This window comes from Papaver somniferum, chromosome 7, assembly GCF_003573695.1.
Source record: "Papaver somniferum cultivar HN1 chromosome 7, ASM357369v1, whole genome shotgun sequence".
Classification (NCBI taxonomy): Eukaryota; Viridiplantae; Streptophyta; class Magnoliopsida; order Ranunculales; family Papaveraceae; genus Papaver; species Papaver somniferum.
This window is the reverse complement of record NC_039364.1, coordinates 256409503-256471135: the sequence shown is the minus strand read 5'-3', so window position 1 is coordinate 256471135 and position 61633 is coordinate 256409503. Positions and strand designations below refer to the sequence as shown.

At 36.2% G+C, this 61633-nt stretch overlaps 3 long non-coding RNA genes and 2 other non-coding genes across 6 annotated transcripts; 3 read left to right on the top strand and 2 right to left on the bottom strand.

Moving 5' to 3' along the window:
• Window positions 1-1851: 1851 nt before the first annotated feature.
• Window positions 1852-3869, bottom strand: LOC113293671. The gene is made up of 2 exons (XR_003332450.1): window positions 3488-3869; window positions 1852-2139 (listed from the first exon to the last, which is right to left on the bottom strand). It is a non-coding gene; the product is annotated as an uncharacterized LOC113293671 (long non-coding RNA).
• A 4196-nt stretch (window positions 3870-8065) lies between these two features.
• Window positions 8066-8953, top strand: LOC113293670. Its single transcript, XR_003332449.1, has 2 exons — window positions 8066-8596; window positions 8743-8953. It is a non-coding gene; the product is annotated as an uncharacterized LOC113293670 (long non-coding RNA).
• A 9886-nt stretch (window positions 8954-18839) lies between these two features.
• On the bottom strand, window positions 18840-20324 carry LOC113293669. 2 transcript variants are annotated; one of them, XR_003332448.1, is made up of 3 exons: window positions 19694-20324; window positions 19431-19480; window positions 18840-19322 (listed from the first exon to the last, which is right to left on the bottom strand). It is a non-coding gene; the product is annotated as an uncharacterized LOC113293669 (long non-coding RNA). The 2 variants fall into 2 exon arrangements; XR_003332447.1 differs by having other exon boundaries at window positions 19431-20324.
• An 11911-nt stretch (window positions 20325-32235) lies between these two features.
• On the top strand, window positions 32236-32307 carry TRNAK-UUU. The gene has a single exon. It is a non-coding gene; the product is annotated as a tRNA-Lys (tRNA).
• A 6283-nt stretch (window positions 32308-38590) lies between these two features.
• TRNAK-UUU lies at window positions 38591-38662 on the top strand. Its single transcript has one exon. It is a non-coding gene; the product is annotated as a tRNA-Lys (tRNA).
• The last annotated feature ends 22971 nt before the right edge of the window (window positions 38663-61633 follow it).

The following is a 61633-nucleotide window of genomic DNA, read 5'->3' as shown; positions in this document are numbered from 1 at the left end:
TTTTTTGTAATATTGAAGTTGTTTATGTTTGTTTTTTTATATTTCTATGATTAAATAAGATTTAGTAAAGGAAATTTTTCTAGTATACACCCATTTGATAAGGTGTTTACAAAACTACACCCGTTTTTTAAATATTTCTAAAATACACCCACCATCCATAAAACCGTTAAGGCCCATCATCTCGATATCCAACCGTACATCAAATATTTTTGATCAACGGTTAAGGATCATACCTATATCCAGAATTCCCGATGTACCCATACGACAATAAAATGGGCGTGAAGAATTCTTGGGTTTTATTTCTCCTCTCCTTCTCTTCTTTTCTTTCTATTTCACTGGAAATCATTCGAAAACAACAACAACTGCATCGACATCAAGATTAGCGATATAAGATTGTTTGATCTATGCTTATAACTGTAAATCTCTGTTTGGATGTTCGTTCTTTCATCCTCTCCCTCTCTGTGTGGTTATTTGATTTAAATGATTTTGATTTTATAAACAAATTTGTGATTATGTTTTTTTTATCCAATTAAATGAAATCCTTGAATTTAGATCCATTTCCAAACTTAGGTCGCTATCAATTTTGTAAATTTGGGGGTTTTCATAGTGCTGGAGAAATATTCTGTGGGTTTTTGGGGGGATTTTGGATTGGGAGTTTACGAAGCAGCAAGCTGCCATTAATTCAAGTTGGTTTTTGTATGAGATTTTTTAATTGCAGGACAAGATTTTTCTGCTGCTGTTAAATCAATCGCAGGTTGAAGGAGCTAATACCCGGCTAATGCAACAAAAGGGGGTTATCTCTTCATTGCCCACACAAGTATTTGACAGAATGACTAAGGTCTGCCCTGATTTTCCATAGCTAGTAGTCGTGAATCATGGTTTTGTTCCTAGCAAGGATTAGAAGTAATTTTGGAGCTTAAGACAAATAAGGAGCTGCTGATTTAAGTTTGTGACGGTTTGTGTTGTTTGAATGAGAAACCAAGTAGAAAATCAAAAAAAAGAAGGAGTTGGTGATACTAGGGACATTCATGGAGTGTTGTGTTTGAGATAATTTGTGCTTGTTCGACATATTTTACCTATTGGCTGTTGAAGAGCTGAAACTGCGGTTGAAGTGAAAGAAGCGAAAACTAGAAGATGAAACAGTCAAGGGTGTTTCATACCTTTTACATCTTAGTCAACGCAATCAAGTTGACCCGATTTAATGACACTTGACTATTTAACGTCTGTTAGCCGTTTTATTCAAAAAAACAGACGGAATTATCAAAACGGGTGTATTTTAGAAATATTGTAAAAAAACGGGTGTATTTTAGAAAACACATTATCAAATGGGTGTATATCAGAAAAGTCCCTTTAGTAAATTTACGTAATTATTTTCTAAAATGTGATTGACCAAATAATATTTCGTGGATTCAAAAGATTCTTCTGATTATTGGCAAAAAAAAATTTTTAAATATTTAGCTATCTTATTATTGGCAAACGAAAATATTTTTCCTGATTTTTATTTGTTTAAATTTAATAAGTTTTCCAAAACAAAAAAAAACTGGTGGGGCCAGAATCAACCAGAACTGAGAATTAACGTGGAGTTCTAGTTAACGTGGAGCTCCGGTGAATGAGAACACTTTAAAAAACTCTGTTATTATATAGAAAATAACTGTGTTACCGTCACTTGGTCCCTTAAGAATTATAGATCAGCAATAAGGACCTCTACGCTTGCACGCTTGCATTAGCATTATCAAGATTCTTTTGCCGAAGAGCACTGGCCAGCAAAAAAATTACCTTAATAGTTAGTATTCATTGATTTCCGTTGGTATAGATACTCGGTGGATTAAAATTCTGAGATAAGACGGGTGATTATAGCAACAAAATGAATTAGAGAACAATGACTTGCATATAGGATATGCAATCAGATACATGGTGATGTGAAGCGAATTCTTACATAGTTATCAATAGATGCAACAACACAAACATTTTAACGGGTGCACTGTCATGCAACCATCAGGTCCATCAATATTGTGAATAACAACACAGAAAAAACAATCATTTTCCTTTGCATCAGTTCCATCTAAATATGCTCCCAGTAGAAGACCTACGTCTGGTCTTTAGCTGTTCCCACAGAATTTCAGCTAAGGTTGACACAACCTGCAGATAAATTAAATGCAAACCTCAAACGAAAAATCCCGTTGACCAAACAAACATATAGTGGTTCTTAAATGCTCAAAAGTAATACATTTTTAACATTGAATGACTGAAGAAAGCCATTGATAATGATCACACCACAAGCTGTCAACTCAGTAGAAGCAAAATCTTCAAGGAAAGCTTTCGCCAAACTCATACATCAAAAAAGTGAAAAACCAAAGCCACACCTACAACGTTCTAACCAAAGAGAAGGGCTATGTGAGAATTGCTTCTATTAACTAATTCTGAACCTTCCACTGTTGTATCACTTTCAAGGAAACTTATACCCTCCTTTTAAGAAGATTCACACTGAAAACATGGTACAATTGAGAAAAAATACCAGAGGGTGAGTCATGCCAGCTTTTTTCAGCGTGTACTTCTGTTGCCTAATACAAGTAGCATTTTCTTTATGAGGTGCCTATGTTCAGTGGCATCATTTTTTTCCCATTATGCTTACACAAATGTGCAGTAAAAGGAGAGAACCTACTTTTTTTCATAATATGGGAGCCAAGTGGACTTGTCACCAAACGATTAACATACTTGACCGTTCTTTCAGGAGGGATGTAAAACTAACCTAAATTGTCCCATATGGATGGAAAACACAAGATAGTTAGGTATATAGTTCCGTGGAAAACACTTCCACATCTCAACAATCCAAAAATCGTCACAACAAGCACTGTTAGGTTGTCACTCCCTGTACGACTGAAAACAAGGTCCTGCAACTAGATGGACCACAAAATCAATATCTTATATGGGGAAGCAAATGCACACCATCTCAAATTGTCAACAAACGATCAAGCCAATAGGATCACGACTTCTTCAAATATTCCACTTGAGTGTTTTATACTAAAAATGATGTTCAAATTAACTAAATAATAGCTTCAAATAAAACAGGCAAAACATGGTTCCAATTAATTATCAAAGCGTGTACTCAGTAAACTCAAATGAGGGTGCCAAACAATGGTAGGATTCCAAGTGTACAGCACCACAAAAATTATAGATGTACAAAGAAGATGAATATCAAAGTCCAATAAGGGGAGCATCAAAAATGCCAAAACAAATCACATTTTTAGCAACAGCATTTGTAAACTCAAGTACCCAATTCACTATGGTGAACTTACACATAACACATAGGATCAGAAAAATGGCAGTCAGTACTTGAAATTGCAAGTCATCAGATGAAATAGTAGTACCAATTATCACAATAAAGATCAATCTACACATACAAATCCACCACTAAGTTGGTATACATTTGTTTGGGTCATTTCATCGGTCAGTTACATGCACATGAATATCAAGTTAACAGGATTACCAGATCTTGGTGGCATACGACGAGAAGAAGCTGATTCCTGTGCACCAGCAACAAGTTCGTTGTCTTTCCCATACAATTTTACCAACACACCTCAAATCTTGCTTCACAAACCCACCAATTAATAAGAACTACCTTGATTAATTGAGTGAAAATCTATTTCCTCCAAATAATTCCCAATTGAATGAACATATGTAAGTGTAGCTCAAAAAGCTCACCAATTTTCATTTTTAAATCATGTTTTTACTGAAGGAAAAGGCGAAGATCACCAGAAAAACCCCACTCTCTGCTAGATTTTGTTTGTTTTTGTGTTTTCTTTTTTTGGAAAATGGAGGAGAATGTGGGGAGAAAAATGAGAAATTTCCCCTGATGACACGCGTTTACTTGCAAGGCATACGTTTTTGGGAACCTCCGGTACTTGGATAGGATAGGAGTTGCACCATCCAAGGCATCTTGTTTGTTTTTTCGAGACTCATTTGAATCTGGCTCAATATGTTTATTTTTTAAGTTAGATCTGACTCATTCGACTTAAAAGTATGTGAGTCAGTAATTTGGTCCCAAGAATCAGGGACATTTTATTCTTGACTCAAAATAAATAAAACAAAGGATGTCTATTTGTTTTTTTGACCTCTGGGCGAACCCCACTACAAATAAAATCACAATAAAGTTAAGGAAAGTTTAACAATAACAAAACAATTTGATTAATCAAAAGAGTCCACTAATTTCTGTTTTTTGAGCTCCTTTATATAGATAACTCCGTCTAAACAAACCCTAAATTTAACATAACAATTTGAGCTCCTTATATAGATAACTCTTCTTAAACAAACCTTAAATTTACAAAAAAAAATCTAAAAAACTTATTTCCCAATCTAGTAATGGCAGTTACAAGTCGCCATGGTATATTGTGTTAACCGATGCAACCCTAGCTCTGACGGACCGGAAAATTTGGTTCCAACGAACCGAGTTTCGGCCCGCTTGGCAAGCTTCAACTTCCCGATGCCACTCAAGAGATTGAACCTTCAAATTTTTGAACCAAAACTCGATTTACCAAGAAAATGTTCATCAATTATCAATCTGAGTAAGTATTCATATCAATATCTCGTTTGAAACCGACAGTCACTAGTCATGCTCATCCCCTTAGGGACCTGTCAATTAGTATCTCATCCCCGAAGGGATAACAGATATGAACTATCTATAAAGAGTTAATAGTCATTTTTAGGTCGATGGTATGAATTGTACGTCACCATGTACTGATGGTATTTTATCAATGATGTTGTAGTAAAGAGTTCGTTGAGGCTTGTGAAGGAAATGATTTCTAGACTTAATAGAACTTAAAAATATAGAAAACTTAACTCAAAATTGATTTCAAGTGATTGGAAAAAAACCAAAACACTAGAATCCACTATTACACATGAATGATGTCAAATATTTCATAACTCTAATTATCCTTTTAATCCTTTATTTCTTAATTCACAAATAATCAAAGATATTCTCAAAAATTAATTGTATACCTTAAGCATAGATTATCTAACCAAAGCATAACCTATCTAATTGAATCACAACGAATGAAGAAAATTATGTACACTTTTAAGAACTCTGCAAAAGCAGTGATTGAGTGAATTATAATTAAATATTAGAGAAAATGAAATAGTTACCCATTGTTCATGTGTGAATAGCTTCATCCATTTCCTTGGTTACGAGAGAATTAGCCGCTCATCATGTTGGAAACACGCTCAAAAGTTGATTTCATTTATGCTCAAAGGGTTACAAATGATGAATAAGGGTGAATTATAAAAAATCGGGTTTGCAAACCTTATAACTGTTGCAAAAACCGTTACAAAGAGCCGTTACTGTACTGTTGCATTTTTTATGTCTGTCCCTATCTGCGACCAACAGTATGCGTCGCTGACTATGTTCAAAAACGACTGTTGGTGCAAGTCCGTTCTTCGTGTTCTTCAGTGTTCTTCAATGGTAGCAGCAGCAGCAGGTGGTCTCTGCAAATTTGATTTTCCGACTTTTGTAGTGCTCTATTTCTCTCCCAATCTCTCCGAATCCATTCTATGATATCCCAGCACCATTTATATATCCATTAGCACCAAGGAATCTCGCTATAACTCAAGATAATTCTCTCATTACTCGGCAGTGAAGAAAAATATTCTGGGAATATTTTCTTCCCTGTTTTAGCTTCTCACGTGTTTCTACAGCTACAAACTCTCCTCATTTATCTTATTCACGGTCCAGAGTGTTGCTAGAGTCATCATTCATGAGCAGAACACGCATAAATCTTCCAAAACTCGTGAATTATTCTTCTCATGCACGGCTGCTCTGATTCCTTGTCACCAATTTTCCAGCCAAATTTGATCGAAACAAACACCCATACCATCTTTTTTAGGACATATCACAACTACCCATTAAGTTTCATCCCTTTAGTCTACCCATAACTCTTTCAAAAATCGATCGAAAAATTCACAGTTCACTGCACTTTTTTTCCCGCCAAAAATAAAATTTCAAATGAAGAAGAAGGGTTTCCCCTTATCCAGTTGTGGGGTGCGAATAGCAGGTGCCTGGTTTGGGGGTGATCTGGGGTGACCTGGGGTGCCCCTTAGTAATTGAGGTGCCCCTTAGTAATTGAGTGCCCCTTAACCAAATCTGGGCTCCGTATAGCAAGTGTGCTCCGGGGGTGTTCCAAGGGATTTTTCGAGCCGGTTTTTCCAACAATATTTATTTTCCAAAATACCTAAAAATACACAAAACACCATAATAAGGACGAAAACGAGTACCAACAATACGAAACATTGAGGACAATTTAGGCACATAAATGCACCTATCAAATACTCCCAAACTTATTATTTGCTAGTCCTCGAGCAAAACTAAAAAAAAAAAAAAAACCGAGTTAATCTCGGGAGGGTTTACCAGAGGTGTGCCCACAAAACCAATACTCCAGACCCTAGCTATTTATGCTGAACCTTGGAAGGCACTAAAGAATCTCCTTGGTTGGCATACTTATTTACAGCAGGAGAAAGTTCCCTGATGCGAAATTCCAATTGTTGTACACGAGTTTGCACTCAAGCATACTAAATTCATATAAAGTGACAGAGCTCTACTCAGATAGTTTCTGGACACCATAAACCGGAGTTAACCAATCACATGGATAGATTAAGAAGATGGATGTAGATAAAAATGTGGATGATGTTGACTAAGGTGAACCTATTCTAAGACAAATTCATAATACCAGTTCGACAGTTAATGATCGCATTGGATGTTGCTAAAAATGGGCGACCTAAAATCACCGGTATCTGGTTCTCTGGGTCAGGGACAGGTTGGGTATTTAGGATAACAAAATCCACTGGATAAATAAACTTGTCGACCTCAATAAGAACATCCTCGATCACACCACGAGGAATTTCAACGGACCTATTAGCTAACTGGAGTGTCATCTGGGTAGGTTTCATCTCACTAAGTCCTAGCTTAAGGTACACATGGTATGGAAGTAAATTCACACTGGCTCCTAAGTCAAGCAAAGCTTTCTCATCATGGTGTTTACCTATTGTGCAAGAAATGGTAGGGGACCCTAGGTCTTTATACTTAGGAGTAGTGGTGTTCTGAATAATGGAACTCACGTGGCTAGCTAGGAAGGCTTTCTTTTGGACACCAATCTTACGCTTTCGTGTACACAAGTCCTTAAGGAACTTGGCATAAGCCGGAATCTGCTTAATCACATCCAACAATGGTAGGTTGATAGTAACCTGCTTAAAAACCTCCAATATATCATTAAAGTTGGACTCCCTCTTAGTTGGAACTAGCAGCTGGGGAAACGGGGCTCTGGGAACAAAGCCGGGCTCAGCAGGACCCTCATTGGTCTCTTTAGAGACTCTATCATTCTTCTCATTCTCTGGCTCAGAAGGGTGAACTACAGCATGTTCACTATTAGGCATGAAACCTTGTTGTATATCTCTCTACCTCTCCTAAGGGTTTTAATAGCATTTACATGATCGGATGGTCTTTCCCCTATTTCATTAATTCCTCTAGGGTTTGGTTGAGTTTGAATAGGAAACTTACCTCTTTCTCTTCAAGACTCATTTATATGACTAACCTGGGTTTTCAACTCGGAAATAGCCTGAGAGTTAGCCTGACCTATTCTCTTATTTTCTTATATACCTTGAGCAACAGATTGCTGAAACTGCATAGTGTTACGAGTTAACAAAGCAAGAGACTCTTCTAAACTCATAATATTCTTATCCGAAGGGTTCTGAAACTGAGCTGGGGCTGAAGGATTCTTAGTATATCCAAAACCTGTGGGAGCTTGAGAGCTACTAGACTGACCTTAAAAAGAAGAAGAAGATTGGTTTTGCAGAAAAATTTCCTTAAACATTGGTTTTGTAGGGTACCAAAACCAATGTTCAAACGTCAAAAATATGTCTTCTTCTTAGTATATCCTTAAAAAGAAGAAGAAGATTTCTTAAAAACCAATGTCTAAATTTCCTTTTTAAGGAAAGGGTACCAAAAATAAAAAATTATTTTCGTATTTAATAGAAAAGGAAAAAACATTAGACATTTATTTATATTAATCAAACAGTCAAAGTCCAACCTTTATTGTATATCCCTTTCTCATGCTTTCTCTCTCTATGCCCTCTCGGGTTCTCTCTCCCTTTATCTTGCAGGAACCTTTCATATCCAAGAGAAATGGTTCATAATTCATACTAATCAAAGGTAGTCTCCCAAATAAGTTTTAAAGTTTTTATCTTGATAGGGATAAAAAAACTTAGGTTATTCAATCCATAGTGTCTGCAATAATTTGTTTGTGATTTTGATTTTGGAATGTTTTTTGATTACCAAACTTTCTTAATGGTCTGATGATAGTTATTGAAAGAATCCATAGTATTTACTACAATTTCAAGAATCGAAGGAGTTATTTAATTGAGATGTAATATTTGATTTGAAATTTGTTACTTTATATAAACATTTTCGGTGTTTCTTTGGGATCGACAATGTTTAACCTTAAATTTTAATTTCCATTGATTTTCATTTATTAACCAATTGAATCTAGTTTATGAAAAAAAAAATCACGGCATAGGCATACTGCTAATCAAGTCGGCGATGTTGCATCCCTAGGTAATTCTCATATCTCAACGATTATGTTTTATGTATAGAATTTCTTTTTATTTTATTTTTTTGGTTATGATTTTCATATGGATAGATTTTAAGAATGATTCTTGATTATGAAAATAATAATTTTCCTTTGAACATTGGTTTTGCAGAAAAATTTCCTTAAAAAGAAGAAGAAGATTTGCAGGAGAAGGAGAAGATTTGCATGAAGTTTTGTTTCCCCTAAAATTATGTCTTTTTTTCTATATGATGCATCATTATCTAATGTATTGAGAAAATTAATTTAATGTGCTAAATTTATATCTGAATAAAATCAATATAGCAAATGAGAGAGTTTTTCTCTTATGAATTTTTCATCTCTTATTTTCATGGAATGACTTAGAAAATTGGAACTGTATGATATCAGAAAGATTAATACGAAAACAAAAAACCAAAATGAGAAACAAAAATTGCTCCCAAAATACAACAAAATAAAACCAAAATGGGAAACAAAAATTGCGCCCAAAATACAACAAAATCGCCTCACTAGTTGGTGTCCCCAAAGATTTATTAAAAGAAACAAATTTATGAATATAAAGAAATAAATAAAAATAATAAAATAACTTTTTGCCTCACCATTTGGTGTGGTAAAAAACCAAGCTATTACTGCAGTGTACATAAGGTGCGGCAATAACTTTTTGTCAGACAGGTTGTTGCCACAGGGTGTGGAAAAAGATTTTTATGTGGCAAAAAGATTTTGCCACATGAAAAGGGGTTTTCTTGACACACTTTTCACGTGTTGCAATATACCAATTTTCTTGTAGTGATAGCACAACACCAATAGCATAATCTGAAGCATCGCACATGATCTCAAAGGGTAGATTCCAGTTGGGTGCCTGGACTATGGGGGCGGTAGTGAGTAAATTTTTAAGCTTCTCGAAAGCCTTTAAACAAGCATCATCAAAGACAAACTTAACATCTTTTGCAAGCAAATTGCAAAGAGGTCTAGAAATCAAGCTAAAATCCTTAATGAATCGACGATAAAAACCAGCATGCCCTAAGAATGACCTAATACCTTTTACGGTTTTTGGGACCGGTAAAGTTTTAATAAGGTCTACTTTGGCTCTAGCTACCTCTATACCCTTTGAAGATACGATATTCCCTAGAACAATTCCTGAACGAACCATGAAGTGACATTTCTCCCAATTAAGCACTAAGTTTTTTTCCTTACACCTAGTCAAAACTAATGAAAAATGATGCAAGCACTCATCGAAAGACGAACCAAACACTGAAAAATCATTCATAAAGACCTCTAAGAACCGTTCTACCATGTCAGAAAATATGCTCATCATACAACGCTGAAAGGTCGCAGGGGCATTACATAGCCCGAAAGGCATGCGTCTATACACAAAGGTACCAAAGGGACAGGTAAAACTGGTTTTCTCTTGGTCTTGTGGGGAAATAGGAACCTGATTATAACCGCAGTATCCATCTAAGAAGCAATAATTGATACGTCCAGCTAATCTCTCTAGCATTTGGTCGATGAAGGGAAGGGGAAAGTGGTCCTTCCTAGTGACCTTGTTCAATTTCTATAATAAATACAAACACGCCAACTCGTGGTCATTCGGGTTGGGATTAACTCATTGTTATCATTTTGGACTACTGTAATACCGGATTTCTTGGGAACAACCTGAACGGGGCTGACCCATTTACTGTCTGAAATGGGGTAGATAATGCCTGCATCTAACAGCTTCAGAACCTCGGTTCGAACAACTTCTTTCATATTAGGGTTCAGTTGACGTTGCATCTCCCTAGAAGGTTTGGTGTCACTCTCTAAATAGATATGATGCATACAATCAATAGGACTAATACTCTAAATGTCTGCTATGGTCCACCCTAAAGCTTCCTTGTTATTCTGAAGGACAGTTACTAGCCTACTTTCCGGATCACTATCCAAGTCGGATGCTATAATCACAGGTAAAGTTTCAGATGGGCCTAAAAACACATACTTCAGGGTATTTGGTAATGGTTTAAGGTCCAACTTGGGAGGCTTTTCCAACGAAGGAACTAGGGTAGACTCGGAAACGGGTAAAGGTTCGAACTTAGGTTTCCATCCATTACTAGTGTCTAACAAAAGGGTTGAATCTAACAAAGCATTCACCTCATTAATCACATCATCATCATCAAAATCAATCCCAAATTGAGCTAGGCATTTCTCTAATGGATCTTCTATCAAAGTGTTTGGTAATGACTCCTCTACTAAGGTGCCTATCATGTTCACCTCTTCTACGCTCGAGTCGTCCAATTCCTGGGGTAGCTTACTAATGTGAAAGATGTTCAGCTCAATAGTCATATTACCAAAATACAAATTCATAATACCAGTTCGACAGTTAATGATCGCATTGGATGTTGATAAAAATGGGCGACCGAAAATCACCGGTATCTGGTTCTCTGGGTCAGGGACAGGTTGGGTATCTAGGATAACAAAATCCACTAGATAAATAAACTTGTCGAACTCAATAAGAACATCCTCGATCACACCACGAGGAATTTTAACAGACCTATCAGCTAACTGGAGTGTCATCTGGATAGGTTTCATCTCTCCAAGTCCTAGCTTAAGGTACACATGTTATGGAAGTAAATTCACACTGGGTCCTAAGTCAAGCAAAGCTTTCTCAACACGGTGTTTACCTATTGTGCAAGAAATGGTAGGGGACCTTGGGTCTTTATACTTAGGAGTAGTGGTGTTCTGAATAATGGAACTCACGTGTCTAGCTAGGAAGGCTTTCTTTTGGACACTAAGCTTACGCTTTCATGTACACAAGTCCTTAAGGAACTTGGCATAAGCCGGAATCTGCTTAATCGCATCCAACAATGGTAGGTTGATAGTAGCCTGCTTAAAAACCTCCAATATATCATTAAAGTTGGACTCCATCTTAGTTGGAACTAGGAGCTGGGGAAACGGGGCACTGGGAACAAAGAAGGGCTCAGCAGGACCCTCATTGGTCTCTTTAGAGACTCTATCAGTCTTCTCATTCTCTGGCTCAGAAGGGTGAACTACAGCATGTTCACTATTAGTCATGGAAACCTTGTTGTTTATCTCTCTACCGCTCCTAAGGGTTTTAATAGCATATACATGATCGGATGGTCTTTCACCTATTTTATTAATTCCTCTAGGGTTTGGTTGAGTTTGACTAGGAAACTTACCTCTTTCTCTTCAAGACTCATTTATATGACTAACCTGGGTTTTCAACTCGGAAATAGCCTAAGAGTTAGCTTGACCTATTCTCTTATTTTCTTATATACCTTGAGCAACAGATTGTTGAAACTGCATAGTGTTACGAGTTAACAAAGCAAGAGACTCTTCTAAACTCATAATATTCTTATCCGAAGTGTTCTGAAACTGAGCTGGGGCTGAAGGATTCTTAGTATATCCAAAACCTGGGGGAGCTTGAGAGCTACTAGACTGACCTTGATTCTGGCCCTTAGACCAAGAAAGGTTGGGATGGTTTCTCCAGCCAGGGTTATAGGTTTCTGAATAAGGGTCAAACTTCTGACGGTTATCGAATCTAGTGTTGTTATAAAGAGCATTGGCTTGATCTTCAACAATATGACCTTCCCAAAAAGTCTCTATTCTACCACTAGTACCACTAGAATGACTTAATTCTAAGGTTTCTAACCTTTTGGATATGGCTGCTATTTTAGCATCTGACTCATAAGATCCTTCTACCCTATTGACATTTCCTCTACTTAGAAGAATTGTTTTCTGGGGTTCCCTATTATTTTCCCATTGTTGGGTCTTATTGGCGATTTCATTCAAAAATGTCATCGCCTCATCAACAGTTTTATTCTCAAACCCACCTGTGCATAAGGACTCCACCATAGTTGTCATTGAATAATTTAAACCCTCGTAGAGGATCTGAAATAACCTAACCTTCTCTAAACCATGATGAGGACATTAAGATATTAATTCATTGAACCTTTCTAAATACCTATATAAAGACTCTCCCTCTTGTTGAGAAAAAGTACAAATTTGTGTCCTAATAGACGATGTTTTGTGCCTTGGGAAAAACTTATGTATAAAGGAAGATGTAAGTTGTTCATAGGTTTCAATTGACTCAGAATCCAAACTATACAGCCAAGATTTGGCTTTATCTTTTAAGGAAAAGGGGAATAACCTAAGTTTCAGTGCATCATCAATAAGGTTTTTAATTTTTAGAGTACTACAAACTTCCTCAAATTCCCTAACATGAAAATAGGGGTTCTCATTCTCTTTTCCTAAAAAGGTTGGGAGCATCTGTAAAGTCCCTGGTTTGAGTTCATAATTTTCCTCGGTTTCAGCTAACTTGATATAAGACGGACGAGAGGTCCTAGTTGGGTTCAATAAACCATTTAAAGTTGCCATTTTTTGGCACTACCAAAGGACTAGGACTACTTTCTTCACAAAGAAGCAGATTCTCAAAACTGAAGTTTCCGAAAACGGGGCTCTCTAAAGAAGAGTTTTCGATCTCCCCGCCTTCACAAGAAGAACTACTAGGTTTATCACTAATCAGACGACCTGGAGTGTTTCTTTTCCAAGCCCGTTCTACCTCGGGCATACACTAGAAAAACAAAACTAAAAAGAAAAGCCCTCAAAGGAAAGGGAAGTTCTATGCAAACACAAACAAGGCTGACTCCACCACAGCAAACCTACTGAATTCTAGCAAACAAAAAGCATGATGGCTCCACTTAGATTGTTTCTATACCAGCTTCTAATCCTTCGAAAGGGAATTCGTTAAAATTTAAGCAAACCCCTCTGGAGTCAATCCGAGTCAAAGTAGGTTGAATTGAGGCGAGGGAAGCTCAGTGGAGCTTTGATACCCAAGGCCTCACCGCTATCACAAGGCGGCGCAGTCACGCATTCAACTCACAGAAACCATCATGAACTTCGAAGTATGCTAAAAGAGTAACCAATATTTTTCGAACGATTTTTCTACTAAGCTCGTTACCCTATAGGTCTCGTTCTATTCCAAATTTTAAAGCTTAGGTTCGCGTTTGGTTTTGTTTTCATAAGGCGGGCAAGAAGAGAACAGTGATGAAATCCGAACCTTATCTTGTATGGCCAGGCCTTGCCCTTTACTAGGAATTTAAAACAACCGTATTCAAATCCTCAGCATATATTCACCTTAAGGCATACAATAAACCCGCTGACAGGGGATTCACGGGTGTTTCGAAAGCTTACCTCCCGTACCAGACGGGCGCAGAACCGCTGAAGTCGACTCGGGCCACGACTCCTATGTCATGTGCGAACCCGAGGGGCCGAGACGATATTGTAATCGTCGTCCTTCCCTGCAAACAGTTTTATATTTAATGTGCCCTTCCGTAGGGTTTAAAAATAAAAAAGAGTCCAAGTGTCCAAAGTCCAAAAGAAAGGTCCAAAAAAATAAAGTGCAAAAAGAAAAAGAAAAAGAAAAAAGAAATCCTAATACAATCTACTAAAAATAACACTCTCTTTTTTTTCTCTCTTTTTCTATAAAATAAAAAAAAAATCTTCTTCTTTAGCTCCTTTCGCTTTGCCTTTTACTTCAAGTCTTTAAATATTCGCCAAAAGCTTTGGCAAAAATTTCTTTCGCTCCAAATTCCCAAAATCTGAAAGGAAAAGACAAAAACCCAAAAGCGTAAAGAAGAACAAAAAAAACTAAAAAACTAAAATCTAAAAACTCTATCCTAAAGACAAGCCCGCGTCGGCGGCGCCAAAAATTGATGGTATTTTATCAATGATTTTCGTTGAGGCTTGTGAAGGCAATGATTTCTAGACTTAATAGAACTTAAAAATATAGAAAACTTAACTCAAAATTGATTTCAAGTGATTGGAAAATAACCAAGACACTACAATCCACTATTACACATTAATGATGTCAAATATTTCATAACTCTAATTATCCTTTTAATCCTTTATTTCTTAATTCACAAATAATCAAACATATTCTCAAAAATTAATTGTATCCCTTAAGCATAGATTATCTAACCAAAGCATAACCTATCTAATTGAATCACAACTAATGAAGAAAATTATGTAAACTTTTAAGAACTCTGCAAATGCAGTGATTGAGTGAATTATAATTAAATGTTAGAGAAAATGAAATAGTTACCCATAGTTCATGTGTGAATAGCTTCATCCATTGCCCTGGTTTCGAGAGAATTAGCCGCTCATCATGTTGGAAACACGCTCAAAAGTTGATTTCATTTATGCTCAAAGGGTTACAAATGATGAATAAGTGTGAATTATAAAAAATCGGGTTTGCAACGCTTATAACTATTGCAAAAACCCTTACAAAGAGCCGTTACTGCACTGTTGCGTTTTTTAAGTCTGTCTCTCTCTGCGACTACGGTATGCGTCGCTGACACTGTGCAAAAACGACAGTTGGTGCAACTCCGTTCTTCGTGTTCTTCAGTGTTCTTCAATGGCAGCAGCAGCAGCAGGTGGTCTCTGCAAATTTGATTTTCCGACTTTTGTAGTGCTCTATTTCTCTCTCAATCTCTTCGTATCCATTCTATGATATCCCAGCACCATTTATATAGTCATTAGCATCAAGGAATCTCGCTATAACTCAAGATAATTCTCTCATTACTCGGCAGTGAAGAAAAATATTCTGGGAATATTTTCTTCCCTGTTTTAGCTTCTCACGTGTTTCTACAGCTGAAAACTCTCCTCATTTATCTTCTTCACGGTCCAGAGTGTTGCTAGAGTCATCATACACGAGCAGAACAGGCATAAATCTTCCAAAACTCGTGAATTATTCTTCTCATGCACGGGCTGCTCTGATTCCTTGTCACGAATTTTCCAGCCAAATTTGATCGAAACAAACACCCATACCAACTTTGTTAGGACATATCACAACTACCCATTAAGTTTCAGCCCTTTAGTCTACCCAGAACTCTTTCAAAAATCAATCGAAAAATTCACAGTTCACTGCACTTTTTTTTATCGCCAAAAATAAAATTTCAAATGAAGAAGAAGGTTTGCCCCCTATCCAGTTGTGGGGTGCGAATAGCAGGTGCCTGGTTTTGGGGTGACCTGGGGTGCCCCTTAGTAATTGAGGTGCCCCTTAACCAAATCTGGGCTCCGTATAGCAAGTGTCCTCCGGGGTGTTCCGAGTGATTTTTCGAGCCGATTTTTCCAACAATATTTATTTTCCAAAAATACCTAAAAATACACAAAACACCATAATAAGGACGAAAACGAGTACCAACAATACGAAACATTGAGGACAATTTAGGCACATAAATGCGCCTATCATGTACAACAACCTTCCTGCTCATATCATATGATTCACCTCGCGTAATAATAACCCTTGCTTAACTCACAAGCCTATACATATGATATATATATTACCTCAAAAGGTAATACTCATCTCTTGTCTTATGGGTTGTACAATTATCAAATGGTATGAATTTTCTCAGAGAGACAACAATCATCTCTTCACTAGGTAGTATGAACAGCCAATACTGCAACTACCTCTTACCAACAACACAAATTACCTCGACAAGATTGCAGTCATCTCTCAACAGTTGGTATGAATTTACAAGAGTAACCAACTCATTTCAAATGATATGAACAACCTTGCGATATGTGTTGAACCGCCAAGTGGCTGCATACATATCCTTCACAGTAAATCGAAATGGATCAAGCACGACAGTAGTTCATCATTGTTTGTTTAGATAGTATGAATTGACCATAATGATAACAACTATCTCTCTAAAATGGATAGTATGAATTGCGTAGCAATAACTATTCCTATCTCAGGGTGAACCAAACTATAAGTAAAAATCACAATAAAGTTTAAAGAAAGTTTAACAATAACAAAATAATTTGATTAATCAAAAGGGTCCAAAAATTTTCGTTTTTTGAGCTCCTTATATAGATAATTTTTCTTAAACAAACCCTAAACTTAGCATAACAATTTGAGCTTCTTATATAGATAACTCCCCCTAAACAAATCCCAAACTTCAAACGATTAAAATCTAAAAAAAACTTATTTCCCTATTATATACTACCTTTAGGAAACTGTCATAACTTATCAAAACTCTTAAAAATTAAAATAAACTTCTAGGTTATGATAAAAGTACCCTACCTAATAAATCCAGAAATTAATTATTTTTATATACTACCGAATTATCATTAATAAAGCACAAATAATAATAGGAAAACAATATATTTAGTTTCCATAAATAACCTTCCATCATAAACTCACCATTGATATCAGATACTAATAACTTACAAGTAGGAGTTTCTTATATTATTTGTATATAATCTTCTTCTCTTAAATCTGAAAATAAACTAAGTTAAAAGTTTTAATAGAAACCTATAGGAAATGTAGTCACGAATGATAAGCATAGTTGTTTCCTTCTCTTTCTTTTATAAAATGTCTTTGATGTTCGAACGTGCATCATTAAACATATCAATATCAACATTAGTGGTGTAAAATTGATCCCTTGAATCAGAAGAATTACAGGGTTTATGGGGTAGTTGTAGGATAAAATAGAACTGTTGGCGAAAATAGTTTGTATGATACGGTGAGCGACGATATGATAGCTTCAAAGCAAGTATATCACGAGAAGGGTAAATATGTTCAAAGAAAAATTGATTAAGACTGTCAATTACCTTTCATCGGCAAAAAGAAAGAGCCTAAACACGGGTATATTACTCGGTACTTTTGATTATGATAAGGGTAAATATGTTCATAAACTACTCCACATTGAACTTCTTGTTAAGGGTTCTACCCCTTTAGCTCGTCATTCATAATTTCCGGAAACTGGTTTTGATGGAGCTTACTGTGGAAAGTTATAAACTTACCAAAAAAAAAAAAAACTAAACTTACGTGAAATCTCATATCTGCATACCCATTTTACAAAAATCCAATATATCTTTCAGTAACTTGATTTCGCAAACCTTAGAGTCTAGATGTTGAGACTCCGAGAAATTCAAGTATAAAACTTAGAAAGTTGATTTTGCAATTTCTGAGAAGAAGAATCAGGTAAACTTATAAACTTATAAACTCATAACTTATTACTCGTTTTTTGTTTTCCATTTTGGATTTCTGGTTTTAGGTTTTGATAGTTTGATTTTATTGGTTTGGTTTTTCTAGGGCAATGAGGGTCAACAAACTAATATCATTTGTACACAAATATCCAACATAGAAATCGGGGTAGTGAAAGTGATAATGTTTATCATGACAGATAGACAAAACAAGTCAAAGCAACAACTATGAAAACTCACTAAAATGTAATATTTGTTGTAGGACTTACAGCCCATAGGTGTGCGGCCCAAAACAGATGTCTTTTGGGTTTCCCCTTTTCCCCTTTTCTTCTACTTGAATGATAAACAAGTTGTCCGAGAGAAAAAAATGGTGTTCGGATTTACATCAAGGAAATTATGGAATCATCGTTAAGATAAGTGTTTCTCTTCCTTTTTGGTTTTGGCTGATTTGTTTTAATTTAATTTAATTTAATTTAAATTAATTTTTAATGGAGGAGAGGAAATCCCCTGATTTGATCTGTAGAAGCTAATATCTACAAATCCTTTGGTGAAAAGTGATTTGATTTGTACAAGCTATGCATCTATGCGAATCCCATTTAGTGATTTCAGTGTATAATAATTAATTATGCATACGTTTGTGTAGGGCTTGAACTGTGTAAAGCCACAACTTGAAATCCTCCAGAAAACCTCGATCTGATACGGGAAGGAGGTGAAGGAAAATCCGTCCAACCTGTTTCGGTTCCACTCGGTCCCGATTCTGTTCCAGTTTGGGTCCTGTTCCAGGCTGGTTTTTGGGGCATGCACGGTTAAGGCCGTTCCGGTCCTGTCTATATACAGGGGAACCAAAGCTTGAGTTTAAGGTATGTAACTAATTTTAATGTGGGATTTAACATCGGGTACTTACTAGACTTATTTTTTTTAAAACATGTCTAGTTCTTTATTAATTTATTTTTTAAGATAAGTCCATATCATAAACGGTCAACTTAAATTATGATTGTTGATCTCGTTCATTAAGGATTTTGGTTTATGTTATTTAGTTCTCTTGAATATGATATTGGCTACAGTTGAATGGTATTTTTTGTTTTTTGTATAATTAGTTGTACCAACTTGATTCAAATGTATGTATTTGGGGTTTAGAAGTACTTGAACACCATTATTCCATATTTGATATCTTCTTCCCAAACTTGAATGTTCCGTGGAATGTGATACACTTGCGTGACAATTAAAGAGTCGGTAGTTTCAAAAGATACATTGCAAATAAAATCACATGTATTCCAATTTTTTTGTGAAACTCACAATTGTTTTTTATTTGAGTTAAAACATTTCCATTTCTCTACTTCATCCATGATACTAACGAAATAGTATATGTTGAAGTGTGACAAATCGTAGTCACACAGGGATAGGTATCCATCTCCATTAACATGGCGGCAAATCGAGCACTCAAATGAAAGAAGAATAAAAAATCACAATTTAAAACGTATTCAACTTTCAAAAGAACATCCAGGAGTTTTCCATGCCATGATTAATGAAGAAAGATTTATCCTAGTGTGAATTTTGTTTTATGTGAATCATCACTGCTTCGTATCATTACCATCGTTTCAGCGTGGATTTAACTAGAAGAGGAAGCATAATTGCACGAAACAAACAGAAATTACAGACAGTCTTGATAAGTATGGCTTCCCTTTCTGGATGCGTCCTTGACATGAATAGCTCACCCATGCACGCTGCAACCTCCTGAAACAAAACATTCTAAGCGATTAGGATAGTTGAAATTTTCAACTGAAACAAAACATAAATAATAGTAATATAGTAAATGAACAGTTGATGACTATGAAAGCTAACCTAGACAGTACTAAGCAAGCATTCAACTCTCTAGCATCATCAACAACTACCTGAAAAACGACAAGAAAGAGCATCAAGGAACTTAGGAGGTAACTAATAAAAAATAAAGTAAGGCTCAATGTTAAGCTGAGCTTGTGCCATATAGTGAACTTGGATAGAGAGAAGATGTGGTGGTAGTTGCAGGGTTGTTTGATTTATCAAGATCAAAAACATCAGCGCTGATTTTTAAAAATCAGAGAGATATCAGGAGAGGGGCAACAAACCCTCAAAGAAAAACTCCCACTTCTCTCCTTTTCGATGATGATCTACAGTGGTGGTGGGCAGTAACCAGCTACTGTTTGAAATCTGACTACCGTCGATATGAACTGCCAAGCAGTAACCAACTCTTTTCCGACCATATGAAAAACCTCGCACATATGTGCTTGACCACAAAGCGGCTGCCTAAGTACCATTCTCCATAGCTAGAGAGGGCCTGGCAACTCACATTACTAGGTCAAGCCCAACATAATATCTTTTTCAAATAGGCCCAGTTGAGTGAGACAAAGAAAGAGATCTATCTCCAGCATGGCTGCAGAAACGGATGCCAAAAGACTATCCTGAGTTTACTCGCCAAAACTGATGAAGACAGATTTATCAAAAGTCTCAAAACCCTAGTAGGGGTATAGGAAAAAGATCAGATGATATGAACTGGAAAGCAGCAATCACCTCCTCACTAGGTAGTATGAACAGCCAATACTGCAACTACCTCTTGATACTGCCAGGGTTGCAATCATCTCCAAATAGATGGTATGAACTGCCAAGCAGTAACCAACTCTCAGACATTTTACCGTTGGCTTGCCAAGGCTACAACGAACGTTCCTCCTTTATCCTGGCTTACGACAGGCTGTGCAGAGAAACTACACAGGCGGAGTTAAATGTCAAACACTCTTATTCTTCTAAGTCTTTAGTCACAAACAAGTTAGGGTAAGCTAGAAAGGAAATACGAGGACATCCCAAGCAGTCACCCATCTTGGTAACAGGATCATGTCCAACAGTATCATGAGGAATCACAGTACCGTACTAACTTTACAAGAATCCCCAAACTCCATGCACAAAGCTCACACAAACAAGAAGAGTAATTAAGGCTCTATTCTTTCTTGTTACTGAATGCTAATCAAAGTATTAAAATAAAATTCAGCTCCAAATATTTGATGGCCATGCGCGAAATATCCTGAAGACCAAATTTAAGTTTTTATCTCCACCAGTAGTATTACTAATTACCAATAAAGAAAATAAACCAATTGATCCTAAACAATTAAACTTAGCTAGCAATTACAGATGCAATTCTTCCTGCTTATCTTTTACAATCATTCCAATTTCTAGATTCTAGAAAAAAAGTAAGCATAAAATTATATCGTACTAACAAATGCATTCACAGTGTGGCAGTGACATTGCACTAGGCCTGTACAGTACAGATATTCCATAGGTAACAGTCAGACTATCATTTGATGATTAGACGATAGATCACTTTAATGACAAGTGGCAAGTGCAGCCTCATGAATGTCAAAGAGTAAAAATCACCAAGTAATCAGTTGCGCGGTGAAGACAGGGAGACATGCACTGAAATGTCTGTAAAGTATAAAAAAAATCAAAAAATGCCACCCCTAGTGCAAAATAAACTGCAGGTGATACGTATTTTATGCCAGTTATAGATTCCCAGTGCTTTTTCTTATGTAAATAAGGTCCCGTTAAAGTTTATATAGGCTACACCTCAAATGAAATGCCCTACTCAGCCCATATATTCCACAAGTGAACAAGATATTGCCTTCCATTGGATGAATAAGAAACAATTAACTTGAGATTTGAATTTGGAGATATCAGCTTGTATGCCCATTTGAATCTACAAAAACAACAAGAACATATAAAACTCAATTACAACAGACAGCTTTCACCGGATTCAACGAAGAAGGAATAGATTAATCAAAGAAAATCAGACAATGTCTAAACCTTACCTTTTTCATTTGGCCATTGGATACATAGAGCTGAGCCACATTTTCCAAGCTATCACTCAAAACTTGTGTCAGAGCATCTGTTACTGCTTCCGCATGCTTTGATTCAAAACCTTCTTTCTCTAATTTCCTAACCTGAATCATAACACAAACATTTAATCTGCAATAAGCACTCAAATCCCCAGAACTATCAAATTCAAACCCTAACCCTCAACAACTTAAACAAAAGATCAACATGAATATACAATATCAAAATTGAAAGGAATAATTACCAGCGCTAATGTATCAAACAAGAAATGCTCGTTTACCATCATATATCATATGAGAAATCTGCCCACAATCAAATCCATTAAAATGAGGACTCAAAGATGGAGAAGACCTGATCGATGATGAAGACGAACAAATTAGAAATCTACCAGTAATTGCTGTTGTTGTCGGTGCTTAAGAATCAAAACCTCCAGCACCTATTTTATACAAACTATCCCTAGAATTTGATCCAAATAGAACATCCCTTCTACAAGCCATTAAAACGAAATGAAATTCTTAAACAATTTCCTGATTAGGGTTTGGAAAATTTTGAAAAGGATGAAAAACAAATCCTCTTTTTCGTTTATTTGAGAAGAATTGTTAAAAATTGCAGCGGAAGAGAAGCAGGCGGAGATGGATCAGGTTTCTGCTACAAGATATATGTCTCAGATCTGTATAGCTTTGATGAAAGTGAGAAGCAATTCGAATTAGGGGTTTTCTTCTTCGGAGAGGCTGGGGACAGAGAGGAGGAGATTAGAAGATAAGAACTGGAATTAAAATATTTTCTCTCTCTTATTTACTTATATGCTACATCACTCATTGGCATTCTCGAGTTCTCCAGTGGTGGACAATATTTTAAATATCTGAGGATCGCGAGTCATGTGCACGAGTAGGATCTACCGGGGGTGTATTGGATTAGGATTTAGATAGATATCTAACAATCTTAACAACTCTTAGGTATTCAATTAGGATATATCGGGAGATATTCAATTCATTTAATATTTCTTAAAATAGTTAGAAGGATATATCAGGATTGTTTTGGATATTTGTAGGTAAATTATGCATATTATTATCTCATTATAATCTCAACCCAAACCACAAGAGTTACACGGATTGTAGTGGACAATTTTTTTTTCTTTTTTTTTATCACATCATACTATGTATTTTCCCCCACCACTGCCACACACACCCAACCAACACTAGCAACAACCACCCACCACCACCACTACTAACCACCACCATCGCCACCACACACCATCGCCACCGACCACCAACAATCACCCACCACCACCACTACTAACCACCACCACCAAAAACAACCACCGTCGCCACCACAAATACCACACACCACCACCATCATCTCAATTTTATTGATGAGGTTTTTTTTGAAAGGGAAAAATGATCTTCACTTTTTATAAATTAATCTTAACTCAATCCAATATAATCCAAAATTATATATTTATAAGAATCTATAAGATTCTTTTAAGAAACCTTATAAATCCACTAGATTTAGGTAAACTAGTATCTGTTTTTATCCATATAAATTTTGATCCAATACAACCTGTACGGCAAGGGCTTTGGTCTTTGGTTGTAAAATTGAACGTGACATTATGCACTCACATCTGCGTCAGCTAGAAAAGCATCCTAAGCCCTATGGGAGTGCTAATCTAGCAGCTAGATTAGAAGTCCACGTCATCTGGGGCCATTGTCCAGCGTTGTTTGGTTCAGCGCCAGCAATTTCAACCGTCAGATCAAATTTTGTGATTTTGTGATCTGTGTGATTTCTGTGATTTTTACGGTCCATTGTCTAGCAGCTCAATCTAGCTCATGGGAGTTAGTCTTATTAGACTGAAAAAAATATCCTCACTCTCACATTCCAAAGGAGTGTTCATAATATATCCACAAGTTGAATTCTGGAGTGCCTAATCATCAAATGAACGTTCTATGAAACCCGACAAACATTTGTAGTTCAATATGTCCTGATAACACTTCCTAACGATAAGGCCTCATTCATCTCTCAGAGTTCTGTCATTTACATATGAAATTTTGAGTCACTACACCTACACTTCCGTTTAAGGTACTTCTGTCATTTGCAAAAACTGTCAAAATAAAAATGCCTCAATCGCCTTATTCATCTCTCAAAATTCTGATGGAAGTGGAGACTGGAATTTTCTTTTAAGAAGACCTTTAAAAAGGATGCAAAAAATTCTCAACCGGTCATTCTACTGGATACTATTGGTATTACTCCTCTACCTCTTTGTGATAACGATGACAACAAAAGATGGTCATTTGTCCCATTAGGTAAGTTTTCAGTTGATTTTTCGCATAGATAGCTTATAACAAAGGCGAATTCTTCTTGGGTTTCACTCACAAACTGACTTGGAGTCGTCAAATTCCCTTGAAGATGAACTTTTGTGTGGCATATATAGTCATATATGTATTTGTTTACGGCAAAGTTAATGTCAATCTCCCTGCTAAATAACCGTAAATTACAGATTTCGCAAAGAATTATAAATAAATCTTTTGTTAGATGAAAACACTGGGAGTACCAAAATACACCATCAACTTTTTCTTAGGCAACCTGTATGGAAAAACTTAAATACAAATTCGAGAGTTCAACTTAATGAATCTCAATCAAGGAATAAAATCTAGAGTTATATCTCATTCTCTCACAATAATAAAGCTTACAGAGACTAGTCTGTGAACCTGATTTACGCGTGAGAGTACTTGGGTGATCCTAAAGATCAATTTCCAAGTAATCAATCAAGTTGTATCCAATAAACAAGGATGGATGTACCTATTTTGATTGATTTACGTATAACCAATATAATTAACTTTTGAGCATATATGAGATATAATTTCAATTCACATAAAGTGAAATACACATATATCTCATAAGAAGTAGAGCAATACACAAGAATATCCATGAAAATAAAGTAATGGGATCATCTTAATACGATACGTACTTGTAAAGAACATACAAGATTTGATTTACTTTAAGAAGGAAGAACCAATCTTTTCCGCTGGGATTTACACTAAGATTGGCTACCAAAAGCATATAAAAATATTTCCTTGACAAAGAAGAAGATGCACATACATATATATAAATATATATCTCATTAAAAATCGTGCATCATATGTCCACATATAAGCCAAGAAGTTCGTGAACATTCAATCCATAACGTGTTGAATAACACTCAAGACTACTTCAACTACGAAACATAATCAAAAGTGATTTAATGATCAAAGTTGTCTTAAATTTGTTTGAGAGTGTTTTTCTAATGTCAAACATATTATAAAAATAGTTTAAATGCATCTCAAAAATTTCAGCAGGTAAATTTTTAAGAGGGGAATCGATCCTTGTAAAAGCTTCCACAAGTTATTAGTGTGAGGGGAACCGGTCCTATGAACATGTGCAACAAGTTCTTAGAAGTAAGGGGAACCGATCCTATGCACATCTGCACCAAATAACAGGTAGTTACCATAAATATATGGGGAACCGATCTTAGTACCTAGTCAACCGAGTTTTGGTAACTAGTGTGACTATGCACAATACTCACATGGAGATAGAACCGAAACTTGTTTTGGTAGAACCGTGAAACCCTTGTTTGGTGATTTGATAAGATAATCAATCATATAGTTCTTGGGAATCGGATGCAAATCGTTTCCAAGATTGTAAGTATAAAAAAGGACTTGCAAAGTAAGGATGTCGTCATTCTTTGAACACGAGTTGTAACTCTTATCATTAATTGTTAAAAGATATTCCTTGATAGCTAAGGAGAATCCCATGATCAAAATTAATTGAGAATCTTTTTAATTAAAGGTTTCTTGGTTTTTATATGATATTTAATTTCCAACAATTAAATACATATCTTTAGAAAATAATAATTAATAATGTGCACTTACTGATTATAGATTTTTCTATTGGAATTTCGGTCAATATTTGGACAAAGCATTTCCAGGAATTATGAAAACCGATTTTGTGTTTATTGAATATCTTTGAGAATATTCGGTTTTGGAAATTCCTTGGTGTTCAAACTTCCTTATCTATAAATATGGAAGTTTGCAATTATAGCAAACTAATCCTCAGAGCCAGCAAAACTACCTCAGTTGTGTTGTTACTGGTGGAGCCGCCTATCGGAGAGGAGAGTACCCTAATTAGGAGAAATATATTACGGCCACTCAGTTTAAAGACTTCTTTGGGATTGAGAGTCTCTATTAGTACCGTTGGTGGAAAACTAGATAGTTGCGGTTTATTATTAGTTTTCGATTGATTTGATTGACTAACGGTGGTTGAACTTTGATTGCACCTAGTTTTTTTATACTTGAGAATCTTCTCTTCTGATATAAGATTCATTCAAACTAGATCGAAGTTTCGACTGGGATCTTTAGACTGTTTGTAGATCTAAAAACGTCTTGTGATAATCCAACTTTAACAGACTCTGTTATGTGTGTGACTGATCACAAGAGATTCAAGTTGATTGTGTGCAGGCGTTTATTGAAGATCAAAGAAGATTTGAAGACAAGAAGACTTTTGGGTTCATAATCTTTGGTGTACACAATACTTGTTTCGGCTGGAAAGGGATCCGACTATAATCAGATTTATCTTTGTGATAATCGTGATTGATTAGTTGCATAGATCGGCATCAACACATTTCTTTGTGATTAAAAGTGTTGTTTGCTTAAGGCTTAGAATCACCTAGGTGATTGGTAAGAAAGAGATCTAAGAACCCGACAAAGGTGTTTATGTGTTAAATGAGAGAGCCTTTGTCAAACTCATGTCACTTGGTTGAAAAGAGTTGTTATCGAACAGGTTTGTTGTTCCTTTACTGTTTGGAATACGAACCAAAAGAATTGTTCCAGGTGCATGAATTATTACAAGTTGGAGGCGCAGGGATACTGAGGTAACTAGGTGAACTATAGGTTTAGTTGCTTGGTCCCAACTATACGAAGTTGGTTTAGATTTTGTATAACGGCTTAATTCTGGGAGTATTCAATCTGGACTAGATATCAAAAATATTTTGGAAGATGATTTTGCAATATTAATCTTTATTGATTTTATATATTGCAAAAATATTGTTATGGGATATGTGCGTTTACGTCCGTGAACTATGATTGTCTCATAGATATCAAAAATTAAGTCTATTATGTCATTATGCAAATATTGATGGAAAGTAGAATGAAATTTTGATTACAAAGATTAAGTCTATGAAATCATTATGCAAATATTGATGAAAAACTGAATGAATCTTTGAATATTACACAGTATTGATCTTTCCCCGATCCGCTTCCATGTGAATGTACTGTATGGCTTCGTAAGTTTTCTTATGTTGAGCATTTCCGATTAAATTAATAATTGAGCAGGTTCATTATGATCCCGCTATTTTTTGTACCTTTGCCAAATTTTATTGACAAAAATGGGGAGAATTATTTTGTAGTTCACACTACAAATACATATGTTTTACGGATCATTATGTAAGGGAGAGTGGTTTTCATTGTGAGATGAAGTATTGACTAATGGGGAGTGATTCATATCACCGTAGTATTATTGTCAAAGTTGTTATACAATTGATCTTTGATGCTGTGTAATAATACTATGACACTGTATATTAATAATTGAGAACAATTGTTTTCTTATTGTTATGGATACGGATCTTCAACAACTATGATGCTAAGTTGAACACGTTCAGAATCACTGGAGTACTTGGAAGTGAAGAAGATTTCTAGTAATGTTGAAGAACCAAGGAAATCAAGCATTTGGATGAGAAGCTACAAAGTTTATTTATTTTATAATCCATATGTATTGATAGTTTTGTCACTAAAATTGACAAAGGGGGAGATTTTTAGAGAACTGCTCGGTCGAACTCTCAACCGTTGCTATCTCAAGCTTGTTTGTCAAGTTTTGTTGTCAAAACTATAAGTCTCGATTTCTAGTCTACTTATAGCTATGTCTCGGATTATGATAGAATATGTAGTTGAGCTTTAGACCTCACGGCGTTCATCGATTGAAGACGAAGAACTACTAAGGGGAGCTTGTGGAATTTCATCAACAAAAGGTATGTGGAGACTTGAATTCATCTATCACTTAAAAGTCTATTTCTATTTTATCTCCTGTTGAGACAAAAGTCGCGTATCTATATAGACTTTACTTTATACACATTTGATATTTCGAGTTGAGTTTAACTCACTTACATATTTCTCGAAATATGTGTTGGTAAGCTTTCGCTTTAACCAAGTTCATCTTTATTCTTGACGAAAGTCAAAAGATGATCATGTGAAAATCGCCTGGTAACATCTTACATGATTTGTTTGAGACAGTCATTTGATGTAGACTCGGAATGTTTCGTATTGATTATTTGATCACTTGGAAATTTCTTTGAAGCTAATAGTTTGTGTGAGATATCTATTCCCGTCTTCCAAGAATGTTTTAATGATTGAAATGGAGTTCAGGAAAATTAACCTATGATTGGATAAAACACATTATGCGTACTGTTGCAAATATACTCCAAGTCCGGGACCTATACTATGCATACCCGTATAACAATATGAGTGACTTTACTTTGATGAAAAAAATGATTTTGTTGGACATTAACAAATCACATGGATATGTATCCTGAAATCGACTTAAATTAATTTCAACGCTAGTTATGGACAAGGGGATAATTTTAATCGGTATGCACGTAAGAAAATGTTACGGAGTGTATAGTGTTATAATAACACATAAGTGTGACCACGAGTAGATCGATACTGCGAAAAATTTCTCATAAAGATTTTTATATTTTTAGTTCAGAAAACATGATATATTTAACTTTTGAGCATATATATGAGATATCAGTTCAATTCACATAAAGTGAAATACACATATATCTCATAATAAGCCGAGCAATATTCAAGAATATCTATGAAAATAAAGTAATGCGGTCATCTTAATATGATACGTACTTGTAAAGAACATACATGATTTGATTTACTCTAAGAAGGAAGAATCAATCTTTTCCGCTGGGATTTACACTAAGATTGACTACCACAAGCATATAAAAACATTTCCTTGACAAAGAAGAAGATGCACATATATATACAAATATATAACTCATTAAGAACCGTGCATCATATATTCACATATAAACCAAGAAGGTCGTGAACATTCAAGCAATTACATGTTCAACACTCAAGACTTGAACTATGAAACATAATCACAAGTGATTTAATCAATAAAGTTGTCTTAAAGTGTTTGAGAGTGTTTTTCTAATGCCAAACATATTGTAGAAATAGTTTAAATGCATCCAAAAATTTCAGCAGGGATAGGATCAGGTATGTGTACCCACCTATACGTGAATTCAAGCTGCCCAAGGTATGTGTACCTCAAGGTCAAGACTTTTTGATAAGCGTACTCGGTATGTATACCACAAAATAATTTGCGAAATCAGAACTTTCTTGGTACACGTTCTGGGTACGTGTACCACTGGATCTGGAACTCTAAAGCTACATTGACGTTGAGATTAATTTAAGTTGATGTTCCAGTATTTCAGTAGTATTTATATAGACACTCTTCTATGGATTTGTCACATTCCATAATGATATCCATGATGAATATCATTGCTCGGGATATTTTTAAATGATTAATCTTGACTTAAAACTTAGTTTATAAACAATAAATTGTCCTTCACTATATATTTGTCAAGAATATGAACAACAATTCCTTATATTTCGAGATTTTAAACAAGATGAGCTTGAACTCGAAATTTCTTCTTTGCAATTCACTAAAAACAGCAAGTCATCGGTATTGTTTGTTTCTTTAAACCTCAACATTTAAGAATCTTCAACAAAAATCAAGTTAGGTAAACATGAACGATACATAAGGTACATGCATCATTAGACGCACTGGTTTGTCTATAATTAATACTTCATCTACGATCTATTAACTCTTAGCTAATGGCGGAAAAATAAGAGTACAAAAACGTATTTGATATTAATAAATCATGGTATCAACCATATAAAAATTAAATCATAAAACTTGCTCAAGTTTATATACATACCTTTTAGATGAGTCCACTCATGAGTCATACGGCCATACCAAATTTTCAAATCTTACCCAACATGATATGTCCGCCCTAATTCTTTTGATTCCCTCACCGTATTCGTAATAGGGAATTTCTTGTTGATGATGCACTTTCTATAAAATCAAGTTGTGTTGGGGTTAATAATGTCTTGCTCACCACAGGTGGTTGAAACAAACTTTCCCGCATCTATGAATTTTTCACCATTTATAGTTTTTGGCTTATTTCGTTTCTTTTTCCTCAAATTCTTGTGTTTTACTTTTGTATTATCATGAAAGAGATTACTTTTAGACCCATTCATGTGTAAATATATCTTTTCGAAGAATTTTTTAACTTCCAACATCATGGACTTTGCCTTTTCCATATCATGGAATTTTCTGGGAGATCATTCATTTTCACACTCAATGCACTATTGACTTTCTTTGGTATCCACTTCTAAGTGCGTTTAGGAACAACCAGAATATTCTTCCCATTTATCTCTTCAAGATTTCTTGAAAGAGAATAAAATTGAATATTCTTTTGCAAGTTAGTCTTTCTCCAATTGGGAGCATCGGATCTTGTCTTCGTCTTTACAAATTTATCCTATTGATAATAATCACAATTGTGAAAAGTCTTCGTATGACGTTTATAGGAAAAATTAGGTTTAGTACAACACTGATTCCTTTGCCTAAAGGTTGGACGTTGACAACCCGTAATGTCAAGGATATTAGCATTAACATATGATCTAGGTTTGATCACTTATTGTGATGCCCAGACAAGAACATCATGAAGTTTCTTATTCCTTAAAACGACATCCCCTTTGTAGTTGACCTTTATTTCACGCAATAATAGCAAATATAAGGATTATTCTTACTTGGATTCGTGTGTGCTGGATTTGGAGGTTGATATAATTTTCTCTTTCGAACCTTCACGGTCGGTGTAGGTATTTCACTTTTTCCATCAGTAGAAATCTTTGGTTGAGAAGAATCACTAGCCTTGACAAAATTTGCCTCTTTTATAATACTTGGAGCATCTATTCCCTTATAGTAAAATCCTCGTTTATCACGATGATTTTTACTTGCACCTAGCATAGTGGTTAATTTGTTTGAACTAGTATTGAATTTTTGCAAGTCCTCTTCCAACATCTTGATTTTATCAAGTGCAACAGCTAAATCAGCCTCAAGGCATTTTTCTCGAGCGAGAGAAGCACTTTCTCTGTCATCAAAACTACTTTGTTGAGAGTTAATACTTGTTTCAGCTTCAACAAGTTTCTTCGAAAGTACATCTTATTCAAGATCTTTAAGAAGGGATTGAATAATTTGATAACCACATTCATGACCTTCAAAGGCCTTTCTCAATTTCTTCTTTTCTTGACATAGAGGAGTCAGAAATTCTATGATACAAGAAGTCGTCATCTTTTTCTTTTTCATAAAAGAATCAAACATCTTAGCATACTCTGAGACTTCCTCATCTACATCTGTCATCGGAAAGTTCATCTAACTGTTTTTCTAGGCATGTTTCCCAGTTATCCACAATTTTTTAATCACTCGAGTTGATTCTATGAAGGTTTTCAGATAATGATCCGTATGCTTTTCTCAGGTGGTAAATATAAACTTTAAAAAAAATCATCTTGTTGATTCTGAATTGGTGATATGTTATTAGAGATAATACTTTCGTCCATATAATCAGATTGCTACAAGCACATACTTGTTAGGTTTTAAACGTGTTTTCCTTCTCTGATACCACTAGTTTAAAGACTTTTTTGGTATCAAGAAGCGTTTACATAATGGTACCTTTGTCAGGAAACTATAATCGTATTGTCATTTTAATTTTCGATTATTGATTTGATTGACTAACGATAGTTATTTCTTTATTTGCACCTAGTTTGTTTATTCTTGAGAGTCTTTTCTTCTGATATATATAAGATCACTCAAAATAGATCAAGAGTATAACATTGACTCTTGATCATCCATTGTTAACTGATTCCGTTTTGCACATGATCGATTATAAGTCAGGAATCAAGTTTGTTATTGTGTAGGTACAAAAGACAATTGAAGATTGAAGACAAAAATATTTTTCTTATTGGTTTTATATCCTCGTGATTTGCTTTGTGCACAAACTTGATCGGCTGGGATCCAATTAGATCTAGTTTATCTTTTGATATAATTATTATTGACTAGTTGTATTGATTGACAAGCTATCATTTGGTGGTAATCTTCAGTATCCGAATCTGGTAGTTCTGTTTGACTTGATCGGGTTAACTTGTTTACTCCAGATCTTGGAAGATCTAAAACCCGACAAAGTAGTTTAATCTATTTTAAACATAAAATCCTTTGTCACACGCAACAACATATATCTTTGATTAACTTCTTGCGATAGTGGTTACCAAACATATTTGTCCTTTACTGTTTGGAAGACGATCCAAAAGGTTGAGTGCTTAAAGTCTTCAGAGAGACTGAAGCAATTTAAGATAGTGGACTCTATCTTAGAATTCTCGTGCATTTCCCATTTAATACCTGAGAAATCAAGTATGCACACACCCATGACATCGCAAATAAGCAAAATAACTTGCTTCCACTGGACTTGCACTTACCCGTAACTGCTCCTTGTTTTTTTAATTTTTGAACCAACCAGTAGTAATTTTTGTATAGGCAGAAGAATAAACACTTGTCGTTCTTGCCACTCTTACCTCTTGGGTTCTCTCGAAAAAGCTTTCAGATTTGAGAAAGTTGGCGATGATAAAGGAAGCAAAAATCCGACTTAGCTCAGTGGTAGAGCGCGTGACTTTTAATCCCGTGGTCAAGGGTTCGATCCCCTTAGTCGGCAACGCCCATTCTTCTGTGATTTTTTTTTGGATTTACATGAAGTTCATCATTTTTTATGTTTAAAGCATGCATAAAAAGTACAGAAAATGGGCTATATAGCCAAAATTGTGTGTTTCCTGGGCTAAATGGACAGTTAGGATTCAGCCTGGGTCAAATGGACAGAGAAATCTTTTTAATTGAAACTGACCCAATCACCCCTCTCCAGATCTCCACCATTTCCATTCTTTCTTCTTATGCTCTCGATCTTCTGTTTCTCCACCACCACCGTTTCAATCATGGTTGTTGTTACTTCTGTGAGATCGAGAATTGAGAGATTTGATGGGCAGAAAATATGGTGGTCGACGTGATGGGTATGATGGCTAAGATCGAGAATCAGTAATGGGTTGACTCAAATTTGGATTATGAAATTGAGAGTTGCAGTGAATGAATGAAGTTAGGGTTTGCTTCTTCGGGTAAATCAGATGAAGAAATTGTGAATTGATAAGGGTTTCCGAAGATAGAGAGGATGAAATTAAGATGGGTTCGATATGTGAATCCGTGATCTGAGATCTTCCACAATTAAATTGATTCGAGACTGTGTAGTTGATGGGTTTGATGGCCGATTGAGTTCAAGAAGATGAAGTTGCAGAAATTGATATGAGACTGAACTTAGTTACAACAATGGAAGATTGAGAACCAGATGGGATAGAAGAAGGGTTGCCCCATATCCAGTTGTGGGGTGCGAATAGCAGGTGTCTGGTTTTGGGGTGACCTGGGGTGCCCCTTAGTAATTGAGGTGCCCCTTAACCAAATCTGGGCTCCGTATAGCAAGTGTCCTCCGGGGTGTTCCGAGTGATTTTTCGAGCCGATTTTTCCAACAATATTTATTTTCCAAAAATACCTAAAAATACACAAAACACCATAATAAGGACGAAAACGAGTACCAACAATACGAAACATTGAGGACAATTTAGGCACATAAATGCGCCTATCATGTACAACAACCTTCCTGCTCATATCATATGATTCACCTCGCGTAATAATAACCCTTGCTTAACTCACAAGCCTATACATATGATATATATATTACCTCAAAAGGTAATACTCATCTCTTGTCTTATGGGTTGTACAATTATCAAATGGTATGAATTTTCTCAGAGAGACAACAATCATCTCTTCACTAGGTAGTATGAACAGCCAATACTGCAACTACCTCTTACCAACAACACAAATTACCTCGACAAGATTGCAGTCATCTCTCAACAGTTGGTATGAATTTCCAAGAGTAACCAACTCATTTCAAATGATATGAACAACCTTGCGATATGTGTTGAACCGCCAAGTGGCTGCATACATATCCTTCACAGTAAATCGAAATGGATCAAGCACGACAGTAGTTCATCATTGTTTGTTTAGATAGTATGAATTGACCATAATGATAGCAACTATCTCTCTAAAATGGATAGTATGAATTGCGTAGCAATAACTATTCCTATCTCAGGGTGAACCAAACTATAAGTAAAAATCACAATAAAGTTTAAAGAAAGTTTAACAATAACAAAATAATTTGATTAATCAAAAGGGTCCAAAAATTTTCGTTTTTTGAGCTCCTTATATAGATAACTTCCCTTAAACAAACCCTAAACTTAGCATAACAATTTGAGCTTCTTATATAGATAACTCCCCCTAAACAAATCCCAAACTTCAAACGATTAAAATCTAAAAAAAACTTATTTCCCTATTATATACTACCTTTAGGAAACTGTCATAACTTATCAAAACTCTTAAAAATTAAAATAAACTTCTAGGTTATGATAAAAGTACCCTACCTAATAAATCCAGAAATTAATTATTTTTATACTACCCAATTATCATTAATAAAGCACAAATAATAATAGGAAAACAATATATTTAGTTTCCATAAATAACCTTCCATCATAAACTCACCATTGATATCAGATACTAATAACTTACAAGTAGGAGTTTCTTATATTATTTGTACATAATCTTCTTCTCTTAAATCTGAAAATAAACTAAGTTAAAAGTTTTAATAGAAACCTACAGGAAATGTAGTCACGAATGATAAGCATAGTTGTTTCCTTCTCTTTCTTTTATAAAATGTCTTTGATGTTCGAACGTGCATCATTAAACATATCAATATCAACATTAGTGGTGTAAAATTGATCCCTTGAATCAGAAGAATTACAGGGTTTATAGGGTAGTTGCAGGATAAAATAGAACTGTTGGCGAAAAGAGTTTGTATGATACGGTGAGCGACGATATGATAGCTTCAAAGCAAGTATATCACGAGAAGAGTAAATATGTTCAAAGAAAAATTGATTAAGACTGTCAATTACCTTTCATCGGCAAAAAGAAAGAGCCTAAACACGGGTATATTACTCGGTACTTTTGATTATGATAAGGGTAAATATGTTCATAAACTACTCCACATTGAACTTCTTGTTAAGGGTTCTACCCCTTTAGCTCGTCATTCATAATTTCCGAAAACTGGTTTTGATGGAGCTTACTGTGGAAAGTTATAAATTTCCCAAAAAAAAAAAAACCAAACTTACGTGAAATCTCATATCTGCAAACCCATTTTACAAGAATCCAATATATCTTTCAGTAACTTGATTTCGCAAACCTTAGAGTCTAGATGTTGAGACTCCGAGAAATTCAAGTATAAAACTTAGAAAGTTGATTTTCCAATTTCTGAGAAGAAGAATCAGGTAAACTTATAAACTCATAACTTATTACTCGTTTTTTGTTTTCCATTTTGGATTTCTGGTTTTAGGTTTTGATAGTTTGATTTTATTGGTTTGGTTTTTCTAGGGAAATGAGGGTCAACAAACTAATATCATTTGTACACAAATATCCAACATAGAAATCGTGGTAGTGAAAGTGATAATGTTTATCATGACAGATAGACAAAACAAGTCAAAGCAACAACTATGAAAACTCACTAAAATGTAATATTTGTTGTAGGGCTTATAGCCCATAGGTGTGCGGCCCAAAACAGATGTCTTTTGGGTTTCCCCTTTTCCCCTTTTCTTCTACTTGAATGATAAACAAGTTGTTCGAGAGAAAAAAATGGTGTTCGGATTTACATCAAGGAAATTATGGAATCATCGTTAAGATAAGTGTTTCTCTTCCTTTTTGGTTTTGGCTGATTTGTTTTAATTTAATTTAATTTAAATTAATTTTTAATGGTGGAGAGGAAATCCCCTGATTTGATCTGTAGAAGCTAATATCTACAAATCCTTTGGTGAAAAGTGATTTGATTTGTACAAGCTATGCATCTATGCGAATCCCATTTAGTGATTTCAGTGTATAATAATTAATTATGCATACGTTTGTGTAGGGCTTGAATTGTGTAAAGCCACAACTTGAAATCCTCCAGAAAACCTCGATCTGATACGGGAAGGAGGTGAAGGAAAATCCGTCCAACCTGTTTCGGTTCCACTCGGTCCCGATTCTGTTCCAGTTTGGGTCCTGTTCCAGGCTGGTTTTTGGGGCATGCACGGTTAAGGCCGTTCCGGTCCTGTCTATATACAAGGGAACCAAATCTTGAGTTTAAGGTATGTAACTAATTATAATGTGGGATTTAACATCGGGTACTTACTGGACTTATTTTTTTTAAAACATGTCTAATTCTTTATTAATTTATTTTTTAAGATAAGTCCATATCATAAACGGTCAACTTAAATTATGATTGTTCATCTCGTTCATTAAGAATTTTGGTTTATGTTATTTAGTTCTCTTGAATATGATATTGGCTACAGTTGAATGGTATTTTTTGTTTTTTGTATAATTGGTTGTACCAACTTGATTCAAATGTATGTATTTGGGGTTTAGAAGTACTTGAACACCATTATTCCATATTTGATATCTTCTTCCCAAACTTGAATGTTCCGTGGAATGTGATACACTTGCGTGACTATTAAAGAGTCGGTAGTTTCAAAAGATACATTGCAAATAAAATCACATGTATTCCAATTTTTTTGTGAAAGAACTCACAATTGTTTTTTATTTGAGTTAAAACATTTCCATTTCTCTACTTCATCCATGATACTAACGAAATAGTATATGTTGAAGTGTGAAAAATCGTAGTCACACAGGGATAGGTATCCATCTCCATTAACATGGCGGCAAATCGAGCACTCAAATGAAAGAACATCCAGGAGTTTGCCATGCCATGATTAATGAAGAAAGTTTTATCCTAGTGTGAATTTTGTTTTATGTGAATCATCACTGCTTCGTATCATTACCATCGTTTCAGCGTGGATTTAACTAGAAGAGGAAGCATAATTGCACGAAACAAACAGAAATTACAGACAGTCTTGATAAGTATGGCTTCCCTTTCTGGATGCGTCCTTGACATGAATAGCTCACCCATGCACGCTGCAACCTCCTGAAACAAAACATTCTAAGCGATTAGGATAGTTGAAATTTTCAACTGAAACAAAACATAAATAATAGTAATATAGTAAATGAACAGTTGATGACTATGAAAGCTAACCTAGACAGTACTAAGCAAGCATTCAACTCTCTAGCATCATCAACAACTACCTGAAAAACGACAAGAAAGAGCATCAAGGAACTTAGGAGGTAACTAATAAAAAATAAAGTAAGGCTCAATGTTAAGCTGAGCTTGTGCCATATAGTGAACTTGGATAGAGAGAAGATGTGGTGGTAGTTGCAGGGTTGTTTGATTTATCAAGATCAAAAACATCAGCGCTGATTTTTAAAAATCAGAGAGATATCAGGAGAGGGGCAACAAACCCTCAAAGAAAAACTCCCACTTCTCTCCTTTTCGATGATGATCTACAGTGGTGGTGGGAAATAACCAGCTACTGTTTGAAATCTGACTACCGTCGATATGAACTGCCAAGCAGTAACCAACTTTTTTCCGACGATATGAAAAACCTCGCACATATGTGCTTGACCACAAAGCGGCTGCCTAAGTACCATTCTCCATAGCTAGAGAGGGCCTGGAAACTCACATTACTAGGTCAAGCCCAACATAATATCTTTTTCAAATAGGCCCAGTTGAGTGAGACAAAGAAAGAGATCTATCTCCTGCATGGCTGCAGAAACGGATGCCAAAAGACTATCCTGAGTTTTCAGATAATGATCCCTATGCTTTTCTCAGGTGGTAAATATAAACTTTTAAAAAATCATCTTGTTGATTCTGAATTGGTGATATGTTATTAGAGATAATACTTTCATCCATATAATCAGATTGCTACAAGCACATACTTGTTAGGTTTTAAACGTGTTTGCCTTCTCTGATACCACTAGTTTAAAGACTTTTTTGGTATCAAGAAGCGTTTACATAATGGTACCTTTGTCAGGAAACTATAATCGTATTGTCATTTTAATTTTCGATTATTTATTTGATTGACTAACGATAGTTATTTCTTTATTTGCACCTAGTTTGATTATTCTTGAGAGTCTTTTCTTCTGACATATATAAGATCACTCAAACTAGATCAAGAGTATAACATTGACTCTTGATCATCCATTGTTAACTGATTCCGTTTTGCACATGATCGATTATAAGTCAGGAATCAAGTTTGTTATTGTGTAGGTACAAAAGAAAATTGAAGATTGAAGACAAAAATATTTTTCTTATTGGTTTTATATCCTCGTGATTTGCTTCGTGCACAAACTTGATCGGCTGGGATCCGATTATATCTAGTTTATCTTTTGATATAATTATTATTGACTAGTTGTATTGATTGACAAGCTATCATTTGGTGGTAATCTTCAGTATCTGAATCTGGTAGTTCTGTTTGACTTGATCGGGTTAACTTGTTTACTCCAGATCTTGGAAGATCTAAAACCCGACAAAGTAGTTTAATCTATTTTAAACATAAAATCCTTTGTCACACGCAACAACATATATTTTTGATTAACTTCTTGCGATAGTGGTTACCAAACATATTTGTCCTTTACTGTTTGGAAGACGATCCAAAAGGTTGAGTGCTTAAAGTCTTCAGAGAGACTGAAGCAATTTAAGATAGTGGACTCTATCTTAGAATTCTCGTGCATTGCCCATTTAATACCTGAGAAATCAAGTATGCACACACCCATGACATCGCAAATAAGCAAAATAACTTGCTTCCACTGGACTTGCACTTACCCGTAACTGCTCCTTGTTTTTTAATTTTTGAACCAACCGGTAGTAATTTTTGTATAGGCAGAAGAATAAACATTTGTCGTTCTTGCCACTCTTACCTCTTGGGTTCTCTCGAAAAAGATTTCAGATTTGAGAAAGTTGGAGATGATAAAGGAAGCAAAAATCCGACTTAGCTCAGTGGTAGAGCGCGTGACTTTTAATCCCGTGGTCAAGGGTTCGATCCCCTTAGTCGGCAACGACCATTCTTCTGTGATTTTTTTTTGGATTTACATGAAATTCATCATTTTTTATGTTTAAAAGCATGCATAAAAAGTACAGAAAATGGGCTATATAGCCAAAATTGTGTGTTTCCTGGGCTAAATGGACAGTTAGGATTCAGCCTGGGTCAAATGGACAGAGAAATCTTTTTAATTGAAACTGACCCAATTACCCCTCTCCAGATCTCCACCATTTCCATTCTTTCTTCTTATGCTCTCGATCTTCTGTTTCTCCACCACCACCGTTTCAATCATGGTTGTTGTTACTTCTGTGAGATCGAGAATTGATATATTTGATGGGCAGAGAAGATGGTGGTCGACGTGATGGGTATGATAGCTAAGATCGAGAATCAGTAATGGGTTGACTCGAATTTGGATTATGAAATTGAGAGTTGCAGTGAATGAATGAAGTTAGGGTTTGCTTCTTCGGGTAAATCAGATGAAGAAACTGTGAATTGATAAGGGTTTCCGAAGATAGAGAGGATGAAATTAAGATGGGTTCGATATGTGAATCCGTGATCTGAGAGCTTCCACAATTAAATTGATTCGAGACCGTGTAGTTGATGGGTTTGATGGCCGATTGAGTTCAAGAAGATGAAGTTGCAGAAATTGATATGAGACTGAACTTAGTTACAGCAATGGAAGATTGAGAAGCAGATGGGATAGAAGGAGGAGCAGCAGATGCTGCTGTTGAATGTGAAACGAAATTGTAATGGTTTTGAGGTTGGATTTGTGATGGCTTGCAGTGAGGTTATGAACTTGAAATTCAGGGTTTGACTCAACAGAGGAAACGGGGGTTTGAAGCTGCTTCCGATTGAATGCAATGGTGGTGCTGAGCATTAAAAATTTTCTTCCATCAATTTCACTAGTAAGTTTCTTGATCCTATTGGTTTAACTTTTGTAAAATCCATTTTAAAATTCATTGAATTTTGTTTGTATGTAATTAGTTTCATCTGGGTTAAGCTTGTGTAAAATCTGGATTGACCTGAAATTGCTTTTATCCATTTTATACTAGGATGAAACCAGTATCATCCTGTTTTGGATTGACCTGAAATTATTTTCATCCATGTTATACTAGGATGAAACCAGTATCATCCTGTTTTGGATTACCTAAAATTTATTCATTCATATACCATTTTCGTTAGAATACTAAACTAGAAACCAATTTCATCTAGTTGTAAACTTTCATATAGCTGTATTTTCGCCAAATGTGAAGGATGAAACCAGTTTCATATAACTTACATATTGATATACCTTAATTTCGTAAGAATACTCAGGATGAAACCAATTTCATCTAGTTGTAAACTATAATATAATTGTTTTTTTGTCAAAATATGCAGGATGAAAACTAATTTCATCTAGTTATAGACTATGATATAATTGTATTTTCATCGGAATATGCTGGATGAAATCAGTTTCATCTCGTTTTGAAGGTGCGGCTGCAGGATTGGACCGATCTTGGTTGCAGTTGAAACTGAGACTAAGAAGATGTTGTTCTTGCTGATAAACATATGAATTCGAGGTTGAGTTGTTGTTGCTGGAAGATTATGATGATGAATTAAGAACAGGTTTGGTTTAGATTCAATGAAGATGGGTTTCTGAAATTTGTTGTCTTGATGTTGCTATTGAACTACAGGTCTGGATTGTTAAGAATCTGTATTGATGTGGCTGGCTCTTGAACACAGTGAAGATGGTGATGGAGTTGATGCAGGTTGGCTTGGGCTGTAAACTGGTGGTATTGAGGTTCAGGTAGGATTTGAACTGAGTTTGTTGGTAGTGATGTCAAGAACAAGGAGTAGTAGTGCCTGCAGTTTTGTGAAGTTTCAGTGGTGGTTAAAATGGGTTTTGAGTCTGCAATAGAAATGTGATGTTGCAGGTGAACAAGAAATGTTCTGCAGCTAATGGTCTGAACGGAGTTGTAATGGCTGATTATGATGTTTAGGCTGTAAATGAATGTGCTATCGAATGCAGTGTCTAGAGCTGTGTGAGATTTGGACAGAAATGGAGTAAATGGGATTCTCTATGTTGATGGATGAAGATTGCGTATGAATTGCAGGCCAAGCATTGGAGCTGGAGCATGAAAGATGAATGTTAGGAGATATTGCAGAGATTTGAGCAGAGATTGACAAGAAGATGCTGGTACAGGCAATGGCAGGTTGTTATGATAATGCATGGACTGAGATTGCAGTTGTTGGCCAGAGAAGATGATGGTGTTTACTGTGAAGCTGAACTGAGGCAATTGAAGGAAATGTGTAAATGAAATGCAGCTGGTATCTATAATAAAGAAGCTGGTGATACTGATATAGCTGGCAAGAAGCTACAAATGGGTCTCTGGAATTGGCAGTCGTGATGATGTTGTCGCAGAATGAGAAGGTTTCAGTACAGCTGCAGATCGATAATGGTTCGAGTCTGAGAACCGGTGATATAAGGTGGTGCAGAACAAGGATTTTCTTCTTATTCTTGGTGTCTAGTGGAGTTGTGGCAGCTGGAGTTACAGGGATTGAAGATTAAATGGTTATGATGCTGTTGATTACAAGGAATGCAGTCGTGTGTGAAGATGTTGTTTACAAGAGACCAAGTTCAGTTTGAAAGACAAGCTAGAAGACTAGATTTTGGTCAAGTTTTTATGTAATCAGTCAGGCAAAGGAACTGGCGCTTTTCCATGGTTCAATGGTCGCGTTTGGCAGTTAAGGGGTATTTTAGGTGATTGATATTTTTTGGTTTTTATTTTCATGGGTCAAATATCCTTTTTGGCTAAATGAACAGTATTTTTCTGTTTAATGTCCATATAAACAGTATCTAAACCTAGCAGTCCGTTTCACCCAGAAAAAGTTTGTTTTGGTCTTTTTGACCTATTTTGTGCAAACGGAAAATGGGTCATTTGTCCAAAAAATTTTAAAACATGGTTCAAATGGACGAGTAAAAATTAGTATGGGTGAAATGACCAAAAAGAATTTAGCAAGGATGAAACTGGATTCATCGCGGCTTAAACTTAAAAGATAACAAGGATAAAACTGGATGCATCCTGATATAAATGAAAAAAAAATATATTTGAAAATTGGTAGGATGAAACTGGTTACATCCTGCCTATTTTTATATTTTGTCAATCTGAACATTATCTTTTTAATTTTTGGCCATTTAAACAGTATCAAAATGTACAAGTCTTTTTCACCCAGAAATTGTTAGTTTTGGGTCTTTTTAACCAATTTTGTGTAAGAATTAAGCATGCAGCATATCATTTTCGCACTAACTAACCCTACCAGATGAAGCAATATTTACTGCAAGTCAGGATTCTAACTGAAATGAACAACAATTTGTTTGTAGAGACATAAGGTCCATATTGTAGCTAAATCCCCACTTTAAAACATACTTAGTTTGTTTATTTAACTATCAAGTGCTAGGAAAGATAATGGATTTCAAAAATGATAAAAGTCCATTTAGTAGGAGCTGTTGGGCCTTCAAAACTGAAGCAATCAAGATATTGATCTCATATGCATGCTTAAGTTTGGTTATAAATTTCAAGTGCACATAATAAATTTTCCTCTCTTTTGGTTATATCTTATATATCTCGAGATATTGATCTCATATATTTCGACCACTTTTTTTTTTCCTGAGACACATATAACCTAGCCTAGCCTAACTTACTAACTCGACAAGTTGAAACTCTGACTAGTTGATTCGGCGATCCATTTGAGTTGGCAACTCGCACATTGTTGATACTTTATAAAAAGTTCAACAAGTCGCACATTGTTGATACTCGAGAGCACAATTTTCGGGTGAAAATACTTTAATAATAGCAAAATAGTTAGTCCCCAATAAGATAATCCTATCGAATGCTAAGTGAGGTTAATATCCCAAAACATCTTAGCACGATTCTGGGTTAGAATTTTGAATTTTTTGACAGACATCCCAACTAACTGCAAAAAAGCTTTATGTAAATAGATGATGGCTATTATGTAATTGATTTGTATATACATTTGATGTTGGTTGGTAATTAAGTATGTTTGTTATGAGATAGAAAATGTAGTTACTTTTAAAAGTTGCATCCAGAAAGACATGGTACATTTCAAGTACCTATACAGATTAGAGAGGATACTAAAACAACATATACTTAATTATTAGTTTTTTTTTTTCCAACAGCAAGTCAAATAAAATCGATCATAATCAACTTTTCCTCGGGTGAAAATGGCTTTCTCCCTAATAATAATCTTAATTATCACCTCATAACTCAAACTCCTAAATTCTACAATTAAAACATATACCATGCCAAATTAAATCATGATAGCCTTGGCTAATTTGAGGATTTTTGTTATGGGGAAAGATATAGATTGGGAAAACTGACTTTTGGTCAAATATGACTACCTAGGATTAACTTGGGTGTAAACAGAAAATCTTCTAATAAACACGTAAACCTTTCATCAAGTACTCAATGAATGTAGGTCAACACTTTTCAGACAAGGCATTGTTTTGCAGTCTATCACTCTGCACTCTCTCCTCCTTAACGGCTCTTTCTGAAACTTTTCCAAACCAATACTTTCAACTTTCTCCATGATTCCTGAGTAATGTCTCCTATCCGGGTTCGGTCCCTAGCCAGATGGGGAATTAGGAGAAAGGAAGATTGATCTGAGCTTGTTACGATTCTTGATTGATCCACATCTGTCTGAGAAATCTTGGGATTGAATTTTTTTTTTTTTAAATTTTTGCATACATTCATAAATTACATTTGCATATTTGAACTTAATATCTTGTTAGCTTTCCATGATTATTGCCTTTATATTAAGCTTTGAGCTTTTATTTACATTTCATCTTCGTCTTTCCTTTTTGCATATTCACTTCATCTCCTTAGTCATTTCTTTTTCTATTTTTCTTGTTCTAGATTTCCTTTTGAATTTTGTTTTTGGCCTTGTTCGTGCTGTGTTAATTTTTGCCCTATTCAGTTATTCTTTTGGATCTCTAGTTTCTGTCCTTCTTAATTTGTTCTCGAATATCTTTCTCTCTCTCCTTTCATGGTTGATTTGCATCTTGCCTTACATGTTTTAAGGATTATCTTCTCTATCCTATTTCTCTCCTCTTTCATCTGTTTCTTTGTACCTTCCATTAGATGTTTCTTTATCTCTCTTTAAGGTTCGGCTACCGTTCTTATCGGTTCTTAATAATCAATAAAGTTATTTCTAATTCGTCAATAGCTCATAAAAAATTAAAACATAAATTTTTCAAACTCGTTCCATAACATAGATCTTAATAGATTACATTTATAAGATAGACTGTAACAACTGAAAATTACTTAAACTAGGTCCCTAGTACTTAATAGATAAAACGGAATATAGATCACCGATGAACTTACTAAAATATGAACTTTCTAAATTTCAGTTCTCTTGAATCTATATGGGTGTTTTTTCTCGTGTCAGTCGATACACGACGGCCTTGTCATGAACATAATCTCTATCCATTCCAGGGGAATTCTCGTCATAAAACTCCGCAGCTCTTACCGGTCGTGCGGCGACTATCGCTCATGTATCTCCTTAAACCTCTCCTTCCCTAGTCTAGCTCTCTCCTCATCATTCTTATTACTTGGTACCAATTTTGGCTCCTGAGCAGGATTCTGAACAGTCTCCTCTTGGCATATAGTACACCTATAATACTGAATCCGGTGTAACTGGCCATTTTGACAACGTATATCTCTAGTTGAAGAAATTCGAGCATCAATAGGAATATTAAATGGATTGCAAACCATGTTTAATTTTTTTCTTCTCTTCTGCCTTGTGTTTCTTGTGATCTCTATTCTCTCTTCTGCCTTCCAATTACTTTTAGGGATACTTTTATTGATAGCAATAATCTCGATTACATTCTCTACATGCTTTGGTTTTACTTCGATTAGTAACAATCTTACGTTTCGTCCCCTCGTGTCCTTCTTTTTCAGCTTCTTTGCGATTAGTGGTTTCTGAAACATTATCTCTCCAGAGTCTAGACTGCCATTTGACTAAGACATTGCACCTAGCCTGAATAAGTGGCGTCCCTTGATTGGCCCCTTAAACGGTTATCAAAAACCAAATTAGTCAAACAAACTTAACAAAGTATAAATATTTTGCCTAGTGTTTTTTAATATATCTAGGGTCTGCTTATTGTCTTGATCTTTCCCTTTGTTAACACAACATATAATCCGTGTGTAAAATAACACACGGTATCCTGTTTCTCAAGAAATTGTAATTTAGACAATCAGTCTTAAGTTAGGAAACCTACCTTCCTTGCTGTTCAAGGAAGCTTTATGTATAAATAACCTCTTGTATCTCGTTTGTAAAACTAAGTTCAGTTAATAAAAACAAACGTTTAGTCTCTTCTGTTCTCTTCTTGTTCAACCCTAAGTTCTTAGTTTTATCTTGGTATCATTAGGTTAGTCGATCCTATTCTATAATGTCTACGGAACCATCAACTACCTCCTCTACAGTCTCTTCAACAGTATCTTTTAGGATCTCCTCAAGTATTTCTTCTACTGTGTCCACCGTTGTTAACTCTACCATGTCTTCTTTTCAATTTTCCCAACCACATCATATGATCACTGTAAAGTTAGACGACACCAACTACTCGTTATGGTGTGCTCAATTTCTTCCCTATCTTCAAGGACATGACTTGGATGGTCATGTTACTGGTGAAACTCCCTGTCCTGTACCAACTCTTGCTGCTGATCTACCAAATCCTACCTATCTTTCTTGGAGAAAACATTCAAACTTCTAGTTAGATGGCTGTTATCCTCCCTTACCCCAGTTGTGTTTCGTCATGTTCATCGTTTGACGACTTCTCGAGAAATCTGGTGGTCTCTGGAATCTCTCTATGGTTCAAAGTCTGATGCTCAGGTTCATCACCTTCATTGTAAATTAAGAGCATTAAGGAAAGGCTCTCTAACTATGCGTTAGTATATAGATCGTGCTCATGATCTTGTGGACAGTCTAGCAGCAGCAAACACTACTGTCACAGACAAAGAGTTCTGTCACTATCTCTTAGCTGTCCTGGACATCACCTATGATGCTATTGTAACATCGTTAACCACCACGATGAGTTCGCTGTCTGTAGAAGATTTTCTCACCTTCCTCCTGACGTTTGAACTGCGTATTTATCAACAAACGAAGCTGTCTAACTCTCAGCCAGTTGCTAATCTTGCTGCGCAGAACAGACAATCCTCATCTCGTTTTTCTTCTCTAACTGGTTCTTCTGCAGCGTCTAACAATCAGTTCTCTTCATCTCGTCCTTCTGGCAATCAGCGAAATCAGAATCAACATGGGCCTGGTTCATCTCAGCCTGCTCGGTTTAATAATCAGCGTGGGCCTGCTCCACTTGACAACCAACGTGGGCCTGTAAGTTCAGATCATTCATTTGTATGCTGCCAACTCTGTGGGCGTCAAAATCATGAGGCCCAGGACTGCTGGAACCGTTATGACAAGAATTTTCGACCACCTAGGCGTCAACCACCATCCTCTGTGCCTCGGGCTTTTGCTGCTTATGGACCTGGTCTTCTACCTTCACCTTCTTGGACGCCTGACAGTGGTGCTACAGATCACATCACCAATGATTTTTCTCGTCTTCAATTTCCTACTGAGTACACTGGTCCTGATCAAATACAGATGGGTAATGGTTCTTCTATACCAATTTTTAATGTTGGTTCCTCAATTTTAGGGACTCCCAACCGTAAGTTGCAGCTTCGTAATGTTCTTTTTGCACCCAAAATCTCTCATAATCTCTTGTCTGTTTCTCGTTTCACCACTGATAACAATGTCTCATTTGAATTTCATCCAAATTTTTGTCTTGTGAAGGATCGATGTACCGAGAAGGTTCTTCTTCGAGGCATTAGGAAGGGTGGTCTTTATCAACTTGATGTTTCATCTCAATCTCCTCAAGCTTGCATAGGAGAACGTGCTAGTTTACAAGCCTGGCATGCTAGAATGGGTCATCCAATGATGCGCACAGTTCGCAAAGTTATTTCTCAATTTTCTATTCCAGTTTCAAACAAAACTATTAGTTTTTGTTCTTCTTGTCATGAGCATAGGAGTCATAAGTTACCTTTTAAATCCAGTACAACTGTTTATTTGAATCCATTAGATTTAATTCTCTCCGATGTATGGGGACCCTCTCATATTTTATCTAATGAAAGATATAAATATTATGTCATATTTATTGATGCGTATAGTCGTTTTACTTGGATGTTTCCTATGTCTCAAAAGTCTGATGTTTTCTCTTTATTCTTTTTATTCCAAAAACATGTTGAAAATCTTTTTAATCGAAAGATAAAAAATTTCAATCTGATAATGCTGCTGAGTATCGTAAACTCACTCCACACCTCCAAGAACTTGGAATTTTTCATCGTTTTTCATGTCCACATACTTCTGAACAAAATGGTTTGGTTGAACGTCGTCATCGTCATATTCGTGAAACTGGTCTTACTATTCTCAATATGGCCTTTGTGCCGTCCTCATATTGGTATGATTCTTTTTACACTGCTTGTTATTTGATGAATCGTGTCCCTTCGACTTCCGTTAATAATTCCTCTCCATATGAAGCCCTTTTTGGTATTCCGCCTGATTACACTTCTCTTCATGTATTTGGTTGTCTATGCTATCCTCACTTGCGTCCATATAGGTCTCATAAAATGGATGCTTTGTCTTCCCCTTATGTTTTTATTGGCTATAATTCATCTCATAAAGGTTATAAGTGTCTTCATATTCCTACGGGTCGAATATACGTCAGTCGACATGTTGTTTTTGATGAGACTACCTTTCCCTTTGCGTCCGCCTCATCACCTTCGCCGGCGTCGACTTCTTCACAGGTAACTCCGTCCTTGTTTATTAATGTTGCGTCGTCATCTGTGTTCGTCAGCCATGAACTGTCATCCGACAATCATGAGCAGACAACAACTGCTGTTGTTTCTCAGCCGCCAGAATCTGTCTCCAATCATCAATCGTCAGAACTTGTCCCTCTTCCGCCGCCATTAATCTCTGATAATCATCAGCCGCCGACAGTACCTGCTGCTACTCATTCGATGCCATCTGTCCATAATTCTTCTAATCATCAGCAACATTCGCCGACTGTTATAGTTTTGAAAGTGGTAGTAAAAGTTCGTTGCTCGGACTTGTAAAGATTTAAAAATAAAAATATATAAAAAATATTAACAATATGGGCAAGAGTACTGGGACTAAAGATTCGGCCATTTTTCATTTTCAAGTGGTTCGGAATTTAATTCTAGGCGATTATAGTTCAAAACAAAACAAATATTAACTCTAGTTTATTGCCAAGATAGATTTTATAAAATATTACTTGTATTTCATAAGCATGGCATATCAAAAATCCCTAGGACTAAGCATACTCCATCAAATGAAATCACAAGTAATTAATTTAAAATCTTAATTCAATTAAAATTAGTGCAAAAAGTAAATAAAAGAATTAATGAAATTACCACATGGATGAAATTCGACCTCCTCCGTCGTCCCAGTGTTGGGTTTAGCTCATCATGATAAAAACACGCTCAAAATATTTATTTATTGCTCAAAGGATGTTTACAAGGATGAAAATGGAGATGAAATAATAAAACAGTGAATGTGCGACCCACAGAAAGCGTCCAAACTAAACGACACATAAGAGATGTTATTGTTACTGTATCTCTAAGACCCACACCTACGAGCCACGCCTGTGAGTCTCTTTCACTGTTGATAAACGACTGCTGCTGCGGGTCCGTTCTTCGTGTTCTTCATGTTCATCATCAGCAGCAGCAGAAACCGAGTTTGGGAAAACTCGTATTTCTTCTTCTCTGGCTCTCCTCAGCCCCCCAGACTCTCGACAACCTTTCTTTGACCTCCAAGGACTCTATTTAAACCCGAAGCATGCATCGAATCTCCTCCATAACTCCATAATATTTTCTTTCCTGTTTTAGCTTTTCACGCGTTTTCTCTGGTCCAGCACGCTCCAATTCGACTTATTCACGCCTCAACACTCTTCCAACGCCAGCAGAACTCCCTCATGCACACAAGAACTTCAATTTTGCTCGTGTTACAGTACACGTACTCTGTTTTGGGTGTGTGAATCATACCGAAAATTCCAGCCAAATTTGATCGATCATGTCACCCATATTATGTTCCTTAACCTATATCACATCTCTATGCCAAATTTCAGCCATTGAATCGACCCATAACCCCTTCATTTTGACGATCGAAATTCTGCCAGAACTGTTTAGAAATTTCCCGCCAAAATCGTTTCAAATGGGGAAGAAACTGGTAGCCCCCTATCCAGAGTAGGGGTGCGAATAGCAGCTTCCTTGGGGTGACATGGGGGTGCCCCTTAGTAATTAGGTTACCCCTTATCCAAAAGAGAGAGTCCGAATAACACTTGTCCTCCGGGTGCCAAAATCAACTTTTCGAGCCGAATTTTCCAAAAATGTTTATTTCCTAAAAATACATAAAAACACAATATTAGTACAAAAATAGAGTTCCAACAATACGGACATTGAGGACAAATTAGACACACAAATGCGTCTATCAAATACCCCCAAACTTATTATTTGCTAGTCCTCGAGCAAATCTAATCTAGAAAGTAAAATGACTACACTTAGCACGTGCAGCAAGCCGTTAAACCACTAGGTGGCCCTAGTGGCGGAGTGTTGTCTCCGGAGGGTTTACCAGAGGTGTACCCACAAAACCTTTATACTCCAGACCTTAGCTATCTACAACGAACCTTGGAAGGCACTAAAGAATCTCTTTGGTTGGCATACTTATTGACTACAAGAGGAAGTACCCTGATGCGAAATTCCAATTGATGTACACGAGTTTGCACTCAAGCATACTAAAATTCATATATAAGTGACAGAGCTCTACTCAGATAGTTGCACTATGGACATCATATTCGGAGTCAAACTAATCACATGGAAAGATTAAGAGATGGAAATAGAAAAACATAAATGGTGTTGATGTTGACCAAATGATCAATGTTTCACATATCTGTCTGAAGGCCACTGCTAAAATGAACCTATCCTAATGGACTGAGATACCGGTCTGACTAATATCAACACTGCTGGCATATACAAGGGAACCAGCGGTCAATAACTTAAATCTAGATCAACAAACTGGCAAATACAAGGGAACCAGCAGTTGACTACACAGAACAATAACCATTTTTTTTTTAACTTAACGGCATGAATAAATCTTTTTGATCCAAGCGCATGCTTCTTGTCAGCAGATTACACGATAGTTCCCACGGGTCCTGCATTCCACGCTTGCTTAGGCGACGGAAACAAGGAGAACACACGCATATTGCTATCCAAGTGTTAATACTTATTCCGATTGGTCTAACTAGTCCGGTCTTAACTTTTTTTTTTTTTTTATAGTAACTCAATCACTCTAGTTCACCCTAGCAGTGGTAACAACTTGAATCGTGTTCCCCACCTAATCACTTAGAGAAACATAGTTTAAAATGAAAAAAATAAAAATAGAAGTGAAAAGGACTCAACAAAATATGGTGAAACTATCATGTTATTTCTAACACCTGAGCTCTGTGCTTTTATGAATAGACTCTTCTAGATGTTTCCATCTAATCAGATTGGTTCCTCAACTCCTACAACCAACATGCTTCCATCCACTTAGATTAGTTAGTTCCTACCTCAATATGCATAAATTTCTAGGCTCTGGAGTTTATTTATTGCAACTAAAAAGTTTCTCCCATACCCCCAAACTTAAATCTAACATTGTCCTCAATGTTCTAAAGATGAAACTAAAAGCATGAACAAGGAGAAACTGTTAACATTTGAAGCGAAAGAGTTAAGGAAAGATATTACCGTGTTGCATGAGCATGGGATACCTCCCAAGAAGTGCTAAGTTTAAAGTCTTCAGCCAGACTTAGAAAAGTATTGGTCAACTCGAACCATAAAGTAACAGTCGAAATAACTGTGGGTCTTCAAAACCAAAAAGAGCTGACCATAGGAAACTGCAGTGAACCAAGAAAATGGACAAGAAAAGCATGCCCTTACCTAGTTTCCTGAAATTATCGCTAATTGCGGTTTAGGTTCAGGTTCTATGAAAGGGTCTAAATAGAATATTTTCATTGGCTGCGTTTCTTCATAGGTTGGATCCAAATTATTAGGTCCTAGAGTCTGGAAAAACTCAAATAAGAACTTGGAATCACAAAGTAATAACCTAAATAATTGCGGATCCTCTAAGTCAATCAGATATGACTTACATAATTGACCACAGTGAGAATAGTGGTCATTCTTAAGCAAATGTGTCGATTCTAATTTCCTAAGGCATTTAGGTTTAGTCTCAAAAAATAATTGACAAATCTGAAATTTATATGTTCCCACATTTGGTAGAAAAGTTTTTGGTGGGAAAACAAAATCGATCTTGGAATCATAGCCTGGGTAAACCACATCAACCATAGGATGGGTTTCTAACGACTGAACTTCCTTATGGACACCATTAGATTCAGGAAACATGTATGAAGATAATTTTTTAGAATGGTCGAGGCATTGATGTCAAGTCCCAAGTGAGGGACCTTTTTGAGAGTTAAAGCACACTGAGAACGATAATCACCCCCAAACTTAGAGTTTTCGGCGTCTCTAGATAGACTGGTCACAATCTCCCTAATTTCTGGGTTATCAGATTCCTGAAAATGGGCAATTGATTCTTCTAAGTCAGGTTCATCCTCACTAATCTCTACGAGTTCATCTAAGACTACTGCTTCTAAATCGTTCGAATCGAAAACAGTACTCTCAAGATAAACTGGTTCCTCGAAACCATTATCGGATTTGTCATTTACAGTTCCAATTTCTTCATCAACGCTATCCTCTTCATCATCATCATCACAATATAATTTATATTCACGAATTCTCAAGCTTTGTTCCCAACTACATGGTCTATGTTTATAATACTTCTCATAGATCGTTAGAGGTGATTCCTCAATAAAAGTTGGAGTATCCATATATGGTTGCCCACGCATATATTCACCAAGAGTCATTTCCGAAGACGTCTCTTGATAACGAGAATTTCTAGACATATATTCTCGCAACGTCATCACAGGTGGCGTCTCCTCAAAAGGATTCATCACCGATGAAATATAAACTACAGAGGGATTCTATACAATCACAAACAAGGCCGACTCGTCTCCACCAAAGCAAACCTAGAGATTTCTAGCAAACAACAAGCATGATGGCTCACTTAGATTGTTTCTAGACTAGTTTCTATCTCTCGAACGGGAATTCGTTACAGTTTGAGCAACCCCTCTGGATCAATTCGAGTTAAAGTAAGTTGAATAGAGGCGAGGGAAGCTCAGAGGAGCTTTGATACGCAAGGCCTCACCGGTATAAGGCGGCGCAGTCACACATTCAACTCACAGAAATCATCATGAACTTTGGAATTGCTTAAAAAGTGACCAATATTCTTCGAAAATTTTTCCTAACAAGCTCGATACCCTATAGGTCTCTTTCTAATCAGATTTTAAAGCTTGGGTTCGCGTTAGGTTTTGTTCTCCTAAAGCGGGCAAGAAAGGAGGTGTGATGAAATCCGAACCCTTATCTTGTTTAGGCCAGGCCTTTCCCTTTTACTAGGAAAATAAAGACAGTCTGGTTCGTCCTCAAACAATTAGCACCTTAAGGAGTACAATAACTCGCTTGCAGGGGATGAAATCCGAACCCTTATCTTGTTTAGCAGCAGCAGCAGCAGAAACCGAGTTTGGGAAAACTCGAATTTCTTCTTCTCTGGCTCTTCTCAGCCCCCCAGACTCTCGACAACCTTTCTCTGACCTCCAAGGACTCTATTTAAACCCGAAGCATGCATCGAATCTCCTCCATAACTCCACAAATCCTCGGCAGTGAAAGAAAATATTTTCGGATATTTTCTTTCCTGTTTTAGCTTTTCACGCGTTTTCTCTGGTCCAGCACGCTCCAATTCGACTTATTGACGCCTCAACACTCTTCCAACGCCAGCAGAACTCCCCCATGCACACAAGAACTTCAATTTTGCTCGTGTTACAGTACACGTGCTCTGTTTTGGGTGTGTGAATCATACCGAAGATTCCAGCCAAATTTGATCGATCATGTCACCCATACTATGTTCCTTAACCTATATCACATCTCCATACCAAATTTCAGCCATTGAATCGACCCATAACCCCTTCATTTTGACGATCGAAATTCTGCCAGAACTGTTAAGAAATTTCCCGCCAAAATCGTTTCAAATGGGGAAGAAACTGGTAGCCCCCTATCCAAAGTAGGGGTGCGAATAGCAACTGCCTTGGGGTGATATGGGGGTTCCCCTTAGTAATTAGGTTACCCCTTATCCAAAAGAGAGATTTCGAATAACACTTGTCCTCCGGGTGCCAAAATCAACTTTTCGAGCCGAATTTTCCAAAAATGTTTATTTCCTAAAAATACATAAAAACACAATATTAGTACAAAAATAGAGTTCCAACAATACAGACATTGAGGACAAATTAGACACAAAAATGCGTCTATCACCGACTTCGTCTTTGGTTTCTGCACCAGACACAGTTATGACGTCTACTTCTACTGATACGTCTATTGCTTCAACATCACCTGCTCCTACCACACACCCAATGATTACAAGGGCTAGAGATGGTATTTTTGAACCAAATTCAAGATATGCTCTTATATGTGATTCAAATCTTGAACCTACTTGTATTTCTCAAGCTCATAAGGATCCCCAATGGCGTACATCATCCGATGACGAGATCAATGCATTACTTCGAAATGGTACTTGGTCATTAGTTCCATATCATCCTTCTATGAATGTTATTGGTTGTAAGTGGGTTTTTCGAATCAAACGTAATCCTGATGGTATAATTGCACGTCGTAAATCTCGCCTGGTTGCTAAAGGATACAATCAATAAGAGGGCATTGATTTCTCTGAAACGTTTAGTCCGGTTGTCAAACCGTGTACTATACGCATTATTCTTACATTGTCTTTATCTTCCAATTGGCCCATTCATCAACTTGATGTGCAAAATGCTTTTCTACATGGAGAACTTCAAGAAGAGGTGTACATGAAACAACCTCCATATTATGTTGATTCTCGTTTTCCTACACATGTTTGCAAGTTACATCGTTCTCTTTATGGACTTAAACAGGCTCCTCGTGCATGGTACCACAGCCTTAGTAATTTTTTGTTACAAATTGGGTTTGTTACTTCCAAGAGTGATTCTTCCTTGTTTATTTATAATGGGACTCATGGTGTTATCTATTTGTTGGTCTATGCGGATGATATCATTGTCACTGGATCTAGTACTACAGGTATTACCTCTATTCTCATGCGTTTACAAAAAGAATTTGCAATTAAAGATCTTGGTCAATTATCTTATTTTCTTGGAATTGAGGCAATTCGTACTTCTTCGGGGTTATTTCTCTCTCAACAACGTTATGCTCATGATCTTCTTATTCGAGCCAAAATGGATGGAGTCAAACCAATTACTACTCCATTGAGTACTTCTGGTGATATTTCTTCTAATCGTAGTACTTTATTAACAGATGCTACTGAATATCGTAGCATTGTTGGAGCTTTGCAATATTTAACATTTACTCGTCCAGGCCTTGCGTTTGCTGTCAATAAAGTTTGTCAATTTATGCATGCTCCTACAGAGTTTCACTGGGGATTAGTCAAGCGTATTCTTCGTTATCTCAAGCATATGAGTACGTTTGGTATACTTCTTAAGCCATCTCCTTCTTTACAACTGTCTTTCAGTGCATATACTGATTCTGATTGGGATGGTTCTCTTGATGATCGTCGTTCTACAAGTGGATATTGTGTCTATTTAGGTGGTAACATTATTTCTTGGAGTGCTCGTAAACAGAAAACAGTTTCTCGTTCTAGTACTGAAGTTGAGTATCGTGGACTTGCCATTGCTACTGCTGAAATTATGTGGATTCAATCACTTATTTCCGAGCTTCGTATATCTACACTCTCTCCTCCAATATTATGGTGTGACAATCTTGGTGCAACCTATCTCACAGTTAATCCTATATTTCATGCTCGGACGAAACATATAGAAATTGATTATCATTTTGTCCGTGATCAAGTAGCTTCTAAGCTTCTTGATGTCCGTTTTATATCCTCTAAAGATCAAATTGCGGATATTTTTACTAAACCACTTTCTCAAGATCGGTTTTCTCTTTTAAGGTTCAAGCTAACGGTTTAGGATAACTCGCTACGCTTGCGGGAGGGTGTTAACACAACATATAATCCGTGTGTAAAATAACACACGGTATCCTGTTTCTCAAGCAATTGTAATTTAGGAAATCAGTCTTAAGTTAGGAAACCTACCTTCCTTGTTGTTCAAGGAAGCTTTATGTATACATAACCTCTTGTATCTCGTTTGTAAAACTAAGTTCAGTTAATAAAAACAAACGTTTAGTCTCTTCTGTTCTCTTCTTGTTTAACCCTAAGTTCTTAGTTTTATCTCCCTTATCTCGGCTGGCATGATTTGACGTGATACAAGGTTATTCTAATTTCTTTTTTTCTTTCTCGAGTCATCTTTCTTAGTTAAGGATTCTAAAATAAACTTGTTAACTTTTCCCAAAATAGTGTTGTTGTTCTTGGGTTGGTCGAGGTTGTTTTTAAGGTTAATTTTTCATTTGTTATCTTTTAAACTGACTGAAAAAGCGGGGGTCTAACAACACCACCCAATATTTAGCTTAGCAATCTGTATGGACAAACTCGAATATACTTTTAAGAGAATCAACAAGACTCAATTAATTAAAAGTATATCAACCAGTTTATATCTCTCTTCTTGATTTGATTTACTCAAGCAAAAACTGCAAGTTCTAATCAAATACAAGGAATAACTTGGATGGTACCAAAGACCAATATCCAAGGATCAATCAATATCAATCAACAACCAAAGGTCGGATTTCCAATTGATTGATTCAAACGCACAACCTGTATTATTTAAATTATATAAACAAATAATAGCGGAAATAGAAATAACACAGACACCAGAAATTTTGTTAAAGAGGAAACCGCAAATGCAGAAAAACCCCGGGGCCTAGTCCAGTTTGAACGCACACTGTATTAAGCCGCTACAGACACTAGGATACTCCAAGCTAACTTCGGAATGGACTTTAGTTGAACCCCAATCAGTATCCCACTTATCCAAGGTACAGTTGTACTCCTTACGCCTCTGATCCCAGCAAGATACTTCGCACTTGATTCCTTTAGCTGATCCCACCCTCAACTAAGAGTTGCTACGACCCAAAATCGCAGGCTTTGACAATAAACAAATCTGTCTCACACAAACAAGTCTATCAAAGGATCAATCTGTCTCCCACAGATAAACCCTAAAAGGTTTTGTTCCGTCTTTTTATAATAATCAAGGTGAACAGAAACCATATTAGTAGACGATATGGTTTACTCACAACAGAGCAAATGCGGAGTTGGTGAGGATCATTAGTAGACGATTGAGCAGAATTGATGATGCCAAGTAAAGTTTGAGAAGAAAATCTTACACTATCCAAAGCTTTCTTTTCAAGAGAAAGGGGTTCCAATAAGAAAGAGGAAGATGAAGAAGGGGAAGCAGAAATAGAAGGAGAAGGAATGGTGAAATTCGTAGAGCTAGGAATATATGTATTATTCTGTATCGTATCAGTGTTCGCGAGCAAAGGAGTGTTCGCAAATGTTGAAATAGTTTGAACAACATCTGAAAAAACCGCAAAGGTAGGATCAGGGGTATCCTTTATTCCTTGATCAGCAATATTTTTCTCTTCGGGAGGAAAGATTTCCTCGAGAGTAACGGAAGCATTAGCATGAATAGGATAATTATTAGTTGGAGCTGTATTTTCGACAGGAGTTGGAGGGGTGGCGTTCGCGACACCAAATTCAAGAATAAAAATGTTTGATTTAAGAGTTGTAGGATTGCGAATTCTCTTAAGTTTCGGTCCTTTTCCACCTCCCGTCTCACAATCGGAGTCCTGCGAAAACAACGCAGATAAGAAATAGAGGCAACAATATTGTTTGATAAAAAATAAGATATTTCTTACTCCTTTGTTGTGCGAAGTCTTCCTCTTGTGATATTCTTTGTCTTTGATGTCTGAAGAGGATTTAGGGTTGAGAATTGTTATTTTGAGGCCACCTGAAGAAGAGTTTTCCTGCAAACAATATGGGAATTAAGTTAATCATAAGATCAACAATCAAGATTGAGGTTAACAATTATGATCAATAATCATGATTATCAGAAGAACGAGGGGTTGATTTTGATAGAGTACACAAACTTTGAGTCGGGATCCATGAAGATAATTGTGATAGAACAACAACAGTAAATGATGAATCAGAGAAGCAGTAGCAGAAAGATAAAATAATCTCGAAGAAGTTGGAAAGAAAAAAGAAATCGAAAAAGAAGAAAAAGCTATTTATCAAGGATAAATCAATAAATAGGTAAAAGAGATGACCGGTTATAAACAGGTTATATCGGTAAAAAGTAGAAGAATCGACACGTGCAGATAGGTAGGCTGAAATTGCGGAAGAATGTCGGCAAAAAAAAAAATAGGAAAAGATGAACATGTGCGATAATTTGGATTGAAAATTTCTCATATCACTCACTTTATAAAGGGAATGACATGGGAACAGACAAAATGTAGGAGTAAAATATCGCACATTCACTATCTATGCGAATTAGTGATGATCCAATGTGAGCGAAGATTATCGCTCATGGCGAAATTGAGAAGACGTATTCAATGATGTCAGCAAAGTCACGAGTAAAGTGTGAAGATCTATGCGAAGTGTAAAGTGTGCGAAGTTGAGCGAATGTACATGAGCGATTGACGATTGTAACGCACAGTGATTCCGAAAATAGGGGATTTGTTAGATGTCATCCACTATGTAATATCCTATATAAAGGGAAAGGCTATCATGTTATGAGGGAGATCTTTAGAGTGTATTAAACAAGAAATTAGGAGAGAGAAAGTTTATTTGGAGAGCAAGTTAAGTCTTTGTATTTTCTTGTATCCAACTTAAGATCTTAATGAATAAACAAATGATTTTCACTATGATTTTTTAGAGTATTGTTTATATGTTTGTATGGATGTGGTTGTAAGATTTCCTGCAACTACATTCATCAAATGAAGTATAGTCAGACAAGGGATTAATATTAATGGAAGGAGAAAGTGACGCCGATTGACTATCTTGAGATATGTCACTGTAAGGAAATGTAATTTCCCTAAAATGAACATCAAGAAAGACATAAATTTTCTTGGTAGCCAATCATATAGTCTGTATCCTTTTTGTCCATGTGGATAACCCAAAATTTTTTCAGGATATGAACGATTATCAAGTTTGTGAGATGGTTTGGTGTTGCGTCCAAAACAGAGACAACCAAATGTTTTTAAAATTGAATAATCTGGTTGACCACCCAGGAGAATTTCGTGAGGGGATTTGTAGCCCAAAGTAGGAGTAGGCATTTTATTTATTAAATAAGTAGCATGCATTATGCATTCACCCTAAAATGATAGAGGTAAACTAGATTGTAAACGGAGTGCACGCGCAACATCCAAAAGGTGTCTATGTTTACGCTCAACAATACCGTTTTGTTGTGGAGATTGGACACAACTTCTTTGATGGGTAATTCCATGTTGAAAATACCAAGCTTTCATTTCATTAGAGATAAATTCAGTTCCATTATCAGAGCGAATCGTTTGTAATTGAGGTAAATATATATCTCCAGATCCAGAATTTATAATGGAGACTTTCTTTTGAAATTGAGTAATAACATGAGCGTTAAAATACTTGAGAAATTTTGATGTTTCTGATTTGGTTTTCATAAGAAAAACCCATGTACAACGTGTGTATCCATCGACTATGCTAAGAAAATAACGATCATTAGAAAGTGAAGCAATATTAAACGGCCCCAAATATCGCAGCGTATTATTTCAAATTGTTGTTTATTACAACTAGTACTTAAAGGAAATGAGATGCGAGTTTGTTTGCCTGTGGACATATCCCACAAGGTCGACTGCAACTTGAACTAATATAATTAAAATTTTGACATAAATACTTAAACCGTGCTGAAGACGGATGTCCTAATCTCCAGTGCCATAGATCAAATGATGATTGAGTAGTGATTAATGCCGTCGGGGGTGGACGTAGATAATAAAGACCATTGTAGTACTCACCCAGACCAATCAGCTTCTTCTCTGATAGGGCCTGAAATTGACAATAATTTGATGAGAAAAGTGCTGTGATAGAAGACGACTTGGTGAGTTGACTCACAGAAATTAAGTTGAATTTGAATGAGAGTACATGATAAACCCTTTCTAGTATTAAATCTTTAGAGAAAACAATACGTCCAATATGTAATATGGTTGCAAGAGAACCATCAGGAAGCTGGACGTTAAATTTTTTAGGTGCTTGTTCGTATGTACTAAAAACAGTAAGATCAAAACATACATGATTTGTTGCACTAGTATCCATAATCCATGAGTGCGATGAAAAAACTAATGATTAGGATGATTTAGATGTTATATTAAAAACTGGTGAAGAAAAGTGGAAAGATTTACCTGCTATGTTGAGAAATGGCGCAGTGTCAGCAGGCTCGGAAGAGAGCATTGCCAGGAGCTTAGCATATTGATCAGCCGTGAGTGCCGGTGCCGGAACAGAGGATGATGCTTCACCACTTGTAGGAGATGCAACAATAAAGGTGGAGCCATCTTTTTTCTTTGGTGGATAACCATGCAACTTGTAGCATGTTGCACGAGTGTGCCCAACACGGTTACAATGGTCATAGTGAGGCCTAGGACGTTTGTTGGGACCACTGTTACGGTCTTGGAATCGCTGAACATTAAGTGTCGCAGATTCAACGGTGGGTACAACAAGGGAAGCGTTGTTTTTCTTCCTGATGCACCAGTGCATAAATTTTTCCAGTAGATAGAAACGGATCCATTAAAAGAATTTGGCTACGTACCATTGAGAAGTGATCGTTAGACCTTGCAGAAATTCAATAGCGCGATCCTGATGAAACTGTTCCATCATCTCCTTCCCGTGGACGCAAATGCAAGGTTGGACGATAATCAGGGAGTTGAGTTCATCCTAGAGAGTAATCCTGACCTTCTTGCTTGAGGGAAGCAATTGAATTCTTCAAATGATAAATCTTTGGAGAGTTTGATCGGGAATAACGCTCATGGAGATCGGTCCAAATTTCTTTGTCAGTTTCTCAGTAAAGGACACTTGAACGAATGTCAGGGACGATGGAGTTGAGCAACCAGATGCTCACCATGTAATTTGAGCGTTCCCACTTTTTCAGATCATCCGTGTCTGCAGCAGGTTTTTCTAGACTTCCATCCATGAAGCCGATTTTGTTTTTCGCACTCAAAGTTAGTGAAATCTCACGGCTCCAGATGCCGTAGTTATCAGCAGTTAACGATGGAGTTACTAGGATTGCTGTTGCATTGTCTGAATGATGTACGTAATTCGAGTGGGTTAGTGAATGATGTGGTCAAAGAACGACCATTTGAGTTTGAGTTTTCATAGTTTGAGTTGTCAAGGGAAGAATCTAATGTAGCTCATGGTCTCAAATTTTGCTGTAATTGTTGGGAATTTTTCGTATTGTAAGTCTTGCCAATCCGCGTAGATGCTATTATGGTCCAATTAATCTGTTGTCTTCTGTCTAATTTTATAAGCGGAAATATTGGTGTTGTAGCTCTTTTTATGTTGTTGAATTGATTTGAATTCACCATCCCAAATTCTGAAACCGGATATTCTGCTCATCCGGGAGACCAAATCCTCATGGTCAAATTTATCTTTTTTTCCAAATGTGCACCTTGTTGATCCAGTGGGTACATCTGGAGGATTGGCCTTCGCAGGCATCGATGGTTTCCAATTTAGTTCAGTGGAATCTCAACATGACAAATGAAACTTGCTTCCATATATGGGGGTCTGGAATTATTTGGATGAAATACGTCACTTGAATGAAAGAACCAACATGTGCGGAATGTAATTAACAACTTCAAATTAACTCCCGTACTGATCTTCTCATTCCAAGGGATGCCGGTATGCAGAGAGGCCTTTGGTTATAAACAAGTTCAATACTGGCATCTGATAATCAACCAGCAAAAACTAGCTAGGAATCGCATCATTTAGGCTAAAGATATCTCCACAACCAAGCTGTTCGAGCAATCTAAAATGACTCATTCCCGACATTCCATCTCGCATCATTTAGGCTAAGATGTCTCGCTCCTTTGTTCGCCATAATTGTTCATTTATGTAGTTGAACATCTATTTTCATTTTTGTTCTTTCTTGAATAATTTTGATTTCGAAATTTTAGGACAGTGAAGAAGTAGATAATTGCGGCTGCGCCGCTGCGGACACCAATTTAGGAACTTCCATAAAGTGTATTTATATTTTAAAACTAGGGCTCGAAACTTGTAAAGACCGTCCGTTTTCTAAAGACTAATCCAATGGTCGAAAAAGAGTTGAAATAACAAACAAACCCTAAATTAAACTTCTGAGCCTTGTAAGAGGAATAGTTGTCCCCCTGCCGCCTCGTCTCTATTCACTCCTCCCAGATCTGTGTAGATGAGAGAAAAAGAGATTCAAATCCATAAATTTCAAATCAGCAGTAAATTCCATCATATCCGATTCTTTAAAATGATCACATTAGGTTTCTCCAGATTGCCATCTCGGATCTAATTGATAATTTCCAGTTCTAGTGTTTGTTAGAGCGACAGGTTTAACTGTGTTTTGAAATGATTTGATTTTCATTTCAAAATAGACAAAATAGAATATGAAAAATGTTCACAGTTTTAGATCTAATGCTATTTTGATTTTCATACTTTGTTTGTCTGATTTGATTAGACTTCTGTTCTTGAAATCTCCAATTCAAATTAACTAAAAACCCTAATTTTTGATTGAATTGATCCATAATTTCAATTGGACTGAAACCCTAAATCATAGCCTTCCATCTGATCTTCATGGTTTCTACCCTA